The sequence below is a fragment of the Lactuca serriola genome, chromosome 1 (assembly GCF_051521515.1).
Source record: "Lactuca serriola cultivar US96UC23 chromosome 1, Lser_US96UC23_V15, whole genome shotgun sequence".
Classification (NCBI taxonomy): Eukaryota; Viridiplantae; Streptophyta; class Magnoliopsida; order Asterales; family Asteraceae; genus Lactuca; species Lactuca serriola.
This window is the reverse complement of record NC_136408.1, coordinates 126048984-126121072: the sequence shown is the minus strand read 5'-3', so window position 1 is coordinate 126121072 and position 72089 is coordinate 126048984. Positions and strand designations below refer to the sequence as shown.

The following is a 72089-nucleotide window of genomic DNA, read 5'->3' as shown; positions in this document are numbered from 1 at the left end:
AAAACAATAATAATTAATATCTGGGAATCCAGGCTGTTACAGGTGCAGAAAAGAAAACTAGTCTGCGTTGCGGCCTCTCATCGTGAATCACTAGCTCTCCCCCCACTGGGAGTGTGAACTCTAACCAACTGTTGCTCATAATCTATCAATGCCCCATTGGGGCTCAACCAATCCATACCTACTATAGCGTTATTCCCTCGCAGGGGAATTGGAACCATATCCACTGAGAACTGTTCATCAGAGAACCACAATGTACTTCCTCTGTGAACTCTCATGACCCTGACGGTCATGTCATCAGCTATCTCAACCTCAAGGGGGCAATCTAGCTCCCCGTGAACTCTGCTAAATCGCTTGGTAAGGGCGAGCAACACAAATGATTGGGTAGCCTCTGAATCAAAGAATACCATCGCTGAAATGTCGTTCACTAAGAACGAAACTATAAACAAACACATAAACATGAGAAATAAACAATATCATATATAGAGATAAGAGGAAAATACATAGCCATCGCCATGTCAGGAGCCGCTCCTGCCTCCTCTGCAGTTAGATGAAATGCCCTACTCCGCATCGTAGGCGCATCAGCCCGGCCCTGACGGCCATCTGTAATCCTCAAGGTGGCAGAAGAAGGTGCTACCACCTTCCCTGCTACTACTAAGCTCGGGCACTGGGACCGCTTGTGTCCCCTATGATTACAATAAAAGAAAATCTAGTCTGATGCTGGTGTGGTGGTGGTAGTAGTTGTACAATCTCGGCTCATGTGACCAGTTCGGCCGCTCTTGTAGCAGCCCAAACTCGTCGCCTTACACGCTCCCTCATGCATCCTTTCGCACTTACCACAATGACCGTGGATCTGCTGGCTCCAAGATCTTTGATCTGATACCTTGGGCTTCTTGCCCGAACTCCCTATCTGAACTCCTTCTGGCTTCCTCTTCCTCACCATCTCTAAATCCAACTCTCTCTCTCGAGCCCTCGCTATCATATCCTCCAACATCTTGGAGCTAGATCGTCTCACAAATTGGAGAATATCACTCGGCAACATCGCATGGTATTGGGCCTACTACATCTCCTCGTCCACAACATACTGTGGAACAAGAAGGGCCCTCTCCCTAAACTTGGCGGTAATCTTCACCACAGTCTTTGTAGTCTGCTGGAAATCCTGAAACTCCCTAGCAAGCTGGTACACCTTAATAACAGGTGTGAACTCGGCACTGAACATAGTCGTGAAATCGCTCCAGTTCATAGCATCCAATACAGTGTCAACTCCAATGGGTCTCCCAACCTCCTCCCACCAATCACGTGCCCTTCCCTTCAGAAGCCAGGACGCGAGCCTAACCTTTTCCCCCTCGGGACACATGCTAGTGCAGAATGCGTTGGCGACATCTTCTAACCATATGGTACTGGAAATGGTGTCTCGAGCCCCCTGGTAATCAGGAGCTCCACATGCCCTGAATTGTCTGAAAGTGAGCATGCGCGACCCCATCATGGCCACCACCTCAATATGAAACGCCCTCAACCTCTCATTCATAACCTCCAGAATACCCTCCTTGATCGAATCGAAGATCATAGGAGTCTACTTAAGTATGCTACGTGTGATCTCGAAGGAGATGAACTCTCTACTCTGCTCATCTAAGTGCTTAACTCTAGAGCCTGAACTTGGTCTCTCTCTGGCACCTGAACTGCCGACTGCTAGTCTAGGGCGTAATACCACCATTCTGAAAACACATCATGACAAACGTCAGAATACTAATATAACTCCAGGGATCACATATACTACAAGTTCCTTATTCTTGCCTCAGCCTTCCTTGATTCGAGTACGGATGCTTTTCTTTCAAAAGTTCAGGCCAATACTACCTTCCACATATATCCGTACTTTCCTCAAGAACTGCCTCCACTCCACCATTGTCACACCCCAAAACCGATAACGGCGGAATACGTTTCGGGGTGGATGACGTAGTGAACAGTATCATCACAATTGCATAATAGTAGAAACAAGAAACATACAACCATAGTATTACATAGTGAATTTATTTACATGAGTGTTTCGTAATGTTTAGCAATCACCCAAAAGTAAATCAAGAATAAGAGATGGGTCTTGTATGCTCCACCTTCTCCAAAAATGCCGCGTCTGTACCTGTCTATCTTTGACCTGAAGATACAAGTTATTTTGAAAACAATTATCAGCATAAAGCTGGTGAGTTCATAAGAGTTTAGTGTGAGTTTTTGTATGCAAAGCATTAGTGTTAAAAATGTATCATTACGTTCATAAGTGGTAGAAACTTAGAAAATCCCATATTTTCCAGGAAAAACATTGTAAGTGACAATCTGTGAAAAGTATGCATTCTTTATTCCTTTGAAAACAGTTTATTTTATAAATACATTGGCAATCTCCAAATAACAAGTGTGATGGAATTGGTTGAGCCTGTAAATCAGTGATAGAGGTGCAAGCTTCCTTTAGTGATAGATACTTACTTACTTCGGGATGCAGTTTAGCATTTAGTGTAGTATTTTAGAGTAGTTGTAGGGTATTCCTTGTATATTACCAATAGTGAGGATAATAGAGGATCCCATGACCTTCCCGGTCATGCATAGTATAGTGATGTAGTGGCATCCCTGGGCCTGTACGGCGCGGACTGAGTTAACAGTCGGGATGTAATAGTGTCTGCCCCGTATAGATCTATACATGTAGAGTCGTCTCCCTGATGGAAAACTCCGGGCGTAGTGGATAGCGAATAGAGTATCTCGTAGTGCGTTAGTGTATTATTGTTTGTTTAGTGTTTTCTCTGTTGTTATAGTGTAGTAATCTTTTAGTATTGATCATAGTGTATTCTCTTACTAGTGTATCGTCTAGTAATAGTGAATATTATAGTGTAGATAGTAATGACTTTAGCGAATAGTAGCGGTAGCGACCCTAACCATACCTATTATGGTTATCTTAGTGGGGATGTTTCTTAACACGTTAGTGACTTTAGCATTAAGTGAAAGCAGTAATATTCGTATTCCATACTGATATACAGATTATATAAGTAAGAAATCGACGACAGTCGGACGGATAACCACTACCCTAAGCCCACAATCAAACAAGAACAGGAAATAAGGCGAGATATCGGTCCTAAGTCCTCCAAGTCTTATTTATATAAACGTATCATAGTGGTTACATTTTATAAGTAAATTGATTTAATAAAAGTATTTTTCCAAAAGAACATTTATTATCTGACTCACTGCTTAAAAATAGTTTGAAAAGGGTGAAACCCGTTTACAAGGCATAGGGACAAATCACATGTGATTTGAACTAAGAGTAGTGAATCACATGTGATTAATCCTTGTAACTCGGAAATCGTTCTGTAAAACTTTACATAAACATTTATAAGCAACTTGTATCTCCCCCCTAAAACATGTAAAACACTTGAAAGGTTCATTAATGGGGTATGAACTCACCTGAAATCGCGGAAATCGGGTGAATCGGGTAAATCGGGTAATAGTGTCGATTGAGCGTTTGGTACCAAATAACCACTTGAGCACCTTTTAGGACCCTAATGTCATATGAAATATGTACTTTACAAGAAGTTAATCATCTTATGCTTTTCATTATAGAATTTGGACATTCTAGTGTCGTTTTCGGGGTTTTAAGGCCTAGAAAGGGTCCCCGGGAGTGGTACAAGGCCATGGATGATTTACGGGAGGGTCCTTGGGTTCACTTCCTTAGAGTTTATGGCCTAAAAGCCACCCATTGGGATTTTACGGCCGTAAGCCCCCTAGGCTTGGCCGTAAACTCTTGTGACACTCCAAAATGTGTGTTTAAGGCCTTATCTCACTTCCTTGATTTAGTGGTGTGTGTTTTGGACCAAAAGAGAAGGATTAACATCATATTTTGTGATATTTTTGGGGAGTTTACGGCCAAGACTTGATCTTGGGCCGTAAACTCCTATAAGTCCTTTAAGATGATGGTTTTTCTTGTACAACATGGTCCCAAATGGCTTAGAAAAATCCTAGAAGGCCCTATAGTGAGTTTGGAGCAATTTGGCACATATTTATGGGGAGTTTACGGCCCAAGAACATCCTTGGCCGTAAACTCTTCATTTGGTGTCAAAATGAAGTGTTTAATGGTACAACACACTTCCATAGGCCTTAGGTAAATTCCTTTCATGCATTAGGGTAGTTTAGGGGCTTGTTTGACACAAAAGTTTGGGTGTTTACGGCCCAAGCTTAGCCTTGGCCGTAAACTCCACTTTTTATGTTCAAATGATGATGTTTAATGCACTTAAGCCTTCCTTGGAATCAAGTCTAATTTACCAAACACCCTAGAAGTGTTTTTGGGGCTTAAAACATAGATTTATGGGGTGTTTGAGGTGTTTACGGCCTAAGCACATGCTTGGGCCGTAAACTCCTTTTTAAGCATCAAATCCTTGTGTTTTAGTGTCCAAACCCTTCTAGATATATGCCTTAATTAGTGTACTAGCTTAAAGGAAGGAAAAACATGGCCTTGGGCATGGATTTGGGGGTTTACGGCCTAAGGAGCTTCTTAGGCCGTAAACTCCTTTATGGTCCTTGATTTCTTTGATTTTTGGCCCTCAAATTCTATGAAGCATGTCTAGAATAAGATAGAGGATGAGTACTTACGTTTGGAGGTCGGAAATTAGCGGAATCGGGGTCGTTTTCGAGTCTAGAGAGAGAAAGTAGAGAGAGAGAGAGTGGGTGTGTAGTAAATGAGTGTTCAAATGTTGGGCACACCCATTGCATATGTCTTGGGAATCGCACCCGATACACGGCTACCCGATGTTTAAAGTTAACTGGGTTAAAACTTTTTACCCGGGTGAAGTGGTTGAAATGGGTAATACAACTCTATTAGGTTAAACGGGGTTAACGCATACGAGTTATATTTCTTATGATAATATTAAGCCATGCATGAATTTAGATATTCGGATATTGACGATTCCAAATATCGCATAAAATAACGTATAGTGACACGTTCCGTTAGTGAAAATGGGGTTTGTAACGGAATTAGATTTGGGGTTGTCACATCATCCCCCCGTTAGGGGAATTTCGTCCCGAAATTTAGAATACAATCAGATTCAATGTTACAATACTACTACTAAGCGAAGAGATGAGGGTATTTGAGTTTCATTTGATCCTCGCGCTCCCAAGTGAATTCCGGTCCTCGCTTGGCGTTCCACCGAACCTTCACGATTGGGATGCGGCTTTGTTTCGTCCGTTTTACTTCACGATCCAAAACCTCAGCAGGTTCTTCCACGAAGTTGAGGCTCTCATTGATCTCGATCTCGTCGAGGGGGATCACGAGAGTCTCGTCCGACAGACATTTCTTCAAATTTGAGACGTGGAAGGTAGGATGTATGTTACTTAGCTCGCGGGGTAAGTTTAGTTTGTAAGCTACAGGGCCGATTCTGGCAAGAATCTCAAAAGGCCCTATGTACCTTGGGTTTAACTTTCCACGCTTCCCGAAGCGTATCGTGCCCTTCCAGGGCGAGACCTTCAGAAGGACTCGGTCTCCGACCTGGAATTCCAAGGGTTTTCTTCGTTTGTCGGCGTAGCTTTTCTGTCGATCCCTAGCGGCTTTTAGTCGTTCACGTATCTGTACAATCTTCTCGGTCGTCTCTCGAATGATCTCTGGGCCAGTGAGGGCGCTATCAGGAACTCGTCCTTTAGCTAACTGAGTGTCTCCCACCTCGGCCCAGCACAACGGGGATGTGCACTTTCGGCCGTAGAGAGCTTCGAATGGAGCTGCCTTGATGCTCGTGTGATAACTATTGTTGTAGGAGAACTCCACAAGAGGTAAGTGTGTATCCCACGATTTCCCGAAGTCGATCACACAAGCTCGCAGCATGTCTTCTAATGTTTGGATCGTCCTCTCACTTTGTCCATCAGTCTGCGGATGGTAGGCTGTACTCATATCCAGCCTCGTCCCTAGCGCCTTTTGTAATGATTGCCAAAATCTAGAGGTGAATCTACTATCTCTGTCTGATATAGGGACGCCATGCAATCGCACTATTTCTTTTATATAAGTCCTAGTGAGTTTTTCCATCTTATCCGTCTCTTTGATGGGTAGGAAGTGGGTGGACTTGGTCAACCTGTCAACGATGACCCATATGGTATCTAATCCGCCTGCTGTCTTGGGCAGCTTGGTGATGAAGTCCATTGTGATTCGCTCCCACTTCCATTCTGGTATTTCTGGTTGTTGGAGGAGTCCTGATGGCTTTTGACATTCTACTTTGACCTTCGCGCAAGTAAGGCACTTACCTACAAAGGTAGCGATCTCTGCTTTCATGTTCGGCCACCAGTATAGCTTTTTGAGATCCAGATACATCTTATCCGAACCCGGGTGGACGGAGTAACGAGTGTTGTGTGCTTCTCTCATAACCAAATCCCTAAAACCTCCATGGCGTGGAGTCCAGATTCGGTCCATAAAGTAATAGGCTCCGTCACCCTTAACCTCCAGATTTTTCTCCATTCCACGCAGGAATTCTCCCGTCACGTTTCCAGGCTTTAGAGCTTCCAGCTGGGCCTCTTTGATCTGTGTGGATAGATGTGAGTGTATAGTCATGGTCAACGACTTTGTCCTTCGTCCGGAATATTCTTTTCTGCTCAGGGCGTCTGCTACTACGTTGGCTTTCCCCGGATGATATCTAATTTCGCAGTCGAAATCGTTAAGTAGTTCGACCCATCGACGCTGTCTCATGTTGAGTTCCTTTTGGTTCAGTATATGTTGGAGGCTTTTATGATCAGTGTACACCACGCTCTTCGTCCCATACAAGTAGTGTCTCCAGATTTTTAATGCGAAGACGACCGCTCCTAACTCGAGGTCGTGAGTAGTGTAGTTCACTTCATGGTTCTTTAGCTGTCTCGAGGCATAGGCGATAACCTTGCCTCGTTGCATCAAGACACAACCGAGCCCCTGGTTGGATGCATCACAGTATACGACGAAATCTTCTGTCCCCTTGGGAAAGGATAATACTGGTGCGGTGCACAGGGCTCGCTTCAGGGTCTGGAATGCCTTCTCCTGTTTCTCTTCCCATTCGAATGGCACACCCTTTTGTGTTAGCGTGGTGAGGGGTTTCGCAATCCGAGAGAAATTTTGGATGAATCGACGGTAGTAGCCCGGGAGGCCTAGAAATTGACGAATTTCCGTAGGCGTCTTTGGTGCTGACCAGTTCTCAATAGCCTTGATTTTGGAGGGGTCCACGTGGATTCCGTCTTCGCTGACCACGTGCCCTAAGAATTCAACTCTTCGGATCCAAAACTCGCACTTAGAGAACTTCGCATGCAACTTCTCGGATCGCAGGGTTTCCAGGACTAATCGTAAATGGCTTCTGTGCTCTTCCTCGCTCCGAGAGTAGACAAGAATGTCGTCAATAAAGACGATGACGAACTGATCTAGATATGGACGACATACCCTATTCATCAAGTCCATGAATACTGCGGGGGCGTTAGTCAGTCCAAAGGGCATCACCACGAACTCAAAATGCCCGTAGCGGGTTCGGAAGGCTGTCTTCGGAACATCTTCCTCGAGCACCCGCAACTGATGGTACCCCGATCTAAGATCAATCTTGGAGAAGTAACTGGCTCCTTGGAGTTGATCGAATAGGTCGTCGATACGAGGGAGAGGATAGCGATTTTTGACCGTGAGTTTATTGAGTTCCCTATAATCGATGCACATCCGAAACGACCCATCCTTTTTCTTCACGAACAAGACCGGAGCTCCCCAAGGTGAGAAGCTCGGTCTTATGAAGCCCTTGCTAAGCAGTTCGTTGAGTTGTCCGGATAGTTCTTGCATCTCGGCGGGCGCTAGTCGGTAGGGCGACTTAGCTACGGGGGTAGCTCCTGGGATTAGGTCGATTCTGAATTCAACCTATCGTTTAGGAGGTAGGCCTGGGAGATCCTCCGGAAAGACATCAGGAAAATCGCATACTACTGGAATGTCTTTTGGATCTTTCGATTTCTGGTTAGTGTCGACGACGTGAGCAAGAAAGGCGCGATATTCCTTGCGCAAGTATTTCTGAGCCTGAATACTAGAGATGATACGAAGGTTTGTACTTGGCTTATCTCCGTATATCACTAGGGCCTCTCGATTCGGAAAGTTCAGGCGAATGGCTTTCTCGGAGCACAGAATGTCGGCGTAGTGAAGGCTTAGCCAATCCATACCAACAATGGCATCGAAATTTTTGATTGAGACTGGTATAAGATCGATTAAAAAGGGGTGATCATCTAACGTGAGAGTACAACCTATATAGATTTCGTTAGAGCTTTCTGTTTTCCCATTAGCCATTTCTACGACGAATGTTTCTTTTAGTGGTTGAGGGGTTTGTTTGAGTAGGTGTTTAAAGTTTTGATTTATGAAGCTTCTTTCTGCACCACTATCGAATAAGACACAGGCATAAGAGTTGTTGAGAAGAAACGTACCCGTGACCACTGTGGGATCGGCTACTGCTTCATTGTGACCGATAGCAAGTAACCTTCCAGTTCCCCCAGCATTTGCAGCTTTCGGACAGTTCTTCTTAAAGTGACCCGCTTCGCCGCAGCCATAACACGTCGGGGTCACTCCCGTACCAGGAACCTGTGTAATAGGTTTGGGAGGAGCCTTGCAAAATCGGACAGTATGGCCCTTCCGTCCGCAGTTGGAACACTGCAATTCCCGGCATGGACCGTTGTGGTGAAAAGGGCACTTGGGACACTTAGGCAAATTCCCACTGTAAGCTTTCGGTGGGGCTGGAGCAGCTGGTGCGGCTTGGATGGTGGCAGCATGAACCGCCACAATTTGTTGATCCCTGGAGGCAGTTTGAGTTTTCTTGCCTTTCTTCTTATCCCATCGTTTCCTCTTCCTGTCGGATGATCCGGATGGTGCAGTGGTTGTTGTGGTTGTTGTTGCTGGAGTGGAGGAGATTTCGTGATTGATCAGACTCTGGGCCAATTCCTTGGCGCTGTCGAAAGTGGTAGGGCGTGAAGCCAGAACATTTCCTCGATACGGGGGCACTAAACCCCAGATGTACCGTTCAATCTTCTTGCTTTCAGAGGGGATCATGTTGGGACACATAGCCGCCAAGTCGCAAAACCTGGCCGTATAAGCCGTTATGTCGGTCCCCTTCATCTTGAGGTTCCAAAGTTCTTCCTCAAGCTTCTGAACTTCGCCCCTAGGGCAGTACTCTCCTCTCATAAGATCTTTCAGAGTGTCCCAGCCCATGGCATTAGCTGTGACCAAGGAGAGTGCGTTGACATGGCCGTTCCACCATGACAAAGCCCTGTTAGTGAAGGTAGCAGTAGCGAACTTGATTTTGCTCTCCTCGGGACAAGAGCACATTTCGAATACAGCTTCGGTCCTTTCGAACCATTGGGACAACGCCAGAATTCCTCCGGTACCATCGAAAAAGGCAGGTTTACAATTCATGAAGTCCTTATAAGTGCATCCCTGCACTCGTTGGTGGACTTCACCAAACCTAGAATTTCCACCGCTCGCATCACCCGAGTTCATTTGGGCCATGGCTGCTGTTACGGCCGCAGTCACAGCCGCTTGGAACAACACCAGATCGAACTGCGGAGGGGGAGGTGGTGGAGGAGGGGTTTGAGTTTCAGGTCTTCCTCTGCTGGGACGCTTTCGTGGAGGCATCCTTTACTGGAAGATCATAGAAATGATAGCAATAGTAAGAGCCTATTGCGAATATGAATGGAGTGTTTCGTGGATTAAATCAACATAATCCAAGATCAGGGTAAGAGTTATAGTAATAGAGAAATCATCTGCCAATATACTGGTATTAATGATGCAACACAAGTTCATGAAAATTGACCTGGCAGTAGGTCTTACATCATACCATAGAGAGAATGTTGGCAGTTTAGAGGTTCAACTAGAGTACTTTTAAACTAGGAATGTTTACCGACAAGAGACCTACGGAACATAGAGATAAAAGGCTAGTCCTTTAAACAAAAGAGTGAGGTAACTAGACGTCTTCTACTGGCGGCGGTTGCTTGTCGGGCGAATCCTCAGATCCTCCAGTTGACGCATGACTTCTTGAAGGTGTCGATCATGAGTCCTTTGGCGTGCTCGGAGTTCCCTAATTTCAGCTCGGGATGCAGCCAGTTGATGCTGCAAAGCCTCGTTGGTCCTCCTTGTCATGTCCATGGCTTCTTCGAGTTGGCGGATGCGAACAGTGTTGAGGTTTGAGTTGGCATCCACTTCTACAACTCGACCAATAGCTGCTTGACCTTGTTCAACATTCCTGGCAATTCTTCGGATCATGATGGGTAGAACCCGATCTGCCGATCCTCCTTCGCTTACGTTGTAGAAACTTCGGTCTCCATTGTAAGGCAAGGGCTGACCCTGCTCCTCGCTCCATCGATGCAAGGACATTGCCCACATAGGAGTGGGGCCCTGAAATGCGGGTCGGGGGTTAGGGTTCGGGGCATCAGGAGGTTGGTTGTTGACTTCTGGCTCGGAGCTCGAGCTATCCGAGAAGCCTTCAGCATGATGATCATCCAAAGGAATAGGGTGATCGTCGTCAGACTCTTCTTCGAGCCATCCTCCATTGCCCTGGTTCGGAAAGTACGGATCGCCGGGTAGGTGGAAGCCAGCCATGCTATCTACGCGAGAAAGGGGGAAAAGAAGATTAATAGACGTACTATTCTAAGATACTTATAGAAGGAATCATTACCAGTTGACCCAATACTTGCATAGTGCATACCGATTACATGTAATCGAAGCAAGATAGTCCTTCGAATAAACCACCCTAACTTCAGACCCCCAATCAAACAAGAACAGGGAATGAAGCAAAGGTTGCAGATTCTGAGTCTATAGCGCCCTAATCACATGTAATCGTGGTGTATCCACTTAGCAACTATTGCCCTACTAGTAATGACCGTTTTTGTTAACACATATGTATAATCTAGAGATACAGAATACTCCTATAGTATTCTTATGTTAGCGTTATTGTGGTATTGTTGGTAAGTTTTAGACTTGTTGCAACATCACAACCGAACTTAGGCACATGCTAGTCACCCTCAGGAAAACGTAGTTGATCAGGCTACATCATCCTGAATGTGACTATATGTCTCTAAACCCAATTGTGCTGCCCAACAATCTTAATACTTTTGTTTTGTTCTAGGATGATACTGATTCCTGTGTTTCATAGTGATGTGTGTATATATATACTTAGTTAGATCTTTTAGATACTTAACAGTATATATATTCTTGGTCAAAGTGTTTTAGTCCCGAAGTGTTTATGGTTCGTATATCTTTTATAGGTTGATATACTTGATTCACTATAAACAATGCTCTGATACCAATCTGTCACACCCCAAAACCGATAACGGCGGAATACGTTTCGGGGTGGATGACGTAGTGAACAGTATCATCACAATTGCATAATAGTAGAAACAAGAAACATACAACCATAGTATTACATAGTGAATTTATTTACATGAGTGTTTCGTAATGTTTAGCAATCACCCAAAAGTAAATCAAGAATAAGAGATGGGTCTTGTATGCTCCACCTTCTCCAAAAATGTCGCGTCTGTACCTGTCTATCTTTGACCTGAAGATACAAGTTATTTTGAAAACAATTATCAGCATAAAGCTGGTGAGTTCATAAGAGTTTAGTGTGAGTTTTTGTATGCAAAGCATTAGTGTTAAAAATGTATCATTACGTTCATAAGTGGTAGAAACTTAGAAAATCCCATATTTTCCAGGAAAAACATTGTAAGTGACAATCTGTGAAAAGTATGCATTCTTTATTCCTTTGAAAACAGTTTATTTTATAAATACATTGGCAATCTCCAAATAACAAGTGTGATGGAATTGGTTGAGCCTGTAAATCAGTGATAGAGGTGCAAGCTTCCTTTAGTGATAGATACTTACTTACTTCGGGATGCAGTTTAGCATTTAGTGTAGTATTTTAGAGTAGTTGTAGGGTATTCCTTGTATATTACCAATAGTGAGGATAATAGAGGATCCCATGACCTTCCCGGTCATGCATAGTATAGTGATGTAGTGGCATCCCTGGGCCTGTACGGCGCGGACTGAGTTAACAGTCGGGATGTAATAGTGTCTGCCCCGTATAGATCTATACATGTAGAGTCGTCTCCCTGATGGAAAACTCCGGGCGTAGTGGATAGCGAATAGAGTATCTCGTAGTGGGTTAGTGTATTATTGTTTGTTTAGTGTTTTCTCTGTTGTTATAGTGTAGTAATCTTTTAGTATTGATCATAGTGTATTCTCTTACTAGTGTATCGTCTAGTAATAGTGAATATTATAGTGTAGATAGTAATGACTTTAGCGAATAGTAGCGGTAGCGACCCTAACCATACCTATTATGGTTATCTTAGTGGGGATGTTTCTTAACACGTTAGTGACTTTAGCATTAAGTGAAAGCAGTAATATTCGTATTCCATACTGATATACAGATTATATAAGTAAGAAATCGACGACAGTCGGACGGATAACCACTACCCTAAGCCCACAATCAAACAAGAACAGGAAATAAGGCGAGATATCGGTCCTAAGTCCTCCAAGTCTTATTTATATAAACGTATCAGAGTGGTTACATTTTATAAGTAAATTGATTTAATAAAAGTATTTTTCCAAAAGAACATTTATTATCTGACTCACTGCTTAAAAATAGTTTGAAAAGGGTGAAACCCGTTTACAAGGCATAGGGACAAATCACATGTGATTTGAACTAAGAGTAGTGAATCACATGTGATTAATCCTTGTAACTCGGAAATCGTTCTGTAAAACTTTACATAAACATTTATAAGCAACTTGTATCTCCCCCCTAAAACATGTAAAACACTTGAAAGGTTCATTAATGGGGTATGAACTCACCTGAAATCGCGGAAATCGGGTGAATCGGGTAAATCGGGTAATAGTGTCGATTGAGCGTTTGGTACCAAATAACCACTTGAGCACCTTTTAGGACCCTAATTTCATATGAAATATGTATTTTACAAGAAGTTAATCATCTTATGCTTTTCATTATAGAATTTGGACACTCTAGTGTCGTTTTCGGGCTTTTAAGGCCTAGAAAGGGTCCCCGGAAGTGGTACAAGGCCATAGATGATTTACGGGAGGGTCCTTGGGTTCACTTCCTTAGAGTTTATGGCCTAAAAGCCACCCATTGGGAGTTTACGGCCGTAAGCCCCCTAGGCTTGGCCGTAAACTCTTGTGACACTCCAAAATGTGTGTTTAAGGCCTTATCTCACTTCCTTGATTTAGTGGTGTGTGTTTTGGACCAAAAGAGAAGGATTAACATCATATTTTGTGATATTTTTGGGGAGTTTACGGCCAAGACTTGATCTTGGGCCGTAAACTCCTATAAGTCCTTTAAGATGATGGTTTTTCTTGTACAACATGGTCCCAAATGGCTTAGAAAAATCCTAGAAGGCCCTATAGTGAGTTTGGAGCAATTTGGCACATATTTATGGGGAGTTTACGGCCCAAGAACATCCTTGGCCGTAAACTCTTCATTTGGTGTCAAAATGAAGTGTTTAATGGTACAACACACTTCCATAGGCCTTAGGTAAATTCCTTTCATGCATTAGGGTAGTTTAGGGGCTTGTTTGACACAAAAGTTTGGGTGTTTACGGCCCAAGCTTAGCCTTGGCCGTAAACTCCACTTTTTATGTTCAAATGATGATGTTTAATGCACTTAAGCCTTCCTTGGAGTCAAGTCTAATTTACCAAACACCCTAGAAGTGTTTTTGGGGCTTAAAACATAGATTTATGGGGTGTTTGAGGTGTTTACGGCCTAAGCACATGCTTGGGTCGTAAACTCCTTTTTAAGCATCAAATCCTTGTGTTTTAGTGTCCAAACCCTTCTAGATATATGCCTTAATTAGTGTACTAGCTTAAAGGAAGGAAAAACATGGCCTTGGGCATGGATTTGGGGGTTTACGGCCTAAGGAGCTTCTTAGGCCGTAAACTCCTTTATGGTCCTTGATTTCTTTGATTTTTGGCCCTCAAATTCTATGAAGCATGTCTAGAATTAGATAGAGGATGAGTACTTACGTTTGGAAGTCGGAAATTAGCGGAATCGGGGTCGTTATCGAGTCTAGAGAGAGAAAGTAGAGAGAGAGTGGGTGTGTAGTAAATGAGTGTTCAAATGTTGGGCACACCCATTGCATATGTCTTGGGAATCGCACCCGATACACGGCTACCCGATGTTTAAAGTTAACTGGGTTAAAACTTTTTACCCGGGTGAAGTGGTTGAAATGGGTAATACAACTCTATTAGGTTAAACGGGGTTAACGCATACGAGTTATATTTCTTATGATAATATTAAGCCATGCATGAATTTAGATATTCGGATATTGACGATTCCAAATATCGCATAAAATAACGTATAGTGACACGTTCCGTTAGTGAAAATGGGGTTTGTAACGGAATTAGATTTGGGGTTGTCACAACCATGTCCCTTCTGCTACTACTACTCTGTGCTACTCTCATCCTAGGCTTGCCCTAGGGTAATCACCATCCCACTATCCGCCATCAGATGCATAAGAACTCCCTGCTTTCCTCCCTTAACTAGCTCGCAAATACAATTACATATTACTCAGACTAGATAATTCTTCGAATGAGAGATCCTACCCTACAACGGTTGGACTCTAACAAGAGCTGTGAAATAGAGCTAGACCTTAACCTTCTGAAATTATTTAGCCCTGGCAATATGTAACTTAACATATTCGTTTACTAGTTAGGGAAAGACAACTAGACCTCCTAAAATCACAAAGCAAACATCATTCGGACATCAAGTACAAATAATCAAGCATATACAACTCAGGCTATCATCCTCACTAATGTGTACTAGCATGCATTTCTCATAAAGTTGAATCACATATAACAGAAACATAAGGCGTCCTTCCTAGATCCTTGGTCCTAATCTAGCATGCTATTCTAATAAAGCTGATAATCATAACATATCATAAACTTGTATGGGTGATTTGGGAGTACTTACTTGAGCTCGGGTGATTGTATACACCAGATCCTTTTCTCTTTTCAAAGTTCTTTTCTTTCTAAAAATTCTTTTCGCTTTTTCTAAAACTCTTTTCTTTTCTTCAAAAATCCTTTTTACAAAAATTGATTTTACTTTTGAAAATTTATATACCAATTCCTTAGTTTGAGTTCAGACACACCCAAAAGTGTGCCCGAATCTCTCAAAATCAAGGCTCTGATACCAACTTGAAACATCCCAAAAATATGGTCTAAAAATCTTGTTTTTAAATCATTTAAACACGCATAATAGTATCATCATAAAATAAAATTATCAAACATGGATCTCAAAATTGCATAATATCTTTCAAAAAATAACGGTCTCATATAAAATATCATAGTAAGTTCTGAGGCTAATCAATTGTGGTGTGTGCCATGTCATCAGTTGGACCCCTTCCCTTTGCTAGTTGAAATACCTGAAACCAAAACTAAAACCGTAAGCATGAAGCTTAGTGAGCTCCCCCAAACTGCCACATACCATACAAAGCACATATACCAAATAAAATAAGTCTAAGACTACTCCCAACTGCATCGAGACGAATCACGACATCGGCTTACCTGACATCGGACTCTTGTCCGGCATTGGGCTCACCCCGACATCCGACCACATCGGGCATCAGGCTCACCCTGAAAACGGGCTTACCCTGACACGTACACATGATAACATATATCATAAAAACTGAAACTATATGCACGAAGCTTAGTGAGATCCCGCAAACTACCAAATCCCTTACAAAGCACATATAACAAATAACATAACTCTAGGATTACTGACAACTGCATCAGGACGAATCCCGGCTTCAGCTTACCCAACATGAGACTCCTGTCTGGCATCAGGCTCACCCCAGCATCCGACAGCATCGGGCATCGGGCTCATCCCGACATCAGGCCTTCCTCGGCATCGGGCTTACCGCGACACATACACAACATAACATATATCATAAGCACATAACATAATCACATAAACTACATCGGGCTTGCCCCAGCATCGGACCAAATACCGAAACAAATAACATATAACAAATAAACTAGCATACAGTGGACTTCCCCCCAACATCAGGCTTACCCTGAAACACATAACACGTAACATAGAACATAATCACATATACTACATCGGGCTTACCCTCCATCGGACCGAAGCCCAAAACATATAACACATAACAAATAAACATGCATGAATCAAAAAGACATCAAGCATTTATAACTACTTCTCGGGACTGCATCGGACCAAAGTCCGAAAACAAATAAACTGCATCGGGCTATCCCCAGCATCAAGCTCACCCCGACATACTCTACTAGTTAACCGGGTCAACATTGGTGACTTAGACTCGTTCCTACTAGAGGAAAAGTCACCTCGTGTGTCTGAATGCTGAAACTCTGGGTGAGGAATCTCTGTCTACTGCTCTGACGACTCTTCGGTTATAAATTTCCATAAGGATACTTAGTTAAAAACTGATAACTACTCTGATGGTAAAATGACCAATTTAACCTGGCTAAAATCAACATCCTGGTCAAAGGCAACTTCTAGTTGACTCGACTCACCGAGTTGGCCTACCAACTCGTCGAGTCCCTATTCTTTCATCTGCCCCCAACCCCGACTCTACTCGTCGAGTCTACCAAGAACTCGATGTGTTACACTACAATCATAACAACGGGACAATCTTCAACTGACTCGCCGAGTTCATCCTTGAACTCGTCGAGTTCATCTTCATCGTATGATTGTGTCTAGTCTGTGACTCGCTGAATTGTATGAACAACTCGTCGAGTCCATCTTCATTGGTTAGGATATTGCCTTGGACTTGCCAAGTCTTTTCATAGACTCGACGAGTCCCATGGTTTCCAGGTACATAACTATGTCTATTTTGTTGAGTCCCCTTCTTGGACTCAACTAGCTCCCTTCTAGACTCAACTGGATCTCTTCGAATTAGAAAAAGGTTGGGGAACCAAACCTCGACTCGCCGAGTCCCATGAAGAACTCGTCGAGTCAATGAATGACCATGCCCATAACTTAATTTTTGTTGTGCTAATCTCTTCCAAAGGGTAGATCTGGGCTCCTATGGTCGATATAACACGTAAAGTCATGAACTTTAAGTCCACGCATGAGACATTTAAGCTTAAAAGACCAACAATAGGGTTTATTACATGCATGGGGTTCTTATAGACATAAAGTTGGCACCATTATGCCATGAGAACCCTTCAAGGTTCCAGATCTGAAGCTGTTACCCTACATTACGCTCTAAAATCTGAAATAGCTTGGAAATGCCCCCCAAAGATGTCAATATTCAATCCCCAAAGTAGATCTAACACATAAGAGGTCAAGATAGGAGCTATTTACCTCAAATAAACTAGAAATGCAACAAAACTCGGGATCCACTGACTTGTTGCATGAGCGTCGCAAAGGCTGTCTGCTGCTCAGGACCCCAACAAAACACCACTGACTTCTTGTTTGATTGGGTCAGTGCAACTGTTGTCTTGGAGAAATCATGTATAAATCTCCCATAATACCCTACCAAACCCAGGAAGCTCTGAATCTTGGATGGAGACTTCGGGACCTCCCACTGCATCACGACCTTTATCTTGGCCGGATCGACTAATATACCCTTCTGGTTGACAAGGTGTCTAGAAAATGCACCTCGCGCCACTAGAACTTGCACTTGGAGAACTTTGTGAAAAGCTTCTCCCTCCTCAAGGTCTCTAGCACCTCTCTCAGGTGCTCCTCATGCTGCTCCTAAGTCTTGGAATAAACCAAGACATCGTCAATGAATACTATCACAAACCGGTCTAGCATAAGTCTGCATACGCGGTTCATGAGGTCTATGAACACGACTGGAGCGTTGGTGAGCCTAAACGGCATCACCACAAACTCATAATGACCATAGTGGGTCCTAAAAGTGGTCTTCTGCACATCATCATCTCTGACTCGCATTTGGTCATATCCTGACTGTAAATCAATCATGGAAAACCAAGATGCTCCGTGAAGCTGGTTGAACAAGTCGTCTATCCTCGGGAGTGGGTAACGGTTCTTCACCGTTACCTTATTCAGCTACCGGTAATCTATGCACATACGGTGCGAACCATCCTTCTTCTTCACAAATAGGATCGGGGCTCCCTATGGCGAACTGTCCGGCCTGATAAAACCCTTGTCTAGCATCTATTGCAGCTGCGTAGACAACTCCTTCATCTCGGGAGGAGCCAACAGATATGGTGCCTTCGCTATCGGAGCCGCACCACGGACCATGTCAATCCGTAACCCAACCTGTCTCTCCGAAGGTATCCCAGGAAAATCATATGGGAATACATCTAGATACTCTCTTACTACCGGTACATCTCCAACTGTCCCCTTAACCTTATCTCGGGTATCCATGACATACGTGACATATCCTGCACAGCCCTGCAGAATGTGATGTCTCGCTCTCGCTGCAAAACAGAAAACTATTCCGTGTTGTGGCCTCTCACCGTGAATCACTAGCTCTCCCCCACTGGGATTGTGAACTCTAACCAACTGCTGCTCATAATCTATCAGTGCCCCCATTAGGGCTCAACCAATCCATACCTGCTATAGCCTTATTCCCTAGCAGGGGAATTGGAAACAAATCCACTGAGAACTGTTCATCAAATAACCACAATGTACATCCTCTATGAACTCTTGTGACCCTGACGGTCCGGTCATCAGCTATCTCAACATCGAGGGGGAATCCAGCTCCCCGTGAACTCTGCTAAATCGCCTGCTAAGGGCGAGCGACACAAATGATTGGGTACCCCTTGAATCAAACAATACCATAGCTGAAATGTCGTTCACTAAGAACGGACCAATAAACAAGCACATAAACATGAGAAATAAACAATATCAAATACAGAGATAAGAGGAAAATACATATTCGTCACCATGTCAGGAGCTGCTCGTGCCTCCTCTACAATAAGATGAAATGCCCTGCTCCACACCGTAGGTGCATCACCCCGGCCCTGACGGCCGTCTGTAATCCTCAAGGTGGCAGGAGAAGGTGCTACGAACTTCCCTGCTACTACTAAGCTTGGGAACTGGGACCGCTTGTGTCCACTCTGATTACACTAAAAGCAAAACTGGTCTAATGCTGGTGTGGTGGTGGTAGTAGTTGTACAATCTCGGCTCATGTGACCAGTTCGGCCGCACTTGTAGCAGCCCAAACTCGCTGCCAGGCACGCTCCCTCATGCATCCTGCCGCATTTACCACAACGACCGTGGATCTGTTGGCTCCAAGATCTTTGATCAAATACCTTGGGCTTCTTTCCCGAACTCCCTATCTGAACTCCTTCTGGCTTCCTCTTCCTCTACATCTCTAAATCCAACACTCTCTTTATCTCTCTCAATCCATCGCCATCATATACTCCAACGTCTTGGAGCTAGATCGCCTCACAATCTGGCAGATATCACTCGCCAATATCTCATGATATCGGGCCTACTACATCTCCTCGTCCACCACATACCGCAGAACAAGAAGGGCCCTCTCCCTAAACTTGGCGGTAATCTTCGCCACAGTCTCTGTAGTCTGCTGGAAATCCTGAAACTCCCTAGCATGCCGGTACACCTCAATATTAGCTGTGAACTAGGCTCTGAATTTGGTCGTGAAATCGCTCCAGTTCATAGCATCCAATACAGTATCATCTCCAATGGATCTCCCAACCTCCTCCCACCAGTCACATGCCCTTCCCTTCAGAAGATATGACGCGAGCCTAACCTTGTCCCCCTCGGGACACTTGCCGGTGCGGAATGCGTTGGCGACATCTTCCAACCATATGGTACTAGCAATGGGGTCTCGAGCCCCCTGGTAATCAGGAGCTCCACATGCCCTGAACTGTCTGAACGTTAGCATGCGCGACCCCATCATGGCCGCCACCTCAATGCGAAACACACTCAACCTCTCATCCATAAGCTCCACAATACCCTCCTTGGTCGAACTGAAGATCATAGGAGTCTACTCAAGTATGCTACATGTGATCTCTGAGGAGATGAACTATCTACTCTGCTCATATAAGTGCTCAACTCTAGAGCCTGAACATGGTCCCACTCCGGCACCTGAACTGCCGGCTGCTAGTCTAGGGCGTAATACCACCATTCTGAAAACACATCATGACAAACGTCAGAATACTAATATAACTCGAGGGATCACATATACTACAAGTTCCTTATTCTTGCCTCAGCCTTCCTTGATTCGAGTACGGATCCTTTGCTTTCAAAAGTTCAGGCCAATACTACCTTCCACATATATCCGTACTTTCCTCAAGAACTACCTCGACTCCACCATGTCCCTTCTACTACTACTACTCTCTGCTACTCTCATCCTAGGCTTTCCCTAGGGTAATCACCATCCCACTATCCGCCATCAGATGCATAAGAACTCCCTGCTTTCCTCCCTTAACTAGCTCGCGAATACTATTACATATTACTCAGACTAGATAATTCTTCGAATGAGAGTCCTACCCTACAACGGTTGGACTCAAACATGAGCTGTGAAATAGAGCTAGACCTTAACCTTCTGAAATTATTTAGCCCTGGCAATATGTAACTTAACATATTCGTTTACTAGTTAGGTAAAGACAAATAGAACTCCTAAAAGCACAAAGCAAACAATATTCAGATATCGAGTACAAATAATCAAGCATATACTACTCAGGCTATCATCCTAACTAATGTGTACTAGCATGTAGTTCTCATTAAGTTGAATCACATATAACAGGCACATAAGGCATCCTTCCTAGATCCTTAGTCCTAATCTATCATGTTGTTCTAATAAAGTTGATAATCATAACATAGAATAAACTTGTATGGGTACTTTGGGAGTACTTACTTGAGCTCGGATGATTGTATGCACCACACCCTTTTCTCTTTTCAAAGTTCTTTTCTTTCTAAAAATTCTTTTCGCTTTTTCTAAAACTCATTTCTTTTCTCAAAAATCCTTTTTACAAAAATTGATTTTCCTTTTGAAAATTTATATACCATTTCCTTAGTTTGAGTTCAGACACACCCGAAAGTGTGCCTGAAGCCCTCAAAACCAAGGCTCTGATACCAACTTGAAACATCCCAAAAATACGGTCTAAAAATTTTGTTTTTAAAATCATTTAAACACGCATAATAGTATCATCATAAAATAAAATTATCAAACATGGATCTCAAAATCTCTTAATATGTCAACAAATAATTGTCTCATATAAATTATCATAGTAAGCTTCGAGACTAATCAATTGTGGTGAGTGCCATGTCAATTGTGGTGGGTGCCATAATATCTGAAAGCAAAGCTAAAACCGTAAGCATGAAGCTTAGTGAGCTCCCCCAAACTACCACATACCATACAAAGCACATATAACAAGTAACATAACTCTAAGACTACTCCCAACTGCATCGGGACGAATCACGACATTGGCTTACCTGGCATCAAACTCCTGTCCGGTATTGGGCTCACCCTAGCATCCGACCATATTGGGCATCGGGCTCACCCCGAGATCGGGCTTACCCCGACACATACAAACAATAACATATATCATAAAAACATAACATAATCACATAAACTGCATTGGGCTTTCCATGGCATCGGACCAAAGTCCGGAACAAATAACATATAACACATAAACTAGCATACATTAGGCTTACCCCTGAACACATAACACATAACATAGAACATAATCACATATACTACATCAGGCTTACTCGGCATCGGACCGAAGCCCGGAACTTATAACACATGACACATAAACATGCACGAATCATAAAGACATCAAGCATTTAAAACTACTTCTCAAGACCCCCCGGCATCGGACCGAAGTCCGGAAACATATAAACTACATTGGGCTATCCCCAACATTGAGCTCACCCCTCAATACTCCACAACTTAAACGAACTGGCAATGGTGTCTTAGACCCGTTCCTACTGGAGGAAAACTCACCTCGTGTGTCTGACTACTGAAACTATGGGTAAGGAATCTCTGCATGTTGCTCCGACGACTCTCCGACTATAAATTTCCATAATGATACTTTGTCAAAAACTGATAACTACTCTTAGGCTAAAATGACCATTTTACCCCTAGCTAAAGTCAACATCCTGGTCAAAGTCAACTTCCTGGTCAAAGTGAACTTCCAGTTGACTTGACTCACCTAGTTGGTCCACCAACTCGTCGAGTCCCTATTCTTTCATCTGCCCCCAACTCCGACGCTTCTCGTTGAGTCTAGCAAGAACTCGACGAGTTCTCCTTCAATCATAACAACGGGACAATCTTCAACTGACTCGCCGAGTTCATCCTTGAACTTGTCGAGTTCATCTTCATCATATGATTGTGTCTAGTCTGTGACCTATCAAGTTGTATGAACAACTCATCGAGTCCGTCCTCATTGGTTGAGAAATTGCCATGGACTCGCCGAGTGTGTTCATACACTCACCAAGTCCGATGGTTTCCAGATCCATAACTATGACTATTTTGCTGAGTCTCCTTCCTAGACTCAACTAGCTCCCTTTTAGACTCAACTAGATCTATTCGAATCAAAAAAAGGTTGGGGAACAAAACACCGACTCGCCGAGTCCCATGAACGACTCGTCGAGTCAACTAATGACCATTTCCATAACTCGATTTCCATTGTGCTAATCTCATCCAAAGGGTAGGTTTGGGCTCCTAAGGTCGATATAACACGTAAAGTCATGAACTTTACGTCCATGCATGAGACGTTTAAGCCAAAAAGACCAACAATAGGGTTTATTACATGCATGGGGTTCTTATGGCCATAAAGTTGGCACCTTTATGCCATGAAAACCCTCCAAGGTTCCAGTTCTGAAGCTTTTACCCTACATTACACTCTAAAATATGAAATGTCTCGTAAATACCCCCAAAGATGTCAAGATTCAATCCCCACAGTACATCTAACACATAAGAGGTCAAGATAGGTGCTATTTACCACAAATAAACTAGAAATGCAACCAAACTCGGGACTCACTGACTTGCTTTTTGATTCACCTAGCTTTCCCTTCCTCTAACTTCATATCAGAAAGAAATGCACAAATTGCTCAAGAACAGTCATAGGTAGATTAGGGTTTCGAGAACAGAGCTTGAAGGTGATGGAGGCTGGGGTGGAAGCCTCATAAGATGTCTAAATAGGGTGAAAACCCTCCAATTTAGGGTTAACTCAAATAGCTTCTACTCGCCGAGTCGGTCTTCCAACTCATCGAGTAGGTCACTAAGTCCCACGACCCGGAGTCGATCCTACTCAACGAGTTGGGCCTCCAACTCGCCGAGTCCAAGGGTAAAATATGTAGTTTGACTTGAATTTAAATGTGTACCTGAGACCGGGTGTTAAAACAAGCCCTACTAAGGTAAGTCATCTAACTAGTTGTGTTGCTTAATTGTCAAATTGTATGCTAGTTAGGATGCATGCTTTGGAAAATTGAAATTACATGTATAATTAGAGAAAACATACTTCTAAAGCATCTAGGGTTACATGTGCACCATAGGAGTGTTATATTGCTAAAAACCCAACAGGCTTTAGAGGATATTCAGGTGGGTGACAGCCTGAACTACATCGAGAGGCCGATAGCCATTCTTGATTGGAAGACGAAGGATCTGAGGACCAAGAAAATAGAGTTGGTGAAGGTGAAGAGGCAGAACTGTAAGGGCTAATAATGGACATGGGAGCTGAAGGATAAGATGATGGAGCACTACCTAGAGCTATTTCAAGATGCAGCAGAGTTCGAGGACGAAGTCTGGAATAAGTGGGGGAGTTTTGTAGCTCTTAGTTCCTGGTATGTATTTAGTTCATAATTTATTCATTTGTTTATAGAAACTCGACGAGTTGGAGGCCCCGAACCCGTCGAGTAGAGATGGATTGGTATGCGGGTTATGAAGTCTACTCGTCGAGTTCAGAAGCCTCAACTCGACGAATAGGACTGGCAGAATGAAACCATAATTTTTAGGTTTTTGCCTCCTATTTAATCACCTTAACCCCAAATTCACTTTTGAGATTTTTGAGCCATTTTTGCGCATTCTTTGTGATTTTAAAGAAGAAGATACTTGAAGAAGGAGCACAAACATGTAGGAGAAGACTAGATCCAGAAGTTGAGCTTCATTTTTGGTTCATCTAAGGTACAAAGCACTTATCTTGCCTAGAGTATGCTTAGATCTAGTTATAGGATATTTTCTCCATTTTTTGGTTCAACAATGTTGGTTTTTGGGATTTTGACATCCCATGTGGGCAAACCCTTTAGATCAAGGGATTTAGGGACTTCATGGCATAAAGGTGTCGAGTTTATAGCCATGGAAGTCCCATGCAACTTCTAGACCATCTTTTTAATCTTTTGAACCAAGTATACAATGCATGCACGAAAAGATGAGAAATTTACGTTACCAAACTATCCCTAGAGTCCAGATTTATGACCCTATGGTTTATATTGAAGTTTTGATGGTTTTTGAAGTTGGAACTAAGCCATTTTGAGATAGGGTTAGGGCTCATTTTTTTAAGGATGTGTCTTAATGGGTAAAGTCGGAAAGTTTACCCTCCTAGAGGTGTATTCCCACAAAACCGAAGTATGGGACTTAGACTCGAAGGATAATGGCTTAATACATTAAGAAAGCTTAATAGACTGAAGAGCACAATGAGTTCATAGAGGAACTTGACGATATGGGTCAAAGTGCTCCGATTCTATAAAAGGAAAGACTCGACAAGTTCAAGGACGAACTCGACGAGCTGAGAGGGAAAGGCTTGGTTCTGTTGATAGGATGTACTCGACGAGTTCATGAAAGAACTCCACAAGTTGGATCACGGTTTTTTGGGTTTTATGATTTATGGAACTCGGCGAGTTGAGTCAACCCAGAATGTTGATTTTGAATAGAATGTTGACTTTAACCAAAATGATGACTTTGACTAGGGTGTTGACCTTGATTTTGACTTTGACCAAAATTGACCTTTAAAGAGTCATGAGTATGAACGAGTAATTGATTAAATCTTTTATGAATAGAAGCTTGAGTTGGGTGGATTGTCGTTTGCAAGGATTTCAACTACTTACTACATTCGAGGTGAGTTACCTTCCAGTAAAAGTAGGTCGAAGGCATCAATGTTGGCCACTAGTAGTTGATTATAGTAGAGATGATTGTCGTTGTGATAATTCTCTGGTATGCGACTTTATGTTATACTTTATGTGCTAGTATGATACAATATTATGTGATAGTGGTAGGAGGGATGGATAGACCCCGATACCGGTCAAAAGGACCAAATAGGTAGGCCAACACCCAGACATGCTAGGCAATATGTGACTTGTGTGTTTGTATACCAGTATGATATTTGTTAGTGATTGGGGATGAAATCGTCCCCATTACCGGTTAAAAGAGACTGAAGGGTAGGCCAGCACCCAGATATGCTAGGCAGTTACCGGTTGAAAGACATCGAAGTGCCGAGCCAGCACCCTGATATGCGAGGCCACTACCGGTTGAAAGAGAACGAAGGGGTAGGCCAGAACCCATATATGTTAGGTAGTATATTATTGTATGCTATGTGGATGGGGGAACTCACTAAGATTTGTGCTTACAGTTTTTGTCACACCCCGAAACCGATGGCGGAAACGTTCCGGGGCGGAGGACATCATGTAAAGTAGCACAACCAATGTACATAGTAAGCGTAGTAAACACAACCATTACATTACATAGAAATATTTACATTGTCTGAAACAAAGTATTACAAGTGTTATACATATATATCATATGAACAAAAGCTAAGACGAGTCTGCTAAATGCTTCGTCTTCTCCAAAAGATCGCGGTGTACCTATCTAATGTGGACCTGAGAATACAAGCAGTTTGAAAATCAGCATAAAGCTGGTGAGTTCATAAGCGGTTTGTTTTCGTAGAAGAACAAGTTTCCTTTGGTTTTCTAAAAAAGTTGTTATTCAAGAAAATCCCATAGTTTCTTATTAGTAAGGTTTAGTTATCCATTTGTTACACAGTTTGGTTAAGAACAGTTATGTTATCCCAGGAAAAACCCTTATTTTCCTTAAAGTCGGCGGTTGGTTATCGATTCAGAATGCAATGTACTAGTATCTACCATATTTGTAGTATTCAGATAAGTATTCTGAAAGCCTGGTTATCCTATATACGAATGTCGAATGTCGAATATCTACTATACTTATCCGAAGTTTTATTTTCGAAACTCAAATTTCGCTCAGAGGCATATATTAATAGACGGAATTTCGAAACTTTGGTAACACTTGGAGATGTACACTAGCTATATTTTCGAAGTTCTTGTGACATCCAAAGGTGTATTTTAGGCGTATTTTCAAAACTCTGGCGACACTCAGAGACGTACACTAGCTGTATTTTCGAAGTTCTGGTGACATCCAAAGGCGTGTTTTAGACTTATTTTCAAAACTCTGGTGACACTCAAAGACGTACATTACCTGTATTTTCGAAGTTCTGGTGCCATCCAAAGCCGGGTTTTAAACTTATTTTCGAAACTCCGGTGACACTCAAAGGCGTACACTACCTGTATTTTCGAAGTTCTAGTGCCATCCAAAGGCGGGTTTTATTAGTAATAATCCTAATTTATGATTAGTATGAATCCTTCGTAATTATAAAATATAACACGAATTATAGTATTTTATAATGAGATCTACAGTTAATCTGAAAGCTAACTCTGCAAGTTAAACGGTTGATTAAAACGGTTTCCAGTATCAAAAGAATACGAAAAAAAATGAAACGTTACAATCGAAATAATAAATTTGAGTACAAGATATTCTTGTACTTTTGCTTGTATTCCCCCCCCCCCCTAAAAACATTGAAAAACATGGAAAAAGTGTAGGGGTATGAACTCACCAGTCGAGAAATGCGTCGGTTAGGATGCTAAGTGTCAGTTCGGGACTGGAGCACGCGCGAAGTTCCTATGTAATATGAAGAGATACACAATTGTATCTAATTAGACCTTGAACTACCAATTAAGTACGAATATACACTCTGAGGCACGAAAACACTTCAATTCAAGTGTTAGGAGTGATCCGGGTAGCATCTAAGGGTGTGTAAGGCCTAGATATGGAGTTTGCTCTTCAAGAGTAAACTCCAAAAGGAGATTAAGGCCCTAAGACCATATCCCCATGAGTTTACGGCCGTAAACTCATGGGTGGTGGGTTCTTGGTTGCTAAATGGTCTTATAATACTTGAGGTATGATGCTAGGTTTGGTTCTAAGGCATTGGAAAAGGAATTGACCAACATAGCGACCATTTAAAAGTTTACGGAAATAAACTAGGAGTTTACAGCTGTAAAATCTCAAGTACCCATTCCTTATGTGTTTTGGTGTCCCTAGGTTAAGCACAAGTGTTTCTAGTCCAAAGTACAAGCCATGGAAGGAAGTCAGGGCATCATTTGACCAACATAAAGGAGTTTACGGCCCAGGAACCATTCCCTGGGGGTTTTACGGCCGTAATCTCCTAAGGGGATGGTTTCTTGCATGTTTAAGGCCCTTAACACATTGGTGGATGGTTCTAGACATTTTTCCAAGGCTTAGGAGGTGTTTAAGGGGCATCTAAACACCTTAAATGGAGTTTACGGCTTGAGAAAGGGTGTTTACGGACCAAGCATGTTCTTGGGCCGTAAACTCATGTTTACCCCTCAAATGTTAAGGTTTTGGTGTTCTAATTCCAATCTTGTAAGTCCTTAGGTCATATCCAAGCTCTAGAAGTGATTTCAGAGGGTTTTGGGGCTTCAAAACCCCATGTATGTGTGTTTACGGTTTGGGGCTGTTCCAGGGCCGTAAACACATGTTCTTAGTTCTATTTCATTATTTTGCCACGAATTTGAAAGATAAACATGTTAATCTATGAGCTAGGATGGATAACTTACCGATTTGGAGCTTGAATTGGGTGGTTTTTGGATCAAAAGCTTGGATTTGTAGAGAGAGAATAGAGAGAGGTGAAAAAGCTTCAAATGAGGTCCACTCAACTTTATATATGGATTGAGTTTGGGACCTAGCGGAAATCTACCCGATACTGACATTAAACGTGGCTTATGGTCTTACTCAATTTATTTGTTTGTAACCCGATGGAATAAAACTAAAAATTTTCCAAATAATAATTTTGGGGTGTTTTCACGCGTTACTAATGGATTTGAACACTCACGAGGTGATTATAATATTCTTAAATTAAATGACCTAATCCAAAATGTTATCGGAAAAATTGAAAGACAAACGGGTTTTACTGACGAGAACGGGTTACAGCAACAGAATAATTTACGGGTTGTCACATTATCCCCCCGTTAGAGGGAATTTCGTCCCGAAATTTAGAATTAAGACATAATCATGGGTTTGGAAAGAGGCGTGGTTATTTCCGTTTTATCAAGTATTCGTGCTCCCAAGTGAACCCCGGTCCTCGCATGACATTCCAGCGAACCTTCACTTATCGGGATACGGCTTTGTTTCGTACGTTTAATCTCTCGATCTATGATTTCGATTGGTTCTTTCATGCGGTTCAGACTTTCGTTGATTTTGGTCTCATCAAATGGATTACTAGGGTTTCATCGGATAGGCACTTCTTAAGAATTGAGACGTGGAAGACACAGTGAATGTTGCTAACTTCTGAAGGTAGTCGGAGTTTGTAGGTTACGGGATCGATCCTAACGAGGATTTCGAAAGGTCCTATGTACTTCGGGTTAAGTTTTATGCGCTTTCCAAAGCGTGTCATTCCTTTTCGTGGTAAGGCCTTCAACAGGACACAATCTCCAACAAAAGGGTACACCTTTCTGTGTCGAAGTGGTTAGGGGTTAGGCGATTCTGGAAGAATTTTGGATGAACCTGCGATAGTAGTCAGCGAGACTCACGAATTGATGGATTTCTGTGGCTGTGTTCGGTGTCGATCAATTCTCTATCACCTTGATTTTAGACGAGTCCACGTGTATGCCTTCCTTGCTTACCACGTGATCAAGGAAAATGGTTAGACCGAAGGGCATCACCACGAACTCGTAGTGACCATATCGAGTCTAGAATACTGTCTTGGAAACATCATTCTTGCGAAATCGAAGCTGATGGTACCCTGATCTAAGGTCTATCTTCGAGAAGTAAATGTTTTCCCCAAGGTGAGGAACTCGGTCTGATGAACCCTTTGTCGAGCAGCTGACTGGATAACTCCTGCGTTTCTGCTGGGGCTAAGCAATACGGGGACTTGGCCAAAGGATTTGCTCCAGGATTTAGGTCGATGCAAAACTCATCTCAACGTTCGGGAGGAATTCTTGGAAGCTCTTCGGGAAAGACATTAGGAAAGTTGCAGGCTTCGGGAATGCTCTCGAGGTCTTTAACTTCCTGTTTCTCGTTGATTACATGAGTCAAGAATGTGTAACACTCCTTTCGAGGAAGTTTTTGAGCTTTGATGCACTGAATGATGCAATGGCGGAAACTAAGTTTATCGTCGTAGATTATGAGGGTTTGATCGGAGGGAAGGTTGAGATGGATAGATTTCTCATAACAAAGGATATCAGCACGATTAGGGCTCAACCAATCCATTCCAATGATAACATCAAAGCTCTTTATGGAAAACCGACATAAGATCGATGGGAAAAGAATGATCGCTGAGGGTAAGGGTACAACCTATGAATATATCGCTAATGTTCTCTTTCTCACCGTTAGCCATCTCGACGTTAAATGCTTTGATTACTAGTTGGGGACTATGATAAAAATTTGTTTGAATGAATGGCTAACAGATTTTCTTTGAGCACTAGAATCGAAAAGGATTGCAAACATAAGAGCTGTCGAGGAGGATCATACCTGTGGCAACGGTGGGATCGGCGGCTGCTTCATCTCATCCCATTGTTAAAACTCTCCCGGTGTTACCAGCTATTGCTGCCTTGGGGCAGTTTCGCTTGAAATGCCCAACTTCACTGCAACAGTAGCAGGCCTGACTGATACCCACTCCGGAAGCTTGATTGGTTGATTGGGTTGATGTTCTGCAGTTTCGCGCGAGGTGACCCTCCTGGCCACAGTTTTTACAAAACTTTTCACGACAGGGACCAGGGATACAAAGGTGGTAACTGCACCTGTTGCGCCATGGCAGAGTACCAGTATATCCACTGGTGGGTGCTTGAGCTGAGGAACCGACGACAGAAACAACAGCAGGGGTAGTAGCAACCGACGACATAAACAACAGCATGGACTGCCACAGTTTGCTGTCTCTTCGAGGACTCCTGCGAAGACTGACTCTTTTTCTTCTTCCAAAATTTTCTTTTCTCACCACCCCTCTCTGTTGGTTCAGGAGTGGTAGCTGCTTCCTCAAGGTCATCACTATGATCAATCATAGTTTGCGCTAGGCATTTGGCGTTGTCGTATGTGTCTGGCTTCGCAGCCAAGACATTACCCTTGGTTGGCTAGGTCAACCCCCAGATGAACCTCTCAATCATTTTGATTTCCAAGGTAACCATTCCAAGATAAAGAAGCGCCAAGTCGTCAAATCTCGAAGTGTAAGCGGCGATATCGGAACCCTTCATCTTTAGGTTCCAGAGTTCATGCTCCAGCTTCTGCATTTCACCTCGAGGGCAGTACTCCGCAAGCATAAGCTCTTTCATGATCTCCCAACCCATAGCATTGGCTACAGGTAGGGTTAAGGACTTGACTCAGTCGTTCCACCAAGTCAGGCTTTATCGGTGAACGTGCAGGCAGCGAACTTCACCTTACCGAATTCTGAACAGACATGGATTTTAAAGATAGATTCAATTTTCTCGAACCATCGGGTTAGGGTAATGACACCTCCAGTGCCATTGAAGAGCGTGGGTTTCGCGTTCATAAAGTCTTTGTAGGAACACTCCTTCCGGCGTCCCTGACTACTTTCCTAGTTTTGAGGCTGAGTACCACTTCTTGGCCCGCCTGAACCACAGATGTTCATTTGTGATATGGTAGCAGCATTAACAGTTGCTTGAAACATGACGGGATCAAATGGAGGGGGAAGTGATGGTGGAGGAGGATTGTTGTTCTTTGAGCCGGGTCTTTTCCTTGGAGGCATCTTGATCTAAAATAGTCAGGAAGGAGAGGATCATAAGTCCTTTGAATTGAATCAAGAAGAGATATCTCATTATGACAGATATAGAGTCCTGTTAAGCGATAGAACAGGAAAGAGCTATCAAAGCAGGTAAACTATCGCTAAGGAAGGAATGAGTAGCAACACTCGGAATGAGTTTCTACAATGTAATCGGCTTTGGCTAAAATACTCCCATAGTATTTTATGTTTCGCTGCTTCGATGAATCATTGTTTGGATACTTGGTATGTTTTAGGCATGCTACACACCACAGTCACTCCCAAGCACACGTTGGTCGTGTCTCGAATGAATATAGTTGATCAGGCTATATTGACCCTAGACACGACTACATAACTGCCCAGGTTTAACCGCAGTGTACAACACCTATTTACTTATGTTTTGTTCTACTCGTGGTTATGGGTTCCGGCGGTTAGGTATTCTTGTATTCTTTTGAAAAATACTTATATTTTAAAGTATACTTTTAGTTCAGAGCACTTCGGCCCCTTAGTGTTCATAGTCTTATACCATGTAAGGTTTGGTATACTTAGTTCACTATAAACAAGGGCTCTAATACCAATCTGTCACACCCCGAAACCGATGGCGGAAACATTCCGGGGCGGAGGACATCATGTAACGTATCACAACCAATATACATAGTAAGCGTAGTAAACACAACCATTACATTACATAGAAATATTTACATTGTCTGAAACAAAGTATTACAAGTGTTACATATATATATATATATATATATATATATATATATATATATATATATATATATATATATATCATATGAAAAAAAGCTAAGACAAGTCTGCTAAATGCTCCGTCTTCTCCAAAAGATCGCGGTGTACCTGTCTAATGTGGACGTGAGAATACAAGCAGTTTGAAAATCAACATAAAGCTGGTGAGTTCATAAACGGTTTGTTTTCGTAAAAGAACAAGTTTCCTTTGGTTTTCTGAAAAAAAGTCGTTATTCAAGAAAATCCAATATTTTCTTATTAGTAAGGTTTAGTTATCCATTTGTTACACAGTTTGGTTAAGAACAATTATGTTATCCCAGGAAAAACCCTTATTTTCCTAAAAGTCGGCGGTTGGTTATCGATTTGGAATGCAATGTACTAGTATCTACCATACTTGTAGTATTAAGATAAGTATTCTGAAAGCCTGGTTATCCTATATACGAATGTCGAATGTCGAATATCTACTATACTTATCCGAAGTTTTATTTTCGAAACTCAGATTTCGCTCAGAGGCATATATTAATAGACGAAATTTCGAAACTTTGGTAACAGTCAGAGATGTACACTAGTTGTATTTTCGAAGTTCTTGTGACATCCAAAGGTGTATTTTAGGCGTATTTTCGAAACTCTGGCGACACTCAGAGACGTACACTAGCTGTATTTTCGAAGTTCTGGTGACATCCAAAGGCATGCTTTAGACTTATTTTCGAAAATCTGGTGACACTCAAAGATGTACATTACCTGTATTTTCGAAGTTCTGGTGCCATCCAAAGCCGAGTTTTAAACTTATTTTCAAAACTCTGGTGACACTCAAAGGCGTACATTACCTGTATTTTCGAAGTTCTAGTGCCATCCAAAGGCGGGTTTTATTAGTAATAATCCTAATTTATGATTAGTATGAATCCTTCGTAAATTATAAAATATAACATGAATTATAATATTTTATAATGAGATCTACAGTTAATCTGAAAGCTAACTCTGCAAGTTAAACGGTTGGTTAAAACGGTTTCCAGTATCAAAAGCATACGAAAAAAAATGAAATGTTACAATCGAAATAATAAATTTGAGTACAAGATATTCTTGTACTTTTTCTTGTATTTCCCCCCTAAAAACATTGAAAAACATGGAAAAAGTGTAGGGGTATGAACTCACCGGTCGAGAAATGCGTCGGTTAGGATGCTAAGTGTCAGTTCGGGACTTGAGCATGCGAGAAGTTCCTATATAATATGAAGAGATACACAATTGTATCTAATTAGACCTTGAACTACCAATTAAGTAAGAATATACACTCTGAGGTGCGAAAACACTTCAATTCAAGTGTTAAGAGTGATCCGGGTAGCATCTAAGGGTGTGTAGGGCCTAGATATGGAGTTTTCTCTTCAAGAGTAAACTCCTAAAGGAGATTACGGCCCTAAGACCATATCCCTATGAGTGGTGGGTTCTTGGTTGCTAAATGGTCTTATAATACTTGAGGGATGATGCTAGGTTTGGTTCTAAGGCATTGGAAAGGGAATTGACCAATATATGGACCATTTAAGGAGTTTACGGCAGTAAACTAGGAGTTTACGGCCGTAAACTCTCAAGTACCCATTCCTTATGTGTTTTGGTGTCCCTAGGTTAAGCACAAGTGTTTCTAGTCCAAAGTACAAGCCATGGAAGGAAGTTAGGGCATCATTTGACCAACATAAAGGAGTTTATGGCCCAGGAACCATTCCTTGGGGGGTTTACAGTCGTAATCTCCTAAGGGGATGGTTTCTTGCATGTTTAAGGCCCTTAACACATTAGTGGATGGTTCTAGACATTTTTCCAAGGCTTAGGAGGTGTTTAAGGGGCATCTTAACACCTTAAAAGGTGTTTACGGCCTAAGAAAGGGTGTTTACGGACCAAGCATGTTCTTGGGCCGTAAACTCATGTTTACCCCTCAAATGTTAAGGTTTTGGTGTTCTAATTCCAATCTTGTAAGTCCTTAGGTCATATCCAAGCTCTAGAAGTGATTTCGGAGGGTTTTGGGGCTTCAAAACCCCATTTATGTGTGTTTATGGTTTGGGGCTGTTCCAGGGCCATAAATACATGTTCCTAGTCCGATTTCATGATTTTGACACGAATATGAAAGTTAAACATGTTAATCTATGATCTAGGATGGATAACTTACCGATTTGGAGCTTGAATTGGGTGGTTTTTGGATCAAAAGCTTGGATTTGTAGAGAGAGAGTAGAGAGAGGGTGAAAAAGCTTCAAATGAGGTCCACTCAACTTTATATATGGATTGAATTTGAGACCCGGCGGAAATCTACCCGATACTGACGTTAAACGAGGCTGATGGTCTTACCCCATTTATTTGTTTGTAACCCGACGGAATAAAACTAAAAATTTTCCAAATAATAATTAGGGTGTTTTCAAGCGTTACTAATGGATTTGAACACTCACGAGGTCATTATAAAAGTCTTAAATTAAATGACCTAATCCAAAATGTTATCGGAAAAATTGAAATACAAACGGGTTTTACTGACGGGAACGGGTTACAGCGACGAAATAATTTACGGGTTGTCACAGTTTTCTGTTTTGGTTTCAGCTACTTCTTCCTCAAGAGGAAAGGAGTCGGCATGATTGCAGCGCATCACACCATGATTCCGCATATAAGATCTTTGGGAGTTTTACTCTGATATTGTTATATCGTGACATGTTTTAACAATTGATACATTGGTTTTGTTATTGAGTTGATTCTATGAATGTTTTAAGACAAATGGTTTTATAAATAATGAATTAAAAACGAAATTTTTGTCGTAAATTTTGGGATGTTACATCATCTCTTGAGTGGTTGAATAGTTTTGAACCAAACGATAGACTGAATAATGGAGTGTGTTTCCAATAGCAATTCTCGCCTTTACACCGAGATTGAACACCCTTTTCTCTTCCTCATTATATTGATGCAAAAAATTTCCTTTCATCTTACTAGCAGATGCACCATCATTGGATGAGTGATGTATAGCGGCAACAAGACCTTTCTTGATGATTTCGAGCATATTAAAGTCCATGAACTCGAGAGCTTCCATAGCCATTGATTTTAAAGAAGAGAATTTCTATTTATCTAATAGGGAGATCTTGTTGCAAACTATTGATTTTGGATTTAAAGAGATCGACATGAGTACTTGAGTGTATCAAAAAGCTGCTTTGATACCAATTGAAGGTTTGTATCGATCGGATACACTTCAAATATAAAGAACAAAAGTAAGTTAATCTAAGAAAACAAGTAACAAAAAATAAATAATATAGGGAGTTCTCCAAATTGTCTTTCACCAAGAAATGGTTTTGTATTCACCAAGAAGACTGTTTGTCACAAAGACGGTCAATAATTTTAACCAACATCAGGGTTTACCCTAATGTTAACTAAATACTTGTTATAGGAAGGATCCTTAACTCATATTCAGGATCCTTGATATTTTTGAAGCCTCGGGATCCTTAAACATATCTCATGATCCTGATTATTACAATTAATACTTCTAACACTTATAATGGTTATGTTTTTCTTTATCTTTCTCACATGTGCATAACTAGTCAACACAAGACTTGTTCTCAACAGAAAGTCACTTGAACCAAACTTAAGACCCGGCGATACTTAGTCAAATAGCATGCAAATACTTGTTTAAGGAGGATCCTGAAAATCTCGTACTTGTTATTAACTTACTTAGACTATAAATAAAACTTGTAAATAGAACACTACACACACGATAATCTCTAGCATTTCACTTGTAGTTGTATTATCTTCACCACCTTTGTAATCTCAGATTTAAATCAATAAAACACATCAATGCAAGTGATCATTATCACCTCCCAATGTTTTATTCCAGAGATCCTATAAAGGATCAAGGGATTTCCTTGTAACTCACTTATCTCACCTTGATCATTAGTTTACACTTACATTACACTAACACCATAGCCTCTCATACAATTTGATCGAGTCACACTTGATCAATTTTTAAGCAAAACAATTTGGTGCCCGCCATGGGGTCGTAGTATTCTTAATCGTTCGAGAATCATGTCTACGTAACCAACCTTATCTTCCATGTAATTGAGTGCACCAACCTTGTCTACCCAATCAACTCCTTATCTACCATGTACTTGAGTGCACCAAAGTTTACACACTACTAGAAAATAAAGCATCAATGCCAGACAATTTCGTCGCTAAAGGATATCAGTGACGAATGTCAGTTGAAAAAATCCATGTCGCTCGCTAATAACCAACGCAAGATGCAATCGCCGGATTTGCGACGGAACAAACTACTCAATGGATCTCCTGATTCCGCCGCTGATCCGCCGCTACTAACCGTTGGAAATCAATCGAAAATTGGTGCCTAATTATCTGAGGAACCAATCTGATTCCTCCGCTAGTCTGTCGCGAATTTCCATCGCTAACGCATTTTAACAATTAATTTTGCTGAATAAATAAAATTCAGTTTTTATAGAAAAGGAGATTAAAATTCAGCTACTAATTTAAATATTAATATTCAACTAGCAAAATAAAATTCATATTCAATTTCAAAGAATCGAAACATCATAAAAGCAAGTGCCATTCTAAATGGATTTCAAAGTATCAAAACAAAATCACAAAAATCATGTGTCAAAGTCTAAACTGATTAAACAATATCGAAACCAAATCACAAAAATCAAGTGTCAAAATCTAATTAGTTGGGTAAGTTACATCCTTAGGTGAGTTTTAGGATGTCATTATAGATCTTGGTAATTTCTTGTTTTGGGCCACAATTCCTTCACGTTCCACCCTAAATTATTCCTCTATCTCCCCACGAATATGATCAACAAAAACCTAGAAAGTAAAAATAATTAAGTTTACACCTAATTACAAATCAAACCGTATATTCATTAAAAGGCAACGCACTTTCAACTTGAAAAAAAATAATAAATTATTAATATATCAACCAACAACAACCTACTTTCAACTTGACAAAATATCAACAAATAACAATATACAAATATCAATGTACTTCCAAATTGAATTCCAACAACTAGAGATGTTTATAGTAAAGTAGTTAGAAAGTGAAAAAGTAAAAACAAAGTAAAAAAAAACCTCTACAAAAAACCTCTACATTGTCTGGACTTGTACTTGGGGCTACTTGAGAAGGCACCATAAACTTATGTGGATTAGACACAGAGCCAAATCCAAGACACGAAGCCAAATCCAAGTACTCGTCCTTTTTGATACCTCCATTAACTTTAACCCAAAGATCATGATCATACGGTGGATGGCTATCAATATCATCATAATATTTGGCCACCATACCATCCGCATATGCATCCTATTTCATTATAAACCCATTACAGTCAATTAAGATTAAATATATTACATAATGCATAATTAATTACTTTATTAAAGAGTCAAAAAAATACCCCAGTCATCGTGGCTTTAGGTGTAACGCAGTCGGTTTTTGAGGTGTTTTTTTTGGGTTTTTATTGCGATGTGCTCTAGAAAACAGCTCAAGGAGAGTTGGTGGGCTCTTCAGCTTTGATTCCTACAAAAATTTGAATGAAATGAAACATATACCAACAACATATAAAGAGAATTCGAAATAAAATGGCAACCAACACAATTTACAAATACCATACCAGTTTGTCCCTATGATGAGAAATCAGAATAGAACCACAACAGTGTTTGAAAATTCAACCGTGTTCCATTTTGCGTCTATTTTCCTTTCCTGACTTCGACTTACGTTTCCATTTGTCTGTGTTCCAAACTTCATCAATCATTTTTTCCGATACTCTAATCTTATCGACTTCGGGTTAAACAACTTTAAAAGGGATAAATCACCTGATGCATTGTCATTTTTCGCCTTAGCAAATCTAAAGATTCTTTCCGTGCATTTGTCATGGTTTCAGAAAAATTGTTTTTGATGACCTCTTCCCATGCATCGTGCATAACTTCATCGGTGTACTTATAAGGATCCCATTGATACATTTCCCACATAAATATCACTCATATAGTTAGTTATATTCCAATGAAAAAAGATTTGGTATGTTGAATTATAAACAATATTTGGTGTATTAAACTATAAACAATATCAAGTACAAACCTTAAAATGTTGCCATAATGCCTTACGGTTAATCTTATCAACATCCTTCCATGTGGTCTGTGGGCCATTAAGCACGTCATCGGTGTAGACGGGATTGTTCGGATGAATTTAGCATCTTCGAATCTAGGAAAAAAAACACCCCACTTATATTAGTATCATAATTAACATTCAACTATAGTTCCTATACATATACATACTGTCCAGCAATGTTGAGGTAAGTCATCTTCCTTCTTAATGGGTGAATAGGAATTTGATCATCTCGTTGTTTATGATGAATCAAGAGAATTAGATCCCAGACTTGGTATAGCACCACTATGATATTTATGTAACCATGTGCCCACCAATTTGTGTAATTGGGGATGAATCTATATTGTAATTAGTGAAGCTTTACATCATCTCTTGTTTTGTAGAGCATATTTTTGCATGTACTACAAGGACGCTAGATACAATTGTTATCAACAATTGTTTCATTGGAAAAAACATCCAAAAATAAGTCAACAGATTCTCTATATGTTTCACTAAGATACGCATCTTCTTTTCTTTTGTACATCCATACCCTATCATTATGTGTTGACATATTTATCACGGATGAAGCCTATCAATGATGAAATAGATTACTAGGTTAGATTAATTATTTTAATTTTAATTAAACATATATTTGTTATCCATTTTAGTTTTGAAGTTATATTAATCATAACATAAAATGATATTAACAATAGTTCTTTTGGCATTGGTTTTCTGTTAACATATGGGAATTGTTTGTCGTATATACACATTACTTGAGTAAAACTATAAAAAAATCTCAATATTTTGCGCAATTTTTTAATAAAGTCCGAAATTTTATTTTTTGAATAAAAAAGTTCCAACCTTTTAGCTTTTTCGATAGAAAAGTCCAAAAAACCAGTTAGTTTATTCACTTTAGCCCCTTTTGACCTATTCAACAGGTCATAAGACCAAATCATTAATTTTTCCAAAATAATGAGACTTTTCTACAGATTTTGTCAAAACTTATATATAATGTATAAACATATTTCTTACATAGTTTTATATTTTTTAAGCTTTTATATGTATATGTTTACTTATTTTTATTTATTTTTAAGTATTTTACATATTGTTTGATATATTTTTTCGTGTTATTTTTTATGTATTATATATATATATATATATATATATATATATATATATATATATATATATATATATATATATACACACACAAACATATTTATGTCTTTTTATAAGTTTTTATATGTATATGTTTACATTGTTTATGTATTTTAAATTTATAAACATATTTTTTAATATATTTAAATGCATTTTAAAGTATTTTATATATATTTTTATTTATTTTTATGTGTTATTTTTTTTATGTATTATGTATTTATGTATTTTTTTTAAGTTTTTTATATCGATCCTTATGTATTTTAAATGTATAAAAGTGTTTTTTACATATCTATATGTACTTCTAAGTATTTTACATATTTTTATGTGTTTTGATGTGTTTTTTTTATGTATTACGTATTTATATGTATTTATGTATTTCTTAAGAGTTTTTTATATAGATGTTTATGTATTTTAAATGTATAATTGTATTTTTTTTTACGTATTTATGTATTTTTTTTTACTTCAAGTCGTCTTCACAATTTCATCCAATTCGTATAACTTCTTTGAGTATATCAAGATGGTTTACTACTTACCCATATATTTTGTGTTTTTTTTCCCATTAGCTTATCTTGAAATTAAACATCGAATGGGAAAAACTTAAAATATATGGGTATGTAGTAAACCATCTAGACATACTCGAAGAACTTATGAGAATTAGATGAAATGGTGAAGACGACTTGATGTAAAAAATACATAAATACGTAAAAATAATACGAGCAAAACATTTAAAATACATAAGCATCTATATAAAAATCTAAAAAAATACATACATACGAAAAAATACATATAAATACATAACACATAAAAACACACCAAACAGATATGTAAAATACTCTAAAAAAATACATATAAATATGTAAAACAATATATTTATACATTTAAAATACATAAATATTCATAAACATGTATATAAAAAACTTTAAAATATATATATATATATATATATATATATATAAATACGTAATACATTAAAAAACACATAAAAATACATAAAAGTTCTGTAAGATACTTAAAAATAGATATAAATACTTAAAAAGATATGTTTATATATTTAAAATACATAAACATTAATATAAAAAACATAAGAAAAAGACATAAATACATAAAAATACATATAAATACACAATACATAAAAAGTAACACATAAAAATACACAGAAAATATAAGTCAATTTGTTAAAAATACATATAAATAAGTAAAAATATATGTTTATACATTTAAAATGCATAAATTTATACATATAAAAACTTAAAAAATACACAAATATATAAAAATAAATATAAATACGTAAAAAAAATATGTTTATACATTGTATACAAATTTTGCCGAAATCTACAAAAAAAATCCTATTATTTTCGAAAAATTAGTAACGTGGTCTCATGTCTTGCTCAATAGGTCAAAAATGACAAAAACGAATAAATTAACCGGTTTCTTGGATTTTTCTATTCAAAAAGTGAAAACGTCAGCATTTTTTTGTTTAAAAAATGAAATTTAGGATTTTATTAAAAAATCTCCCAAAATATTAGACTTCCCACATTACTTGATTAGAAATAGTTAAAGAAAAAATGGGGTTGTTAAGAGAAATGCAAAGACAATAACCATTTGTTTTATGATAGATTCATAGAGAAAATAGAGAAATAAACAACACAATAAATATTTGCCTTTTTTTCTTTTATTAGAAACAGTTACAGGAAAACTGTGACAGTTTTAGTCCCAGGGACATTTTTGGAAACTTGCTTGTTAAGTAGTTTTTGTGTTACATTATTATACTAGCTTAATTAGTATAAATAGAGGATTAAATCTATGTTAATTTATTCCATTTTTCCAGCAAGTAAACCTTGGCTAACAAGTATTTTTCAAGTTTCTTACCCTCCCTGGTTCTCGTTTTGTTCCTGTGATCAGAGCATTCCTACCCTTCACATTAATTTGTTCTTCCTACTTAAATTTAACATTGAAAGCAAACCCTCTAATCCCACTATATGGAACCAGTAGGTGTAGGGATAAGGGAAATATACAAAAACTATCTCATTTTAGCAGCAAGTTTCGAAGTAGTCACAGTCAAGAATTTAAGTCAATTCATAATCAAAGAAATCCAAGAAATCAAAGAGAACTAGGTCTAAGAAATCAAACACACATATTACAGAAAACAACCCGTCTAAGAAATCGGAATCTATACATACTTATAAAGGAAACATTTTTCTTTCACTAAATTCATTTGAAAACCTAAGCCGGAATAAGAAATAGGGAAAAAGAAACAGCGACCGATTTAGGGTAGTAATTGAGGGGAAATTAGCTAGGGATTATTTCCGTCGCTAATCCCTAGCAAATCCGTCGGTGATCCATCCATAAAAGCCAAAACACTTCATTTATCACTTAATATGATTTCCGTCGCTAATCCCTATGAAATCCGTCGCTATTTAGCTCCATTTTCTAGTAGTGACATGACCCATTCTCGAATGCCACAGCCACATAGGATCAGCAGTTTCTGCAAGCAAACATCTAGACCTGATTTCCTTGAGTTCAATATTCTATTGTTGGTTCTTGACTGATAATAAAATCCGTCCCAAATGGTTTCTTTAATTATTGCTTTGTCAATAATGGCCTCTGGCTCTTCAATAATGGCCTCTTCATTATCTTCTTCAATAGCGCCTACAATGTTTATACTCATCTAAATTATTTGTATATGCAGTAACAAACACATCTGACCAAGAATAAAAAAGCAAGAAGTTGCATAATATAAATATGTTCATTGTTGGTTCTAATATTTGAAATTTCTCTTGGAATGGAGAAAGAAACTTATATTAAAGGAACAAACTCAAAGTAGATGATGGATACATATATGATACATAACAGAACGTTATAGCTTATTCAAGTTTTCTAACACTTCCTTCATTTTGGTAATTCACTTGTGATATTAATCCACTATAAACTTTCACAATGTTATTTGATTCTATAGGTTATGAAAAAGCTCTAAACTTGAGTATATATATTAATTAAGCTAATTAAAATTCCTTGGTAGTGGAATTCATTGGATTTTAGAACAAAGAAAGCAACCTTTTATATATAATAAATATACAACATATGACACAGACATAATTAAAGAAGTTATATTCGGTTTTCAATAGCTTCAACACGATCAACAATACATTTAGGGTGTGTTTCCGGATTGCTTCTCAAAATGTTTATTATAGCTTTTTGGAAAGGAATTTATGGCTTTTTGAAAAAACCATTTTTTTATCAATAAAATTAGTATTTTGACAAACATCTTTTTAACTTATTGGCTTTTTGAAAAACCAATAAGCTAATAACTCATTTTAAAAAATATTCCCAAACACCCACTTAGATGTTTGGATTTTTGCTTATTTAAAAACTAAGAAAATCTGTGATGTTATATGATCCAAGATAGTTTTATTGCATACGAAAAAAAGACTTCCTGCAAAATAATTAAATAATACTTAGGACTTACCAACTTCAAATGTCCATGCTTCCTCAAGTTTCTCAACGACTGTCTCCATCGTAGGGCGAAGTAACTCATCTAATCTAATGCACTGATATGCGATAGTTTTGACCGTATCCAAAGAACGAGTTGAAATTTGTTGTATATCTGGATCAATTTTTAGACTGTATTCCCGTACAGAAGTCATTAGAGGCTTCATTCTGATATCATTTGTGGTCATTTTACTGTAAACCAACGTCCCACTAAGCATTTCAAACAGTACAACCCCAAAGGAGTATACGTCCGATTCTTTTCGTAGGATGTGGCATTCCTTGTAAGCGGGATCCAAGTAATATTGGGTGCCAGCAACCTTCGTGAACACCTCGGTATTTGGCACATTTCTGGGACCCAATTTTGACAAGCCAAAATCACAAATTTTTGCCTCCAAATTCATATCTAACAATATGTTAGCACTCTTGACATCTCGGTGTATTACTCTGTTGTGCTCCCCAAGACCCGAGTGTAGGTAACTTAGTCCTCTTGCTGCCCCTATGCAGATTCTTAGACGTTGTGTCCATGTTATGTGGCGCATCTTATTTCGATCATATAGATGATGATCAAGGCTTCCGTTGTGTGCATAGTCATAAACTATAATCCTCTCTTCGTTTTCATCACAATAACCAACGAAAGATATGATGTTTTCATGGTGGAACCTTGAAACTATCTCAAGTTCGTTGCGGAACTCATGATCTCCTTGATAGCTATCCTGATCTAGGCGCTTGGCAGCAACTGTGCGGTTCTGCCAGAGTTGTCCTTTGTAGACCGCACCAAATCCACCGCCTCCAATACATCTTTCTTGACTGAAGTTTTCGGTGGCACGTTTGATCTCTTCTAGTGGAATATGATAATTTTCAAGGTTTACACCAGAAGAAGACATGTTTTTTTCAATATTGGTGAGGATGTATATATGTATATGGTAGTTTCAGGGGGTAACCACTAAAGGAGGGGTTTGGCACCTTATAGCCAGCTCTAACAAATTTATAGAGTGAAAGTATATATTTTCAGATTCAATTCAAGGTTTAGATTCCGACATCTACGTATATAGGTTCCTAAGGAATAAATATCTCTTTTAACAATGGCGCTAACTTAGCAAGCGTAATAAGCCAATAACTGAAACGATAAATTCTTAATTTAAAAGAGAATATTTATTAAATGTTTTGGACTTTTGATGCGTTTTGGTCTTATTTTATTAGAAGTATGATAGGAAGATTCTTTTGGAAGGGCTGTTCTGCAAATTTCAACGTAAATATCAGACCAAGTTGAGGCCAGCATGCCCCGGTTGCGCCACCTATTTGGCAGTTTGCTATGCACTTGTTGGGCAATTCTTTACGCAAGAGTCAAAATTGTAAACGCTATGTGACAATTCTCTTTTCATCTATATTTATTATTATTATTTTTTTATTGATAAATTGACCAAAGAACAGAAATATAGTTTCCATGAATGTGCATACTCAATAAAAGTAATTTATATTTCGTTATATTTGTTTGCTTTTTATTTGGGATTATGACACAATTTGTTGCTCCTTTAACCGTTACGTCTATAAAATTTTCGTCATTGAATTTTTATTTTTGTTTTAATAATTAAGGTTTTGCTTTCTTAGACTACAAAATGTTGATTCTATTCATACACCATGTTATTAAATATACTTTCATTTTAATTTTTTAATATTTATTTATTGAACATATACTCCTTACTTACATATTACTTACATATTGTTCATCAATAATTTGATGTTTTTGTCAAACAATAAAGTATATAATAAATAAGCACATATATGAATAAATAGCACCCTTATTTGTACACAATGACCTTTTGGCTTTGTTAGATATTAACAAAAATAACTATTATAAAAAAAAACTAACAAAAACAACAAAGTTCTTAAAGTTTTGAAATAGTAATTCATTTTTTAGAATTAATTATTCACCATCCGCACCAGATTATCAAAAAATTATTTAGGTTTTTTTTCACAAAATAATCAATTTACTAGTTGTACACTCAACGTGTAAGAGAGTGAATGTGTGTTTTTGACTGTTTCTATACTTAAGGGGTGTATTTATGTGTCAAACAATTTTATATTTATTTATTAATCATATTAAATGTAAAACATGATAATTTTAGAAAGTGGTTTGCGATTTTCATAATGCAAGATCCAAAAAAAATTCAGATAACAACCCAAGTTCTATCTCTCTCTCAAGAGATAACAATATCATATAGAACTTGACACCATTCCTTCAGAAACCCCTGGGGACAGAAAACTAGAGTGTACATCCGCTACGTTCAACCGGACCTCATTGGCTAATTAAGCCAGCCAATTTGTTTATTATTATAAAATTGTTGATTAAATATTTTTTAAAGTATAATTATGTTGTGTTTTTAAATAAAAATCTCAAAACGTATCCAACATAAATTTCAATAAAACATAATATATTTAATGACAATTAAATAAACGGTAATAGGTTGATCTCCTCTAGTGAAATAAGATAACTTTCAAGGTTTACCCTTGAAGAAAACATTGTCTTTAGATATTGGTAAGGATGTATGGATATTGTAGGGTCAGTGGGTAATTTAGTAGATGAATGTATGAAAAGCATGACCACAAATTGAAGACTATTTAAACAGACTTTTTGAAGAGCATCACCACAAGTAGAAGATTATTTGAAAAGTCAATCGAATTACACGATCTAGCATATCAAACATGGAGCCAAGGAAAAATTTCCAGGAACACAGAATAAACAATTTAATGTGAACAACCAGAATGACGACCACCCTAGAAGCCGTCGTAGTTTAATAATCTTAAAGGATTCCTCGTCATTACTTTACCTTTTTTCTTTTAAAATAAACTAATAAACTAAGAAAAATCTCAAAAATATCCAAATATTTTAAGATTTTTTTTAATATAGTCATAAATTTTATATTTTGAACAAAAAAATTCAGACTATTTAACTTTTTGAAGAGAAAAAAACTTAAGAAACAAACTAATTTATTCACTTTAATATTTTTTTTTAATATGTTTAGTAGCTCATGAGACCAAATTGTTAATTTTTCCAATATAATAAGATTTTTTGTAGATTTCATCAAAATTAATATATAATGTATAAACGTATTTTTTACGCACGCACATATATATATATATATATATATATATATATATATATATATATATATATATATATATATACGAATTTATGTATTTTTTTTTAATGTTTTATATGTATATGTTTATGTATTTTATATATGCAAACATATTTTTTGCATATTTACATGTATTTTTAAGTATTATGTATACTTTTCTTTTATGTATTTTTATGTGTTATTTTTTAATGTATTACGTATTTATATGTATTTTTACGTATTTATGTACTTTTTAAGTTTTTTATATAGATTTTTATGTATTTTGAACGTATAAATATATTTTTTTTTATGTATTTATATGTATTTTTAAGTATTTTATATATTGATTTATGTATTTTTATGTGTTTTTTTATGTATTGCATAATTATATGTATTTTTAGGTATTTATGTAGTTTTTAAAGTTTTTTATATGCATATTTATGTATTTTAAATATATAACCGTATTATATTTACGCATTTATGTGTTTGTTTACTTCAAGTCTTCTTCATTATTTCATCAAATTCTCACAGCTTCTTCGAGTAGGTTTAGATAATTTTCCTATATATCCATATATTTAAAGCTTTTATGATTCGCTTATCTTGAAATTAAAAAACAAAATAATAATTTATTCACATACAAAAACTTCATCAGTCTCATATGGCCCAAAAGAACCCCGCGTCTCATGTGGGGAGGATGAAGATGTGTACGGTGGAAAAAAAAATTTCCTTATATCATTAATTGACTTTATATCTAAAAGCTAATGTAACATCAAACATTTAACGATTTCATGTGAACTCATTGTATTATTTGGCCTTATTTTAAAAGAGTGTTGCATATTTTGTATGAAGAAAAACATTATTGTATATTTACATTCTTAGGATTAAACTTATGTTTACTATTTTTTGAATAATTTTCTTAATAATTAATGATTCTCAATTAATCCCCTACCTCCTAACCGACCAGTACCTTAATCTCAGTCCACCGACATTTTACAACCTTGGTCCCATGACTTGTTGAACAGGTCAGTCCCATTATATACATATTTTGGAGAAATCTGCAGAAAAGTCTCATTAATTTGGAAAAATTAATGATTTGGTCCCATGAACTGCTGAATAGGTCAAAATGGCTAAAGTGAAAAAATTAATCGGTTTCATGGGCTTTTCTATTCAAAAAGTTACATAGTCAGGACTTTTCTGTTTAAAAAATAAAATTTATGAGTTTATTAAAAAATTCCAAAAAAATTAGGACTTTTCTGGAGATTTCCAAGTAAACTAATAATCACATAATAATTATTTTTTTAATAACTATCATTATATAATAGTTTGATTACTTTTTTAATAATCTGTAACGTCCCGGAAATCAAGACTAAAAATTTCAAATTTTAAATTAATAAAACCATCATCCAACAACATCATAGAAATCATGGTGAATCAAAGTGTATCAATTACATCCAAGTACATCATAGTAACATAAAAATACGGAACGATGTGGTGTGTGCACTACAATCATCCTGGACTCTTCCCCTTCGAACCAGAAGTAACTAAAACATAACTGAAAACCATAAACACAAAAGGTTAGTGAGTTTTGCAAAATATCACATACCATAGAATGAATCATATTGAAAAACAAGCATAGCTTTGTGATTGTGCGTCGGACGCGGTCTGGTAGTATTCCACGAATTGCAATGGGAATCATATGTGCCATTACAACATGGCAATCATGGGACTTCATACCAAATAGTTTTAGTTCTTTCATTGACACTAACTTCTTAATGTTATCCGAATAGCCCGATGGAACCTTTACACCATGTAAGCATTACAAAATTTTGTTTTCTCATCCTTTGACATGGTATAACAAGCTACTGGTAGATGCATACGCTTTCCATGATTCCAAATAGGAGTAAGCTCGGGGCGAATTCCCATTTCAATCATGTCTTCTAGAACATTAATCTCGTCTTTTGACTTTCCCTTGATGTTCAACAATAAGGCTATCAAGCTTTCAGAAACATTTTTTTCAATATGCATAACGTCAAGAAAATGGCGAACCTGCAAGTGTTTCCAGTATGGTAACTCCCAAAGTATAGATCTTTTCTTCCAAATAATTTTGGGAGGAGTTGTACCAGTACGTTTACGTTTATGTTTTCCTTTGCCATTACCTTTGAATTTTCCGAATGTAACGTTTAGATTTTCAACACGAGAAAATACAGTTTCTCCTCGTAATGGTTTCCTTGCTGTCCTCTCCTTGGTTTTACCATTGAACACCTTTTTTTCTTGCGATATGGGTGATTTTTTGGAAGATATCTTCGATGATCCATATATACATTTTTCTTGCAATTTGTCAACCATAACGACTATGTGTCATCTTCACAAATTGGACATGCATTTGCTCCCTTTGTGCTGTATCCAGACAAATTCCTATATGTTGGAAAATCATTTATCGTGCAATAAATCATGCCCCGAAGTTGGAAAATTTCCCCACTATATGCATCATACACTTCGACACCCAGACTCCATAATTTTTTTCATGTCCTCAATTAATGGAGCTAAATAAACATCAGTATCATTTCCCGGTTGTTTTAGAGCTTGAATTAGTAACGACATCATGATGTATCCTCTTTTCATGCATAACCAAGGCGGAAGATTGTAGATGCAAAGAAGAATTGGCCATGTACTATGGCGACCGCTTAAGCTTCCAAATGGATTAATGTTGTCAGAACTATGTCCAAACCTAATATTTCTAATATCCTGACCAAAGTCTTCAAAATTAGAATTGATATTTCTCCATTAAGGAGAATCTGCAACATGCCTTATTTTGTTGTCTATTGTACGCTGAGCATGCCATCGCATTAACTTTGCATCTTTAGCGTTTGCAAATAACCGTTTTAATCTTGGAATGATAGGCAAATACCATAAGCCTTTAGCACGCGGTCCACTCACTCTCATATTATTCTTTTCTTCTATAGGATTTTTCCTTTTGTATCGTGATGTACCACATGTAATACAACTATGTAGATCTGCATATTCGTTTCGATACAACATACAATCATTTGGGCAAACATGTATTCTTTCAGTTTCCATTCCCATTGGACACATCAATTTTTTTGCTTGGTATGTGGACACAAGTAACTCGTTATCATCCGGAAGCATCTCATGAAAAATCTTTAGAAGACTTGTGAAGCTTGTATCACTCCAACCATTGTTTGCTTTTAAGTTAATCAATTTCAACACAGGGGATAGTTTGGTAAATTTTGTACACCAGTGTATAACGATTTTTCTGATTCATCAAATAATTGTTGAAATTTTTCATAATCATCTTCAGCAACATTGTCTTCACAATCATGTAACATTCCAGATAAGTTATCATAGTTGTTATCGTTTGTATCATCAATACCATCATTATACTCTGAAGGGGCTACATTATGATCAACCAATATCTCACCATGTCGTGACCAACACGTATAATCTCTCATAAACCCACGAATTATCAAATGCTCTTCTATTTTGGCAGAATCAGTGTACATACAACAATTCTGACAATCTACACAAGGACACCATATGTAGCTTTCTCCTTTATTCACCCGATTCTCCTCTACAACTTTAAGAAAACCACTCAAACATGCCAAATATTCATCGCATGAACGTTTAATTCCATACATCCAGTAACTACGATCCATCTGTCATTACACACAGTATATATTAGTAGCATGCATGTAGGAAAACCAATGCATCCAAAGGCATATGTAACATACCTAATACAATATTCCTATTAAAAAATAGGATTGAGTGCTTGTCAGTAATAAAAATATATTATTTCCACATTCAATAAGTTAGATTAATATTCTTGTAATGTTAAAACGAACAATAAATCAAGTAATATAACAAATTAGGTAGTAAAATAAATTATTATTATCATTATTATTGGATTAAATATGATGATAAAAAAACACGATTAATCAATTAAAATGAACAATATAATTAAAGAACTTGTTACTATTTATTATTTTGATTTAGTTTTAATAATAAAAAAAATTATTTACTCATATTTTTGGTATGTTAGAATTAATTATAATTCATAAAAGTTGATAGAGAGATAAAAATACCTTTAGAAAATAGAATGCATATAAATAAAAAAAATACCCTTAAAAAATAGAATGCATAAATAAAAAATAAAATATTTAGCGGGAATACTTTCTTTGTTTTCCCGCGTCTTTCTCATCTTGTTAAATGTCTTTTTTTTTATCAGGCATACGAAACAAACACATATCTCATCTTCATCTTCAGATCTCTTCCCCAACTTCAAAACCGCCCACAGTAATCATCTCGTGTGGGATTTTTTTCCCCAAAATAGCCGATTCCCTGTTGCTCTATATAATTAGAACTTAACCTATTCATATTCACTACTTTTCCTCCTCAAACAAAAACAAAAGTGTGGGAAAGTTAGAGTGTGAGAGGGGAGGCCGCCATTGCTGAAGAGATCTCGACCTTGGGGAGAGAAATAACAACTATCTCTCTTTGTTTTTTGTTTCCTATCAGCTGATTTATTATTTGTTGTATGAATGTGTGTAAAATCAGTATTCCAGCTGCCGACCCAGGCGAGTCAAAGATGTTGCTCACCAAGATGTTCCGACTCCTCACCAAGACGCTCTAAGACCGCAAATGTAAAAGCCGCTTCTATTATTCAAAAAATATTTTTATTGTTTTCTATTTCAATTTTGAGAAAATTTTCGATCTGTCTATCCATGACTTTCAAACGGGGTCATTTCAACTCGAAATTGATATTAGTTTTCTCATCTATTGCGTTATTGAAACTAAAAATCCAAGATTTTTCATGATCTCTATTATCGAGTTGAGTTGATTTGTTGGTGCAGTGTCCACACATGCTTTTTAATGACATACCTGGAACCGGCAAAACTACCACTGCCCTCGCCATTGTTAACCAGCACTATGGGTACATATATTTGAACTTTTTTTTGTTTGTTTTAGTTTCTTTCTGGTAATTTTCTTGTTAGCTAGTTTGACTGATGAACATTAGTAAAAGAATGTCATGAAAAAATCTGCCCTAAATTTAATAAGATCTGTTTGGGAATTTTAGGTATTGTTAATTGTCATTTAGTGCTGTTTATTTGGTTATATAGTTAGGAACTGTACAAATGCAGGGTTCTTGAGCTGAATGATAGTGATGAGTGTGGAATCAATGTATACAATATCTAAAATTAAGAATTTTGTTGCAGTTGCTGTTTGTTCTGGGCATCAAGGGTATACAAGGTGTAACTCAAATATAGTTTACCTTCTTTTATTACTTTCTAAGTACCCCTCTCATATGAGTTTTATTTGACTTTTATTCTATCATATCATAGCCACAGTTTGATTAATATTGTGATGCAGGTGTTATGGTTATCCTTGCCCACCTTTTAAGATTATCATCCTTGATGATGCAAATTCAATGAGTGAATATGCACAGGCAACTCTCGCTCCCTATTTTTTTATTTATAATTATTTGGCAGTGATATAAGGAGTAATATAAGTATCTTGTTTTTGTGTTGCAGAATGCCCTGTGTCATACAATGGAAACCTATTCTGATACAGATGGGAAATACTAGCACAAAAAGTTCCCAAACCAAGAGTAATGCGGGTATACTCAAGCCACTTTTGGAAGAAAATATGAACACTAGTGTACTGCATATCTGCAATGAGGAAGCCCTTAACTTCGGACTCAGAGGTCACTATCAATATTTTGCTTTCTAATGTTGTTAAAGTAGCTTCTTGAATTAGTCTTATGTATATGTTCTTATCTGTATTTGTTGTGTGATTGGTTATATATATATTATAGGCTCTCTTAACCTTAAGTTCCATATCACAAGGAGATCTTCGTCCTACTATCATACTATCACCTTTTTGCAGGTAATAAGGATTACTACTTTTTTTGCTTCCCTTTACTTCTCATAAATTTATGTTTATTGAAAACAATATTTATATTTCCAAAACCAACTAATCACATATTACACAGAAAATGGTAAAGCTAATAAAAGCAAACATAGGATTACGAATACATACCAAGACTTAAAAAAAGAATAGTAATTGTATCGTAGTTTACACTTTTCCACCATTCATGATCTGAGGTCTCAACTTTTCTGCACACATAAACAAATTTTTATTTTTGTGTCCAAATATGCTATTAATTAATTCATTGGAATTTCAACAAATCAGCAAATGTAAAGCTATTGATAAACACTACAATTAGAGATACGTACCAATAACTAAGGAATAAGAATACGTGTGTTGTAGCTTACAATCCCCTTCTTGTTTATGTGGCTTGTCTTGTTTTTCTACCTGTTATAAATTAACAACAAAATTTGTGTCAACATATGTCATCTTTAATGTAGTGGAATTGCAGATGAAGTGTAATATTATTAAAAGTAACAGATACATACAAAACAGATTCTAGTTTCTTCTCGTCCTCTGAGCTTCTTTATGGTTGTATGGGTTCATGGTGGAATAACTATGATATATAACAATAAACTAACCAATCCCCTAAAGTAATGGAAATTATGTTATCATCATTTGATGAAGTTAAAAAATATAGATTTTGTTTCATGATTTGTCTAACGTGATAATCTTGTTTGTTATTTTTATTATTATTTTTTTCAGAAAGTGGTTTTCATCTGATGATCTTATTTGCTTTTTAGTGATAATCTTAAAAGTTAGCTTTAAAATTAATATATGATCGATAGTTTTATCTGGTTTTTACCTGTTTGATAAGGTTTAACCTTTAAATCTCCTAATTAATTTTCTTTGGTGTTGCAAATAAGGAATAGGTTCAAAAGGTGCCAAGTTTTGCTAAGCTACAAAAGAACCCGGTTGCTGAAAAACGGGTTTAGAATTTTTTAGTTTCACAATAGATCCCTGTTTCTTAATGAAAAACGGGTCTTATAAAGTTTATCCTTTTAATTCCGGTTTTTGTATTTTAGAACCCGGTTTTTTAAACAACCGGATCTTATGGTGTGCCTTCGCGCTCATTTGTAATAGCGAACATATAACCCGGTTCTTTACTATAAACCGCGACATACCATGATTTCCAATATAAAGCCCGGTTTTTGCATTATATAACCCGTTTTTTTCAAAAACCGGGTCCTATATGGCGAGTCTTATGTGCTGTTTTGTAGTAGTGCACTTACATTAGTATCATAATTATAGTATCATAATTAACATGTAACTATAGTTTCTATACATATACATATTGTCTAGCAGTGTTGAGGTAAATCATCTTCCTTGTCTATGAGTGAATAGGAATTTGATCCAACGCATTTGATCTTGTCGCCCTTTGAGATGAATCAATAGACTTTAGATTCCGGACCTGGTATAGAACCACTACGATATTTATGTAACCATGTGCCTACCAAGTTGTGTAATTGGGGATGAACCCGTATTGTAACAAGTGAAACTTTACATCATCTCTTGTTTTGTAGGGCATATCTTTGCATTTACTACAAGGATACTAGATACAATTGTTATCAATAACTGCTTCATTGGAGAAAACAACATCCGAAAAATAGTCAATGGATTCTCTATATGTTTCACTAAGATACCCATCTTCTTTTCTTTTGTACATATATACCCTATGATTATGTGTTGACATATTCATCACTGATGAAGCCTATCAATGATGATATAGATTACTAGGTTAGATTAATTATTTTAATTTTTTATAAACGTACAGTTGTTATCCATACCCTATCAATGATGATATATGAATCATAAAATAAAAAGATATTAATAGTCGTTCTTTTGGCATTGGTTTTCTGTTCACATATGGGAACTGTTTGTGGTATATATGCATTACTTGATTAGAAACAACAGTTAAAGAAAAAATGGGGTTGTTAAGAGAGATGCACAAGACAATAAACATTTGTTTTATGATAGATTCAGAGAGATATGAACAAGACAATAAATATTTGTCTTTTATTCTTTTATTAGAAACAGTCACAGGAAAACTGGGACAGTTTTAATCCCAGGGGCATTTTTGGAAACTTGCTTGTTAAGCAGTTTTTGTGTTACATTATGATACGAGCTTAATTAGTATAAATAGAGGATTAAATCTATGTTAATTTATTCCTTTTTTCCAGCAAGTAAAGCTTGGCTAACAAGTATTTTTCAAGTTTCTTTTCCCCCTGGTTCTCATTTTGTTCGTGTGATCCGAGTATTCCTAGCCTTCACATTAATTTGTTCTTCCTACTTAAATTTAACATTGAAAGCAAACCCTCTAATACCACTATATGGAACCAGTAGGTGTAGGGAAAAGGGAAATACACAAAGACTACCACATTTTAGCAGCCAATTTCGAAGTAGTCACAGCCACTTTAGAAGTATTCAAAAGTCATTTTCAAGGTATTCAACAACCAAGAAATCAAGTCAATTCATAATCAAAGAAATCCAAGAAATCAAAGAGAACTAGGTCTAAGAAATCAAACACACATATTACAGAAAACAACCAGTCCAAGAAATCGGAATAAGTTAGGTTACATGGCAGAATCGACTATCGAGTGGCGGAGACGGGCTTGGCGAGGTCGGTACTGCCGGAGACGGAAGGAATTGCCGACGACGGACGGGTTTTCCGACGATGGGAGTGGCGCAACTTCTTCGTGGGTTTGGTATTTGGCTATCTCTATTTGGGAGACAGTCCCGTGGGAACTGAAACGGGAATGAGAAATAAACGTAAGCAGGAATAAGAAATAGGGAAAAATAAACAGCGACCGATTTAGGGTAGTAATTGAGGGGAAATTAGCTGGTGATTATTTCCGTAGCTAATCTGTCCTTTAACACCCCGTTCCCGTTCCCAAGTTCAACTTAACGAGAGAAATGAAAGGAAATAAGTGGAAATAAGAAGAAAATAAAAAAGAATGGTTTCATTAAAGGAGATAAGAGGAGGGAAATGAGGGGACCACTTTCCCTCCTAACTTAACCCAGACCCGCGTATTATACGGATTGATTTTAAAGAATATTAAACATTAAAGAGTAAACATAAAATATTTTTTAATGTACAACTTTAAAATAAGAAAGGAATAAATGTATTTATTGCAATTTAATATATATATATATATATATATATATATATATATATATATATATATATATATATATATATATATACCTTACATATCTAAGTATACGACTTTAATTTTAAAAATTTAAACAAACCAAAAATTGACAAGCACATAATATTTATTTAAAAAATACCACAAAATAACGAGTGTCAAAACTCATAAGAGATTGACATGTGGCAAAAAAAAAAACCTTCATTTATTAACGAGGATATGATTTCCGTCGCTAATCCGAATGAAATCCGTCGCTATTTAGCTCCATTTTATAGTAGTGACACGACCCATTCTAGTATGCCACAACCACAGCCACATAGGATTAGTAGTTTCTCCAAGCAGAATTCTAGACCTGATTTCCTTGAGTTCAATACTGTATAGCTGGTTCTTGACTGATAATTATAATAATATCCATCCGAAATGGTTTCTCTAATTATTGCTTTGTCAATAATGGCCTCTTCAATAATGGCTTCTTCAATAGCGCCTACAATGTTTATACTCATCTAAATTATTTGGATATGCAATAACAAACACATCTGACCAAGAATAGAAAAACAAAGAAGTTGCATAATATGAATATGTTCATTATGGGTTCTAATATTTAAAATTTCTCCTCGAACGGAGAAGGGAAACTTATATTAAAGTAACAAACTCAAAGTAGACGATGGATACATATCTGATACATAACACCCACCTATTCGTCAGAACACTATAGTTCTACTTGGGATTGTAACACAATCACAACATTATAGCTTATTTAAGTTTCCTAACACTTCCTTAGTTTTGGGAATTCACTTGTGATATTAAGCCACTATAAACTTGCACAATGTTATTTGATTCTATAAGTTATGAAAACGCGCTATACTTAGTATATATATTAACTAAGCCATATTTTGTGCGTTGCGCACCTATAATTAAAATGTTGATAATTGTATTTGATTAAAATAAATATATATTTGTTAGTGAGTTAAATTAATTCCTAAACTAATTTATTATAAAATATTCTAGGTATTTTAAATAAATGATAAGTATTATAAAAAATGAGCATACGGAATTACTTTCATAATGGATTTATGAGTATCAAATAATAGACTTTATACTATTCTATTTAAATTCATATCATCTCAATAGCTATTATCCATGAAAATAAAAGTAAACTTAATTTAGATAGACATAATTTATTTTTAATGGATTTTAAGACTATCTTTTTATACATGTTTTATATTTAATATTTTATTTAATGTTTTTAATTTATTTTAAACTATCTATTTTTGAAGAAAATATCATTATCATAAAAAGTAATTATTTAACTACTTTTTTTTTTGTTAATTAGACATTTTGATTTAGATTTTTTATTTAAACATTTTAACTATTTAAAATAATAGGCTTTGATTATATAATAAAAGTTATGTTTTAAATTTAACATCATATTTAGATTAACAAAGTAAATATATTATATTGAGAATAAATAATTAATATTAAAATTAAAATAATATTGGATTTAATGTATTAATTTAAAATTAAGTTGATAATTGAAGGTTTCAAAGTGGTTGAAGAAAAAAAATACTTTTTTCATAAGAACAAATAGATATAGATTAAGCTAATTAAAATTCCTTAGCAGTGGAATTCATTGGATTTTAGAACAAAACAAAGCAACTTTTTATATATAATAAATATACAACATATAACACAGACATAATTAAAGAAGTTATATTCGGTTTTCTATAATTTCTACGCGATCAACAATAAATTTAGGGCTTGTTTCGGATTGCTTCTCAAAGTGTTTGTTGGCTTTTTGGAATGGAATTAATGGCTTTTTTAAAAAACCATTTTTTACGCATAAAATTAGTATTTTGCCAAATATTTTTTTGAACTTATTGGCTTTTTGAAAAGCCAATAAGCTAATAACTCATTTTAAAAAATACTCCCAAACACTCACTTACATGTTTGGATTTTTGCTTATTTAAAAACTAAGAAAATCGGTGATGTTATACGATCCATGATAGTTTTATTGCATACGAAAAAAAGATTTCCTTGCACAATAATTAAATAATAGGACTTACAAACTTCAATTTTCCATGCTTTCTCAAGCGTCTCAACGACCGTCTCCATCTCAGGGCGATCGAGCACAACTAATCTAGTGCACTGATATGCGATATCTTTGAACATATCCAAAGAACGAGTAGAAATTTGTTGTATATCTGGATCAATTTTTAGAGTGTTTCCCCGTACAGAAGTCATTAGAGTCTCCATTCTTTCATCATTTGTGGTCCTTTTACTGTAAACCAACGTCCCACTAAGCATTTCAAACAGTACAACCCCAAAGGAGTATACGTCCGATTCTTTTCGTAGGATGTGGCATTCCTTGTAAGCGGGATCCAAGTAATATTGGGTGCCAGCAACCTTCGTGAACACCTCGGTATTTGGCACATTTCTGGGACCCAATTTTGACAAGCCAAAATCACAAATTTTTGCCTCCAAATTCATATCTAACAATATGTTAGCACTCTTGACATCTCGGTGTATTACTCTGTTGTGCTCCCCAAGACCCGAGTGTAGGTAACTTAGTCCTCTTGCTGCCCCTATGCAGATTCTTAGACGTTGTGTCCATGTTATGTGGCGCATCTTATTTCGATCATATAGATGATGATCAAGGCTTCCGTTGTGTGCATAGTCATAAACTATAATCCTCTCTTCGTTTTCATCACAATAACCAACGAAAGATATGATGTTTTCATGGTGGAACCTTGAAACTATCTCAAGTTCGTTGCGGAACTCATGATCTCCTTGATAGCTATCCTGATCTAGGCGCTTGGCAGCAACTGTGCGGTTCTGCCAGAGTTGTCCTTTGTAGACCGCACCAAATCCACCGCCTCCAATACATCTTTCTTGACTGAAGTTTTCGGTGGCACGTTTGATCTCTTCTAGTGGAATATGATAATTTTCAAGGTTTACACCAGAAGAAGACATGTTTTTTTCAATATTGGTGAGGATGTATATATGTATATGGTAGTTTCAGGGGGTAACCACTAAAGGAGGGGTTTGGCACCTTATAGCCAGCTCTAACAAATTTATAGAGTGAAAGTATATATTTTCAGATTCAATTCAAGGTTTAGATTCCGACATCTACGTATATAGGTTCCTAAGGAATAAATATCTCTTTTAACAATGGCGCTAACTTAGCAAGCGTAATAAGCCAATAACTGAAACGATAAATTCTTAATTTAAAAGAGAATATTTATTAAATGTTTTGGACTTTTGATGCGTTTTGGTCTTATTTTATTAGAAGTATGATAGGAAGATTCTTTTGGAAGGGCTGTTCTGCAAATTTCAACGTAAATATCAGACCAAGTTGAGGCCAGCATGCCCCGGTTGCGCCACCTATTTGGCAGTTTGCTATGCACTTGTTGGGCAATTCTTTACGCAAGAGTCAAAATTGTAAACGCTATGTGACAATTCTCTTTTCATCTATATTTATTATTATTATTTTTTTATTGATAAATTGACCAAAGAACAGAAATATAGTTTCCATGAATGTGCATACTCAATAAAAGTAATTTATATTTCGTTATATTTGTTTGCTTTTTATTTGGGATTATGACACAATTTGTTGCTCCTTTAACCGTTACGTCTATAAAATTTTCGTCATTGAATTTTTATTTTTGTTTTAATAATTAAGGTTTTGCTTTCTTAGACTACAAAATGTTGATTCTATTCATACACCATGTTATTAAATATACTTTCATTTTAATTTTTTAATATTTATTTATTGAACATATACTCCTTACTTACATATTACTTACATATTGTTCATCAATAATTTGATGTTTTTGTCAAACAATAAAGTATATAATAAATAAGCACATATATGAATAAATAGCACCCTTATTTGTACACAATGACCTTTTGGCTTTGTTAGATATTAACAAAAATAACTATTATAAAAAAAAACTAACAAAAACAACAAAGTTCTTAAAGTTTTGAAATAGTAATTCATTTTTTAGAATTAATTATTCACCATCCGCACCAGATTATCAAAAAATTATTTAGGTTTTTTTTCACAAAATAATCAATTTACTAGTTGTACACTCAACGTGTAAGAGAGTGAATGTGTGTTTTTGACTGTTTCTATACTTAAGGGGTGTATTTATGTGTCAAACAATTTTATATTTATTTATTAATCATATTAAATGTAAACATGATAATTTTAGAAAGTGGTTTGCGATTTTCATAATGCAAGATCCAAAAAAAATTCAGATAACAACCCAAGTTCTATCTCTCTCTCAAGAGATAACAATATCATATAGAACTTGACACCATTCCTTCAGAAACCCCTGGGGACAGAAAACTAGAGTGTACCTCCGCTACGTTCAACCGGACCTCATTGGCTAATTAAGCCAGCCAATTTGTTTATTATTATAAAATTGTTGATTAAATATTTTTTAAAGTATAATTATGTTGTGTTTTTAAATAAAAATCTCAAAACGTATCCAACATAAATTTCAATAAAACATAATATATTTAATGACAATTAAATAAACGGTAATTGGGGATGAATCTATATTGTAATTAGTGAAGCTTTACATCATCTCTTGTTTTGTAGAGCATATTTTTGCATGTACTACAAGGACGCTAGATACAATTGTTATCAACAATTGTTTCATTGGAAAAAACATCCAAAAATAAGTCAACAGATTCTCTATATGTTTCACTAAGATACGCATCTTCTTTTCTTTTGTACATCCATACCCTATCATTATGTGTTGACATATTTATCACGGATGAAGCCTATCAATGATGAAATAGATTACTAGGTTAGATTAATTATTTTAATTTTAATTAAACATATATTTGTTATCCATTTTAGTTTTGAAGTTATATTAATCATAACATAAAATGATATTAACAATAGTTCTTTTGGCATTGGTTTTCTGTTAACATATGGGAATTGTTTGTCGTATATACACATTACTTGAGTAAAACTATAAAAAAATCTCAATATTTTGCGCAATTTTTTAATAAAGTCCGAAATTTTATTTTTTGAATAAAAAAGTTCCAACCTTTTAGCTTTTTCGATAGAAAAGTCCAAAAAACCAGTTAGTTTATTCACTTTAGCCCCTTTTGACCTATTCAACAGGTCATAGGACCAAATCATTAATTTTTCCAAAATAATGAGACTTTTCTACAGATTTTGTCAAAACTTATATATAATGTATAAACATATTTCTTACATAGTTTTATATTTTTTAAGCTTTTATATGTATATGTTTACTTATTTTTATTTATTTTTAAGTATTTTACATATTGTTTGATATATTTTTTCGTGTTATTTTTTATGTATTATATATATATATATATATATATATATATATATATATATATATATATATATACACACACAAACATATTTATGTCTTTTTATAAGTTTTTATATGTATATGTTTACATTGTTTATGTATTTTAAATTTATAAACATATTTTTTAATATATTTAAATGCATTTTAAAGTATTTTATATATATTTTTATTTATTTTTATGTGTTATTTTTTTTATGTATTATGTATTTATGTATTTTTTTTAAGTTTTTTATATCGATCCTTATGTATTTTAAATGTATAAAAGTGTTTTTTACATATCTATATGTACTTCTAAGTATTTTACATATTTTTATGTGTTTTGATGTGTTTTTTTTATGTATTACGTATTTATATGTATTTATGTATTTCTTAAGAGTTTTTTATATAGATGTTTATGTATTTTAAATGTATAATTGTATTTTTTTTTACGTATTTATGTATTTTTTTTTACTTCAAGTCGTCTTCACAATTTCATCCAATTCGTATAACTTCTTTGAGTATATCAAGATGGTTTACTACTTACCCATATATTTTGTGTTTTTTTTCCCATTAGCTTATCTTGAAATTAAACATCGAATGGGAAAAACTTAAAATATATGGGTATGTAGTAAACCATCTAGACATACTCGAAGAACTTATGAGAATTAGATGAAATGGTGAAGACGACTTGATGTAAAAAATACATAAATACGTAAAAATAATACGAGCAAAACATTTAAAATACATAAGCATCTATATAAAAATCTAAAAAAATACATACATACGAAAAAATACATATAAATACATAACACATAAAAACACACCAAACAGATATGTAAAATACTCTAAAAAAATACATATAAATATGTAAAACAATATATTTATACATTTAAAATACATAAATATTCATAAACATGTATATAAAAAACTTTAAATATATATATATATATATATATATATATATATATATATATAAATACGTAATACATTAAAAAACACATAAAAATACATAAAAGTTCTGTAAGATACTTAAAAATAGATATAAATACTTAAAAAGATATGTTTATATATTTAAAATACATAAACATTAATATAAAAAACATAAGAAAAAGACATAAATACATAAAAATACATATAAATACACAATACATAAAAAGTAACACATAAAAATACACAGAAAATATAAGTCAATTTGTTAAAAATACATATAAATAAGTAAAAATATATGTTTATACATTTAAAATGCATAAATTTATACATATAAAAACTTAAAAAATACACAAATATATAAAAATAAATATAAATACGTAAAAAAAATATGTTTATACATTGTATACAAATTTTGCCGAAATCTACAAAAAAAATCCTATTATTTTCGAAAAATTAGTAACGTGGTCTCATGTCTTGCTCAATAGGTCAAAAATGACAAAAACGAATAAATTAACCGGTTTCTTGGATTTTTCTATTCAAAAAGTGAAAACGTCAGCATTTTTTTGTTTAAAAAATGAAATTTAGGATTTTATTAAAAAATCTCCCAAAATATTAGACTTCCCACATTACTTGATTAGAAATAGTTAAAGAAAAAATGGGGTTGTTAAGAGAAATGCAAAGACAATAACCATTTGTTTTATGATAGATTCATAGAGAAAATAGAGAAATAAACAACACAATAAATATTTGCCTTTTTTTCTTTTATTAGAAACAGTTACAGGAAAACTGTGACAGTTTTAGTCCCAGGGACATTTTTGGAAACTTGCTTGTTAAGTAGTTTTTGTGTTACATTATTATACTAGCTTAATTAGTATAAATAGAGGATTAAATCTATGTTAATTTATTCCATTTTTCCAGCAAGTAAACCTTGGCTAACAAGTATTTTTCAAGTTTCTTACCCTCCCTGGTTCTCGTTTTGTTCCTGTGATCAGAGCATTCCTACCCTTCACATTAATTTGTTCTTCCTACTTAAATTTAACATTGAAAGCAAACCCTCTAATCCCACTATATGGAACCAGTAGGTGTAGGGATAAGGGAAATATACAAAAACTATCTCATTTTAGCAGCAAGTTTCGAAGTAGTCACAGTCAAGAATTTAAGTCAATTCATAATCAAAGAAATCCAAGAAATCAAAGAGAACTAGGTCTAAGAAATCAAACACACATATTACAGAAAACAACCCGTCTAAGAAATCGGAATCTATACATACTTATAAAGGAAACATTTTTCTTTCACTAAATTCATTTGAAAACCTAAGCCGGAATAAGAAATAGGGAAAAAGAAACAGCGACCGATTTAGGGTAGTAATTGAGGGGAAATTAGCTAGGGATTATTTCCGTCGCTAATCCCTAGCAAATCCGTCGGTGATCCATCCATAAAAGCCAAAACACTTCATTTATCACTTAATATGATTTCCGTCGCTAATCCCTATGAAATCCGTCGCTATTTAGCTCCATTTTCTAGTAGTGACATGACCCATTCTCGAATGCCACAGCCACATAGGATCAGCAGTTTCTGCAAGCAAACATCTAGACCTGATTTCCTTGAGTTCAATATTCTATTGTTGGTTCTTGACTGATAATAAAATCCGTCCCAAATGGTTTCTTTAATTATTGCTTTGTCAATAATGGCCTCTGGCTCTTCAATAATGGCCTCTTCATTATCTTCTTCAATAGCGCCTACAATGTTTATACTCATCTAAATTATTTGTATATGCAGTAACAAACACATCTGACCAAGAATAAAAAAGCAAGAAGTTGCATAATATAAATATGTTCATTGTTGGTTCTAATATTTGAAATTTCTCTTGGAATGGAGAAAGAAACTTATATTAAAGGAACAAACTCAAAGTAGATGATGGATACATATATGATACATAACAGAACGTTATAGCTTATTCAAGTTTTCTAACACTTCCTTCATTTTGGTAATTCACTTGTGATATTAATCCACTATAAACTTTCACAATGTTATTTGATTCTATAGGTTATGAAAAAGCTCTAAACTTGAGTATATATATTAATTAAGCTAATTAAAATTCCTTGGTAGTGGAATTCATTGGATTTTAGAACAAAGAAAGCAACCTTTTATATATAATAAATATACAACATATGACACAGACATAATTAAAGAAGTTATATTCGGTTTTCAATAGCTTCAACACGATCAACAATACATTTAGGGTGTGTTTCCGGATTGCTTCTCAAAATGTTTATTATAGCTTTTTGGAAAGGAATTTATGGCTTTTTGAAAAAACCATTTTTTTATCAATAAAATTAGTATTTTGACAAACATCTTTTTAACTTATTGGCTTTTTGAAAAACCAATAAGCTAATAACTCATTTTAAAAAATATTCCCAAACACCCACTTAGATGTTTGGATTTTTGCTTATTTAAAAACTAAGAAAATCTGTGATGTTATATGATCCAAGATAGTTTTATTGCATACGAAAAAAAGACTTCCTGCAAAATAATTAAATAATACTTAGGACTTACCAACTTCAAATGTCCATGCTTCCTCAAGTTTCTCAACGACTGTCTCCATCGTAGGGCGAAGTAACTCATCTAATCTAATGCACTGATATGCGATAGTTTTGACCGTATCCAAAGAACGAGTTGAAATTTGTTGTATATCTGGATCAATTTTTAGACTGTATTCCCGTACAGAAGTCATTAGAGGCTTCATTCTGATATCATTTGTGGTCATTTTACTGTAAACCAACGTCCCACTAAGCATTTCAAACAGTACAACCCCAAAGGAGTATACGTCCGATTCTTTTCGTAGGATGTGGCATTCCTTGTAAGCGGGATCCAAGTAATATTGGGTGCCAGCAACCTTCGTGAACACCTCGGTATTTGGCACATTTCTGGGACCCAATTTTGACAAGCCAAAATCACAAATTTTTGCCTCCAAATTCATATCTAACAATATGTTAGCACTCTTGACATCTCGGTGTATTACTCTGTTGTGCTCCCCAAGACCCGAGTGTAGGTAACTTAGTCCTCTTGCTGCCCCTATGCAGATTCTTAGACGTTGTGTCCATGTTATGTGGCGCATCTTATTTCGATCATATAGATGATGATCAAGGCTTCCGTTGTGTGCATAGTCATAAACTATAATCCTCTCTTCGTTTTCATCACAATAACCAACGAAAGATATGATGTTTTCATGGTGGAACCTTGAAACTATCTCAAGTTCGTTGCGGAACTCATGATCTCCTTGATAGCTATCCTGATCTAGGCGCTTGGCAGCAACTGTGCGGTTCTGCCAGAGTTGTCCTTTGTAGACCGCACCAAATCCACCGCCTCCAATACATCTTTCTTGACTGAAGTTTTCGGTGGCACGTTTGATCTCTTCTAGTGGAATATGATAATTTTCAAGGTTTACACCAGAAGAAGACATGTTTTTTTCAATATTGGTGAGGATGTATATATGTATATGGTAGTTTCAGGGGGTAACCACTAAAGGAGGGGTTTGGCACCTTATAGCCAGCTCTAACAAATTTATAGAGTGAAAGTATATATTTTCAGATTCAATTCAAGGTTTAGATTCCGACATCTACGTATATAGGTTCCTAAGGAATAAATATCTCTTTTAACAATGGCGCTAACTTAGCAAGCGTAATAAGCCAATAACTGAAACGATAAATTCTTAATTTAAAAGAGAATATTTATTAAATGTTTTGGACTTTTGATGCGTTTTGGTCTTATTTTATTAGAAGTATGATAGGAAGATTCTTTTGGAAGGGCTGTTCTGCAAATTTCAACGTAAATATCAGACCAAGTTGAGGCCAGCATGCCCCGGTTGCGCCACCTATTTGGCAGTTTGCTATGCACTTGTTGGGCAATTCTTTACGCAAGAGTCAAAATTGTAAACGCTATGTGACAATTCTCTTTTCATCTATATTTATTATTATTATTTTTTTATTGATAAATTGACCAAAGAACAGAAATATAGTTTCCATGAATGTGCATACTCAATAAAAGTAATTTATATTTCGTTATATTTGTTTGCTTTTTATTTGGGATTATGACACAATTTGTTGCTCCTTTAACCGTTACGTCTATAAAATTTTCGTCATTGAATTTTTATTTTTGTTTTAATAATTAAGGTTTTGCTTTCTTAGACTACAAAATGTTGATTCTATTCATACACCATGTTATTAAATATACTTTCATTTTAATTTTTTAATATTTATTTATTGAACATATACTCCTTACTTACATATTACTTACATATTGTTCATCAATAATTTGATGTTTTTGTCAAACAATAAAGTATATAATAAATAAGCACATATATGAATAAATAGCACCCTTATTTGTACACAATGACCTTTTGGCTTTGTTAGATATTAACAAAAATAACTATTATAAAAAAAAACTAACAAAAACAACAAAGTTCTTAAAGTTTTGAAATAGTAATTCATTTTTTAGAATTAATTATTCACCATCCGCACCAGATTATCAAAAAATTATTTAGGTTTTTTTTCACAAAATAATCAATTTACTAGTTGTACACTCAACGTGTAAGAGAGTGAATGTGTGTTTTTGACTGTTTCTATACTTAAGGGGTGTATTTATGTGTCAAACAATTTTATATTTATTTATTAATCATATTAAATGTAAACATGATAATTTTAGAAAGTGGTTTGCGATTTTCATAATGCAAGATCCAAAAAAAATTCAGATAACAACCCAAGTTCTATCTCTCTCTCAAGAGATAACAATATCATATAGAACTTGACACCATTCCTTCAGAAACCCCTGGGGACAGAAAACTAGAGTGTACCTCCGCTACGTTCAACCGGACCTCATTGGCTAATTAAGCCAGCCAATTTGTTTATTATTATAAAATTGTTGATTAAATATTTTTTAAAGTATAATTATGTTGTGTTTTTAAATAAAAATCTCAAAACGTATCCAACATAAATTTCAATAAAACATAATATATTTAATGACAATTAAATAAACGGTAATAGGTTGATCTCCTCTAGTGAAATAAGATAACTTTCAAGGTTTACCCTTGAAGAAAACATTGTCTTTAGATATTGGTAAGGATGTATGAATGTATGAAAAGCAGGACCACAAATTGAAGACTATTTAAACAGACTTTTTGAAGAGCATCACCACAAGTAGAAGATTATTTGAAAAGTCAATCGAATTACACGATCTAGCATATCAAACATGGAGCCAAGGAAAAATTTCCAGGAACACAGAATAAACAATTTAATGTGAACAACCAGAATGACGACCACCCTAGAAGCCGTCGTAGTTTAATAATCTTAAAGGATTCCTCGTCATGACTTTACCTTTTTTCTTTTAAAATAAACTAATAAACTAAGAAAAATCTCAAAAATATCCAAATATTTTAAGATTTTTTTTAATATAGTCATAAATTTTATATTTTGAACAAAAAAATTCAGACTATTTAACTTTTGAAGAGAATTTAAGAAACAAACTAATTTATTCACTTTAGTATTTTTTTTAATATGTTCAGCAGATCATGTGATCAAATTGTTAATTTTATCAATATAATTAAGCTTTTTGTAGATTTCATCAAAATTAATATATAATGTATAAACGTATTTTTTACGCATGCATATATATATATATATATATATATATATATATATATATATATATACACACGAATTTATGTATTTTTTTTAATGTTTTATATGTATATGTTTATGTATTTTTGTGTATTTTATATATGCAAACATATTTTTTGCATATTTACATGTATTTTTAAGTATTATGTATACTTTTTTTTTTTATGTATTTTTATGTGTTATTTTTTAATGTATTACATATTTATATGTATTTTTACGTATTTATGTACTTTTTAAGTTTTTTATATAGATTTTTATGTATTTTAAACGTATAAATATATTTTTCTTTATGTATTTATATGTATTTTTAAGTATTTTATATATTGATTTATGTACTTTTATGTGTTTTTTTATGTATTGCATAATTATATGTATTTTTAGGTATTTATGTATTTTTTAAAGTTTTTTATATGAATATTTATGTATTTTAAATATATAACCGTATTATATTTAGGTATTTATGTGTTTGTTTACTTCAAGTCTTTTTCACTATTTCATCAAATTCTCACTGCTTCTTCGAGTAGGTTTACATGGTTTTCCTATATATCCATATATTTAAAGCTTTTCTGATTCGCTTATCTTGAAATTAAACATCATTAAAAATCAAAATAATAATTTATGCACATACAAAAACTTCATCAGTCTCATGTGGCCCAAAAGAACCCCGCGTCTCATGTGGAGGAGATGAAGATGTGTGAAGTGGAAAATTTTTATTCCTTATATCATTAATTGACTTTATATCTAAAAGCTAATGTAACATCAAACATTTAACGATTTCATGTGAACTCATTGTATTATTTGACCTTAATTTAAAAGAGTGTTGCATATTTTGTATGAAGAAAAACATTATTGTATATTTACATTCTTAGGATTAAACTTATGTTTACTATTTTTGAATAATTTTTTTAATAATTAATGATTCTCAATTAATCCCCTACCTCCTAACCGACCAGTACCTTAATCTTAGTCCACCGACATTTTTCAACCTTGGTCCCATGACTTGTTGAACAGGTCAGTCCCATTATATAGATATTTTGGCAAAATTTGCAGAAAAGTCCCATTAATTTGGAAAAATTAATGATTTGGTCCCATGAACTGCTGAATAGGTCAAAAATGGCTAAAGTGAAAAAATTAATCGGTTTCATGGGCTTTTCTATTCAAAAAGTTAAATAGTCAGGACTTTTCTGTTTAAAAAATAAAATTTAGGACTTTATTAAAAAATTCCAAAAAAATTAGGACTTTTCTGGAGATTTCCATGTAAACTAATAATCACATAATAATTATTTTTTTAATAACTATCATTACATAATAGTTTGATTACTTTTTTAATAATCTGTAACGTCCCGAAAATCAAGACTAAAAATTTCAAATTTTAAATTAATAAAACCATCATCCAGCAACATCATAGAAATCATGGTGAATCAAAGTGTATCAATAACATCCAAGTACATCATAGTAATATAGAAATACAAAACGATGTGGTGTGTGCACTACAATCATCCCAGACTCTTCCCCTTCGAACCAAAAGTACCTGAAACATAACTGAAAACCATAAACACAAAAGGTTAGTGAGTTTTGCAAAATATCACATACCGTACATATGAAACATATAATAGGCCCTACCCGACATTAATCTTCGCCCGATAAACAGATCTGGTAGTCATCAGGGCCCGTTTAGCATCGGGCAACGCCCGGTATACATATAAACAAATAAACATACACTCATACAACATATGAAATAATCACAAAGAGCGCCCATTTCATCTCAATTCAGGAGTGTATTTCGGCCGAGAAGCTAGCCGGCATTTACATCAGAGAGGTAGTAGCTCGTCACGGGGTGCCAATTTCTATGATTTCTTACCGGGACGTACGGTTCATTTCCAGATTTTGGAAGAAATTTCAAGAAAAGTTGGGTATTCGTCTGCATTTTAGGAGTGCTTTTCACATGGAGACGGATGGTTAGAGCGAGCGGACCATCTAGACCTTGGAGGATATGTTGCACGCGTACGCTCTAGAATTTGGTGGTAGCTGGGATACCTACTTTTCCTTGGCAGAGTTTTCCTACAATAATAGCTACCATGCCAGCATCGACCGTCCTCCCTTAGAGATGCTATATGGGAGGAAATGCAGAATCCCAATATGCTAGGGTGGGGTTGGACAGATGGTCATGGGGAGTACTGAAGTGGTACTTAAGACGACTGAGAAGATCCAGCAGGTCCAGAGTAGACTCCAGACAGCCCAGAGTTGGCATAAGAGCTACTCCGACAGACGACGATCAGACCTGAAGTTTCAGGTAGGAGATATGTAAGTCCCGAAAACTAGGAACCAACTAGTGATCAACACCAAAGACAAGATAAAATGATAAGAAAAAGAAGGAGTAGAAGTAAGATGGATCCAAATTGCACATGTTTTATATCAACCGAAAACGTCAGGTACAATGGACTCAAACACACAAAATGAATTGTAAACTACTACTGAAATCTACTGACACTATATATAGGGAACAATAACCGTGAACCTTGTTTACAGGCTTAAATGGCATATGGACCGTAAACGACATCTAACCAGAAACTCCAACCAACCGTAAACACTAACAAAAACTATACATATGAATGCCTAGCCCAAAACCAACAAATCATTACCTAATAGTCTCCCCCTTGGTTTGAGGCTAGTATAAGCTCAATCTTTCTCAATGATTAGAACATTAGACCATCCCATTGCACCCAACCACATCTTCTTGCTAATTATCTCAACGACCGTATCGATAAATTCCTTTGCAGCAGGCACTAGAATTTCATTTTTGGCCACGATCTGATGTTGAGCCAAGGTACGAATGTCATGTTCACCAAATTACAAAAGATCACTTCCTTCAACGAGCCGGAAAACACCGGCTGGAAATTTGATGACTGTGGTGGCTGTATATTCATCATAGACCTAATACTCCATACTGTCCATAGATCATCCTGGAAATGCAAAACAATAGGATTTTGTAGCATTTGCTTTGTAGGAGGCCACATCACAGTTCTTACTGTCCGATTGGTTTTGGGATCGAAGATGTCTTTGAATCTATTTACAAATGACTCAGCTGTCTTCATTCCATCAAACCGCCTCTTTACCTGGTTCTCCAAAAAGAGTTTGAAATTAGTCGCACGAAGATCGTTCGATGGATTGTGAAAGGGAGCATCAACAAGTTCTCCAAGATCAACTCTAGTCCATGAGCAAAAATCATTTTGGTGTGTATAGTACTCCACCTTTCCACTTTTCCTGTTAATCACCCAGGCATTAAATTTATCATGAAAATCGCACATCAAAATTCCAAACTGGTCTCTATATTTTGACTCTGAACCACTTATTCTTGAGCTCAACTACGGTTAGTTGAGTTTAATCTCGACAAACATTTTTGTCAGAATTCTTCATGAAAAGGAAACCACCCCTTTGCTAAGTAGTAACCTGTTTCAGAGCTTGCTTTAGATTTATTTTTAGATAAGCTTGAGCAGGTTTATTCTCAAAGCGATCAACGATACTAGTTGTTCTGACATGTTGATCAACAAGAGGATCTTTAATTGCTTGGGCATGGGCACCGTGAGACGTCTCCGCTTCATTTGGTTCAACGACCATTGTCTTGAATTTGTCGCCAAATTCACTAATCAGCTTGTTTATTAGGTTGAAGTAACTAGCAAATAAGGCACCCATCAGAGATTTGTTTTGATTTTTGTATATTATCCTTCTCGAGCTCGGAAACTCTTACATCAAGAGTTCCTATCAAAACATCCTTTTCGATAAGCTTTTGATTTAGGATTCCAATCTCTTCATTGAGTTCAAAAATCGTTGCGTCTTCTTTGTCTGATCTCCATACACCTATAGATATTATTTGCCCCTTGGTGCAGGATCAACATGCTCACGAGCCAAAAATCTAACCAGCCGCTCGGAGGCTACATCATGTGAGGGTGGAGGAGTTGAAGAGCCACCAGATGTTGAAGAGCTCCCGATTTCAAAGAGAGAGCGAGCATTACTTAGCCCTTCATCCAAAACATGACGATCAGTTGGGATTGGTTAGGTAGGAGTATCGACTGTAACAGGCTGTTGAACATTTTCAACATGTTCCTTGACAAGCACTCTCGGCCTTGGATCGGCTCTTCTCCTTTTAAGTGTAGGTTGGGAGGCTTGAGATTCGTGAAGATCACTTTTAGATCGCATAATGGTTGGAGTAGCATCTACTCGGGGAGGAATCCTTTCAGATGAATCCAGATGAGCAATAACGTCGACCATCTGATCAGTTGTAGGAGATGTCACCTTAAGAACATTAACATCTCCCCCTGTATCAGTTGAAGGATTTACAACATCATTGACGTCATCAAAGAATTAATTGAGGTCGTCATTATTTGTACCGAAATCAAAAAACAATTCATCCTCATCATATCCCGATAAATCAGTTCCTTGATCCATACCAGCTCCCTCTTCATCCTCATCATCACCAAAACCTAGAGCATCATTCCCTAGATCTAATCCACTGTCACCTTCATCGTCATCATTAGCAGGATCATCATCATTGACCTCCATATTAGTCACTGGCACATGTTCCTCAGCTACAGTTGCGACACGAGAAACAACATCTTTTTCATGATTAGAAACAGTGACAATATCATCTTCATCATATGAGGTACTTTCTGATTCAGAGGCATCACTAATCTCTGCAAACAAATTCTTCAGTGGGTACTTTCCTTGAAACATAACTGTTGTTCCCTTGCGGTTTTGCTTCATTAAACTCAAAGTGTTTGCACCCATAGACTTTAAATTCAAGGTTTCTCCCTTCTAAATTGCTCTTTATTTCGTTCAGCACAAATCTTGAAAAATTGAAGTTAAGATCCATGACAAGTGCAGCCAGTGTTTAGTAGGGAAATCTCATCCGCATCAGATTTCCTATTGGAGATGCAAATCACAAAGGAGTGTGCAAGAAAGCGCCAGTATGGAGGTAACAACTTCTTCAACGTAGGTGGGAACACTCCTTCATGGACCATCCTTTCAAGAATCTCTTCGGTCTGATCCATAGAAATTTTAGTTTTAAACCCTGGCTAATCCTTGATTTGAAGCACTTCTCGAATAATTTGTTCGGACACTATAGTTTTTCTTCCTTGGAAAACTGATTCCATTGTGTCTTCTTCATTTTCTCCTTGATTAACTGAAGCCTAGTACCAAAACTATCTTATAAACTCCTGATAGATGATGGGAGTTGACTTGCAGGCATGCACAGGACAACATTTCTTAAGTCCATGAATCATGGACCTAAACTCTTGGTGTGCAGCTGGAGGATCAGAAAAAAATGCAGCAATGTTGTATTTTTCTAAAAAATTCAAGTCTGCCATTTGTCCTACACCAAACAAGCCAAGTGATAAAAGTAAGAATTTAACCAATTAAAATTAAGTTTTCTCCATTAAGAGTTGATTAAGCTTCAATTTTTAATTTTATTTAGATGAAAAACAAGTTT

At 36.3% G+C, this 72089-nt stretch overlaps 5 protein-coding genes across 15 annotated transcripts; 1 reads left to right on the top strand and 4 right to left on the bottom strand.

Moving 5' to 3' along the window:
* Positions 1–40971: 40971 nt before the first annotated feature.
* Positions 40972–43578, bottom strand: LOC145098431 (putative receptor-like protein kinase At5g59700). The gene is made up of 2 exons (XM_079036071.1): positions 42430–43578; positions 40972–41612 (listed from the first exon to the last, which is right to left on the bottom strand). Exons 1-2 carry the CDS (start codon positions 43334–43336, stop codon positions 41377–41379), a joined length of 1143 nt encoding a protein of 380 aa, XP_078892197.1. The 5' UTR covers positions 43337–43578; the 3' UTR covers positions 40972–41376.
* A 3353-nt stretch (positions 43579–46931) lies between these two features.
* LOC145098388 (putative receptor-like protein kinase At5g59700) lies at positions 46932–57878 on the bottom strand. Of its 3 annotated transcripts, XM_079036023.1 has the most exons (6): positions 56727–57878; positions 54863–55147; positions 54092–54259; positions 51823–51901; positions 51626–51702; positions 46932–49245 (listed from the first exon to the last, which is right to left on the bottom strand). In XM_079036023.1, exons 1-2 carry the CDS (start codon positions 57631–57633, stop codon positions 54933–54935), a joined length of 1122 nt encoding a protein of 373 aa, XP_078892149.1. In that variant the 5' UTR covers positions 57634–57878; the 3' UTR covers positions 46932–49245; positions 51626–51702; positions 51823–51901; positions 54092–54259; positions 54863–54932. The 3 variants fall into 3 exon arrangements, with proteins under 3 accessions (XP_078892149.1, XP_078892152.1, XP_078892145.1); XM_079036026.1 differs by lacking the exons at positions 54092–54259; positions 54863–55147; XM_079036019.1 differs by lacking the exons at positions 46932–49245; positions 51626–51702; positions 51823–51901 and having other exon boundaries at positions 53876–54259.
* On the bottom strand, positions 48356–49245 carry LOC145061296 (uncharacterized). The gene is made up of 2 exons (XM_079008738.1): positions 48828–49245; positions 48356–48774 (listed from the first exon to the last, which is right to left on the bottom strand). Exons 1-2 carry the CDS (start codon positions 49243–49245, stop codon positions 48356–48358), a joined length of 837 nt encoding a protein of 278 aa, XP_078864864.1.
* On the top strand, positions 49833–53321 carry LOC145098400 (uncharacterized). Of its 9 annotated transcripts, none has more exons than XM_079036042.1 (7): positions 49833–50229; positions 50440–50519; positions 50803–50836; positions 50957–51032; positions 51118–51290; positions 51402–51472; positions 52387–52773. In XM_079036042.1, the coding sequence occupies exons 4-7, from the start codon at positions 51025–51027 to the stop codon at positions 52447–52449; spliced, it is 315 nt and encodes a 104-aa protein (XP_078892168.1). In that variant the 5' UTR covers positions 49833–50229; positions 50440–50519; positions 50803–50836; positions 50957–51024; the 3' UTR covers positions 52450–52773. The 9 variants fall into 9 exon arrangements, 7 of the variants coding, with proteins under 7 accessions (XP_078892168.1, XP_078892175.1, XP_078892163.1 ...); XM_079036049.1 differs by having other exon boundaries at positions 50803–50878; XM_079036037.1 differs by having other exon boundaries at positions 50728–50836.
* A 4149-nt stretch (positions 57879–62027) lies between the features above and the next one.
* Positions 62028–64634, bottom strand: LOC145098382 (putative receptor-like protein kinase At5g59700). The gene is made up of 2 exons (XM_079036014.1): positions 63486–64634; positions 62028–62668 (listed from the first exon to the last, which is right to left on the bottom strand). Exons 1-2 carry the CDS (start codon positions 64390–64392, stop codon positions 62433–62435), a joined length of 1143 nt encoding a protein of 380 aa, XP_078892140.1. The 5' UTR covers positions 64393–64634; the 3' UTR covers positions 62028–62432.
* Positions 64635–72089: the final 7455 nt, after the last annotated feature.

Bases quoted from the DNA above. Each gene is read 5' to 3' on its own strand.
- LOC145098382 (XM_079036014.1), bottom strand. From the start codon at position 64,392: ATGTCTTCTTCTGGTGTAAACCTTGAAAATTATCATATTCCACTAGAA. The intron at 62,669-63,485 runs GTAAGTCCTAAG...TAAACATTGTAG, and splicing joins AGCATGGACATTTGAAGTTG to GCGCTATTGAAGAAGATAAT.
- LOC145098400 (XM_079036033.1), top strand. The intron at 51,291-51,401 runs GTCACTATCAAT...TATATATTATAG, and splicing joins CCTTAACTTCGGACTCAGAG to GCTCTCTTAACCTTAAGTTC. The intron at 51,473-52,386 runs GTAATAAGGATT...AATAAGGAATAG, and splicing joins ATACTATCACCTTTTTGCAG to GTTCAAAAGGTGCCAAGTTT.
- LOC145098431 (XM_079036071.1), bottom strand. From the start codon at position 43,336: ATGTCTTCTTCTGGTGTAAACCTTGAAAATTATCATATTCCACTAGAA. The intron at 41,613-42,429 runs GTAAGTCCTAAG...TAAACATTGTAG, and splicing joins AGCATGGACATTTGAAGTTG to GCGCTATTGAAGAAGATAAT.
- LOC145098388 (XM_079036023.1), bottom strand. From the start codon at position 57,633: ATGTCTTCTTCTGGTGTAAACCTTGAAAATTATCATATTCCACTAGAA. The intron at 55,148-56,726 runs GTAAGTCCTATT...TAAACATTGTAG, and splicing joins AGCATGGAAAATTGAAGTTT to GCGCTATTGAAGAAGCCATT.
- LOC145061296 (XM_079008738.1), bottom strand. From the start codon at position 49,245: ATGGATCGTAGTTACTGGATGTATGGAATTAAACGTTCATGCGATGAA. The intron at 48,775-48,827 runs GTGTACAAAATT...TTAACTTAAAAG, and splicing joins AGAAAAATCGTTATACACTG to CAAACAATGGTTGGAGTGAT.